At 50.1% G+C, this 71,503-nt stretch overlaps 1 protein-coding gene and 1 pseudogene across 1 annotated transcript; both read right to left on the bottom strand.

Moving 5' to 3' along the window:
• Positions 1-33,717: 33,717 nt before the first annotated feature.
• On the bottom strand, positions 33,718-34,632 carry LOC135997264 (olfactory receptor 14C36-like). Its single transcript, XM_065649770.1, has one exon. It carries the CDS (start codon positions 34,630-34,632, stop codon positions 33,718-33,720), a length of 915 nt encoding a protein of 304 aa, XP_065505842.1.
• Positions 34,633-43,058: 8,426 nt separating this feature from the next.
• On the bottom strand, positions 43,059-68,408 carry LOC135997263 (antigen WC1.1-like; annotated as a pseudogene).
• Positions 68,409-71,503: the final 3,095 nt, after the last annotated feature.

Here is a 71,503-nt window from a genome sequence, read left to right as displayed (position 1 = left end):
CTTCACCCCCCCTCACTCCCGTAGATCGAGGCCAATCTCCGCCTTTATTGTGCAATCCAGGCTTAACTGCACAGGCCCAAAAAGTCCCCGCTTCGCTTGCCAGGGCCCGTCTGCGCCTGCGTCGCCTCGGTTCAGGGGTCTCTTACCGGTCCGCTGGGTGAGCTCAAGACCCTTGGTGAGCCTCTGCGATGCTCTCCTTCATTGGTCTTTGTTACAGGGAGGAGGTGGGGGGCAAGTCTGGCTCAAGCAACAGGTGAAAATCCATCTTCTGGACAGCAATTATTGTCCTCAGGTCGGATAGGCCTTTGTAACACAATTCCTCTCAGGAGGTGGGGGCAAGTTTGGCTCAGGCAGCAGGTAGAGTCCATACAGCACCTGTAGCCCCCAGGTCGGAGAGACCTGCACAACACAATTCCTTGCTTCAGGCCTCTCTCCAAATCATTGTCCAGTTCTTTCTCTCAGTCCATTCTGTTCTCCAAGTCCCTGATGGTGATGTTCAGGCAGAAACTGTTCTTCGGACCGACTCTCACAGCTGGGCATCTTGTCCAGGAGGATACTGTGAGAGACAGTATCAAAAGCTTCACTGAAATCCAAAAAATCATGTCAACAGGCTTCCCGTGGTCAACTAGGTGTGTAACCTTGTTGTAGAACAAAATTAAGTTTGTCAAGCAAGACTTTCCCCTTATGAACCTGTGCTGGCTGGGACCAATGACTGCATTGTCATTCAGCTGTTTTTCAGTAACTCCCAGAACAATCTTCTCCATGACTTCGCAAGGAACAGAAGTGAGGCCGACAGGCCTGTAGTTGTCAGCATCATCCCTGTTGCCTTTCTTGTAGACTGGGGCAACATTTGCCATCTTCCAGTCTTACGAGACCTCTCCAGATTCTCAGGAGCATTGAAAAATCAGAGAGAGAGGTCTTGCTATGATGTCAGCCAGCTCTTTAAGCACCCTTGGATGAATCCCATCAGGCTCCACTGACTGTAGGGATCTAGCTGGAGTAGCAAATGCTGTACAAGTTCCAGATTAGGAGTTTATCATTCTCTCAGCCATGGTTTCTAGCCCAGGGTTATGGGGACCCCCAAGTCCATGATCGGTGTTGAAGACTGAGGTGAAGAAAGCATTAAATGTTGCAGCTCTGTCTATGTCCCTGTTAATAAGGTGACCATGCTCATCAAGTAATGGGCCAATGTTTTTTCTAGCTTGCCTTTTGCCTTTTTTACTTCCTTCACAGTACTGGCCAGCTTCAATTCTAATTCAGCTTTGGCAGCATGAATTTCCTCCTACAATGGTGAGCAGCATCCCTGTAGTTGTTCCATGTTGCCTGACCTTGCTTCCACTGACCATGTAATTTCTTCCTTTTGCTGTATTTCAAGAAGATCCCTGCTCAAACAAGCTGGCTTTTTGCCTCACCTGCTAGATTTTCAGCATTTTGGAATTGCCAGGTCCTGTGGTTTCATTAGGTGGTACTTAAAAGATGACCAAAACTAATAGACCCCAACACCTTCAAAAGCATCTTCCCAGGAAATCTTACTAAGTAGTTCTCTAAGCAGCCTGAAGTCTGCTCTCCTCATATCTAGGGTTAAGGTCTTGCTGGCAGTTTTCCTCCTATTAGCAAAGGTTTTAAACCTGACTGCTTCATGGTCACTGTGGCCAAGGGAGCCACCAGTCGCTGCTTGTCCCACAAGACCCTCTCTGTTAGAGAGAATCAAATCTAGGAAGGCACCTTTCCTGGTCAGTTCCCTTAGTACCTGCACCAAGAGGTTATCGTCCAGATGCTTTAGAAGTCTTCTGGACCTGTTGATGCCAGCTGTGTGATATTCCCAGTTGACATTTGGCAAGTTGAAGTCCCCCATAAGGACAAGGGCAGATGATTTGGAGGCTTCATTTAGTTCCCTAAAGAATAAGTCATCAGTGTCGTCATCCTGGCTGGGTGGCCTATAGTAGACACCCATGATGACATCTGCTTTATTTCTCTGACTCTTAATTCTTACCCAGAGGCTCTCAACTTTGCCATCACCAACAGCCAGCTCCATGTACTCCAGCCCCTCCACTGTATACAGTGCCACCCCCCGCCTCTCCTACCCTGCCTGTCCCTCCTGAAGAGCCTGTAGCCACCCATCATGGCACACCAGTCACAGGATTCATCCCTCCAGGTTTCGCCACTGCCTGTTATATCATATCCCTGGGACCGGGCGAAGGCTTCTAGCTCATCTTGCTTCTTCCTCATGCTGCGCGCATTAGTGTAGAAGCACTTCAAGTGTGATTGATTGTGTCCTTCACCTCATTGCACAGTCTGAGGAATCCCACTGCCAAGCATCTCCTCAAGCTTTGTGTGCCATCCCGCTGCTCATCACTGACTGGCTTGGTACTGCCCCCTTCCCCTCTCCAATCTAGTTTAAAGCCCTATCATTCAGCCTTGCAAACCCCTGAGCAAACACCTTTTTCCCTTTCTGTGAGAGGTGCATTCCATCGGGTATCAGGAGACCTGGCAAAGGACTGACTATCCCATGGTCGAAAAGCCCAAAGTTCCATGGATGACACCAGTCACATAGCCACGTGTTGATTTGCTGGGCCTGTCTGTTCCATTCTATATTCCTGCCTGCAAGTGAAAGGGTGGAGGAGAAAACCACCTGAGCACATGAGCCATTGACCAGCCACTCCAAAGCTCTGAAATCCTTTTTGATTTGCTTAATACTACTTTTTTCCTATCTCTTCCCTGCTGTCCTATCCAAACAGATGGGACGAGGGATGAGTTAACTCTGAACGTGACACACGCCCTGTCTCACCAGGTGAGGTCAGGTGTGAGTTAACTCTGGGTATTTCTGTACAGTATTGCGAAGTGAATGACAGGCAGTCACTCCAGAGGTCAAATTCAATTATGAATTTACTAAGAGCACTTGGTGGAATACAAATTACAGAAATTAGTGACTTAGCAAAAGTATGTTATAATATCACAAAACTTATCAATACATTGACAACAAAAGCCCTTCTAAAAACAGTGGATTGGCAACAATTAGTAACTATAATACAAAATTTAACAAGACTTTAGCAGCAGAACTTACAATGATATTACCTTTATATGTTCAAGGAAAGGGAAAAGAGACAGAGAGAAGGAAAACTGAGATATGAGAGAGAGAGTAAGAGAGAGAGAGTAAGATATCAATCCTCCACAGGTCCATAGGTCCTGCGACGTCCTCTGGAGGGGTGTGAAGATTTCCATATATGCCACCACCTCATGTCATGCGTGAGGTCATTTTATAACCCAGTTCATTTACATGTGAGATAGGAGAGGGCGGTTTGTTTCCTCCCTCTGTTTGCTCTTCATGCTAATTAGGAAGACTTCTGGAAATGGGTCTGGGTTCTTCAAACTAGGAGAAAGCTCACAGTACTGATCAGAATTGAGTTGGTTTGCCTGTCAGGTGTAGCTGGTGTTCATGGTTTCTTCTGGTAATTGGTGGTCCGACAGATGGTTCATTTCTATCTTCCCAATTAGGCCATGAGGCCTTCACAGCAACACTGTTAATTGCCTTTTTCTTACAAGGTGTCTGCCTCCACAGCCATCTATCTTTTCCTCCCAAAGTAACCAAACACAGACGTTTAAGGCATAACATAGCCCTTTGTTCTGCTACAGATGGGGGGAGTGCTTCAAGGTGGTCACACCTGCCAACATTAAAAACCAATAGCAGGTAATAGCCAGAGGACCTTAGCAGCCTGGGCAGTTGTTAAGCCACATCTCTTACCCTGGCTCCAGGGGGGCAGCAGACTTCCCTGTGGGCTGGGTCAGGTCGGGACATCGGGCCCTCTGTTCCCTTAAGAAGGGAGTCACCTATGACAATTACGCTTTTCTCTCTCTACATGTGAGGTTTTAAAGTGTTTGCTGGGTTTCATGTAGGGCATGGGTTGCTTAGAGGACCCCTCCTTCCCAGAAGGGTCTTCATCAGCAGCTCATCCATGCAGTTCCAGGGCCTCATATCTGTTATATATAGGGACCTGGGAATGTGGGGCAGGCTGAGAGTGTGTTCACCTGACAGCCCAGGTGGCAAGCTGTTTCCATTCTCTTCCATCTTCTGGGTTGCCCCTTACAGTCTCATGGCAAGAGGGCAGGGGGTCCTTTGCATCTGGTGCCATGGTTGGTTTCTGCTCCTGCATCAGGGATGGCAGACTGAGTCCACCGGAATCTCCTTTTCTGACTCTCTGATGCTCCTCAGCCTGGACACCTCCTCTTGAAGCTCTGTCACCAGGCTGAGCAGCTCCTTCACTTGGGCACATCATCCACAGGTGAGCTGGCTGCTCCCATCAGTTACTGAATAGAAACTCAGGTGCACTCTGTAGCCCAGGAACTGGACACCAGCATCTTCCCACCAGCTGAGCAGCTCCTTCACTTGGGCATATCATCCAGAGGTGAGGTTGCTGCTGCTTTCAGTCCCTAAGCAGAAAGTTGGGCACACTCTGCAGCCCAGGACCTGGACAGCTACCTATTCCCTCATGAGCTCAGTTTGTGTGGCTGCATCAATTCTTGCAGCCAGAGGGACCATGATGGACACTGACAGCACAGGTCTTCTCTGGGTGGATACCGTGCTTCCTGCTGTACTTAGCTCCTTGCTAGTAGGTTGTAGCCTCTGTTTGAAGTGCCAGAGTCCTCCCCACTTGTTCTTCCACACAAACTGCCTGACTAACTAACTCACCCTGTTTGCTGGCCCTGTTCACTGCACTCCTGGTTGCCTGCACTCCCTAGGGGCCATTTAAATCTCCTGGAAAGGCCTCTGCCACGTCAGCCACTCATGTGAGATCAGCTGGATTCTGGCCGGTCCCTCTGCCTGTCCCTGGATTTGCCTGGCACTGGGTCTTCCCCTCTTCTCTCCTTCATCCATGCGCTGCAGCAGAACTTACCATAACTGCTGCTGTGCTCCTCGCTCGCTTGTCACTGACGCCAATGGGCTTTTGTTTCAAGTAACAGCTGGCAAGGATGGAGAGAGTGCAGCACAGGCAGGGACATACTGGAGTGAGAACAAGGTGGGGAAGCGCATTGGGTGTCTGCAGACTGTGGAGAAACAGCCACAGGCCTGGAATAGTGTAGGATGGCCTGTGGTGGAGGAGAGCAATGCTGCTGGCATGGCTGAATGTCCCTGAAAGACCAAAGGTCTTTCTCCCCTTGGGTATGGCTGATGTGCGTGCCAGTGAAGCTGAAGAGGAGACACATGGTTGTCATAGCCATGGGACCTCGTGACCTCCTTGCACCCCTCCAGGGAGGCCGGGAGGTGTCACATCATTGTCCATCACTTCTCATTGCACTCCTCACACCCCCAGGAAGAGCCCTGAGACACATGCGAGGGACAGGATCTCCCCTCCTAGGGGCGGAGGGTCAACATTTGGCCATCCTCCTGCATCAAACAAACCAAGGGTTATCTCAGCCTCAGAGCCACCTGCACTTTGCCTTTACATGATGTAATCGCAGCCTCCAATTATCTGCTCTAACGAGTCCTTGGGGAGGCTCTGTCAGTAATAGTCTCAGTGGGGCCCATTCATGCTTCAAGGTACTTTGAACTTCTGGAAATAAGTGTCTCTCCCCAGCTGAGGGAGGGACCATCAGTGATGACTTCAGCCTGTTTTCATAGCAGGCTCATCTGGAGCCCCAGGGACACCTGGAGGGAGCCCAGATGGGCCAGAGAAAGTGCTGCCTTGGGCTGCTCCTCTGCTGCTGAGCTGGACTGGGCTCCTGGGACCGAGGGACCTCATGGCAAGTGGCAGTGCTGCAGAGAGACAGCTCTGCCCAGGAGCAGCTCCCCTGCAAAGCACAGCAGGCCTGAGGGCACTGCCTGGAGGTGCCAAGGAGAGACAAGGGAGGCTGAGAGAGGTTAAAGGCACTCTTGGTTAGGAGGATGATGAGAGCTCACTGGAAAAAAATCTTCACAGAAAGTAGGTCTGTGGCTGCAGGGCATTATGTCTACAAATCCGAGTGGGATCTCATAAAGCTGGCACCTTGCAGATCATGTGAGATACGTAAGTACAACTCTCAGAGATTCTCTGAATTAGAGAAGGAAGTTGTGCTGCAGAGCAGGCATTGCCTTCTGCGCTATCAGGGCTCTGCCCAGGAGCAGCTCCCCTGCAAAGCGCAGCAGGGCTGAGGGCTCTGCCTGCAGCACTGAGGGGAGAGGAGCCAGGCAGAGAGAAGTTAAAGGCAACGTGGGGTGGGAAGAAAGAAAGGAGCTCACTTGGACAAAAATCTACGCAGCCCTTAATAGGGTAAGTCTCTGGCTATAGCCCAATTCAGCTGCAGTTCCTAAAAAGATCCTAAAGCTGGCACATCCCACAGCCTATAGCATCTATCAGGAGTGCCCTTGCATTTTCTCCAGTGTAGAGAAAACAGATGTTATATAGAGCTGAGCTTCTCTGCTGCACGTTCAGAAGGACAGGGCATGTCTGTGTCCTTCACCCGAGGATGGCTGCAGAGTGTGAAGCTGGATGTCCATCCAGGGATGTCTGGGGCTGCCCTTCAGAGCAGGGTCTCTGATGCCCAGGGCTGTGTGCCGGGGCAGGGACTCTGCCACCTGCCAAGGTCAGCACTCAGCCTGCCCAGGGAGATCCCAAAAACACTAAGAGAAGAAACTCTGGGTGGAAGTAGAAGCTCCTGGCTGGAGAGTGTTTTTCTGCTGTCAAGAGGGTCCTGCAGGGATCAGGGGATGATCAGATCTCCACATCACCCGCAGGACATTTCCAACGGGCTTTTTGAAGGAGAAGGTAAAGGCAGGGATTACAGTAAAGCTAAGGAGCTTTCCAGAGTCCATGTTTTCAATTTGTTTCTCTTGGGGAATTAGAGAGGATAAATGGAAAAGGAGCTCTCATGCTTGAACAAGTCACTGAGACCACTAAGCTGTTTCTTCAAGAAGTCAGTAGGTCTGATAGGAGCCTCCTGACGAGCCTTCATCCACTCCTCTGCCTATGGACAGAGGCAGCATTGCATTTGCTGGACCCAGCAGGATCAGTCGCACCTGTCCTTTCTTCAAACCTGCAAACAGGAAGACATGCCCAGGCAGTGCCCTGAAAACAGGCAGGTGTCTGCAGGGCCAGGGTGTCACGGTCCATTCGGTGATGGACTCGTGATGGTTCGTTTACCTTGATCTCGAGGTGCAAAATTAAGGCAACCAAAATGCCAAGGGGTTATAATTCAATCAAGTGCTGGGGAGATCTCAACGATGTCCCATAGGGAATTGTCTTTTATGCTTCTTCACCCCCCCTTCACTCCCACAGATCGAGGCCAATCTCTGCCTTTATTGTGCAATCCAGGCTTAACTGTGCAGGCCCAAAAAGTCCTCGCTGTGCTTGCCAGAACCCGTCTGCGCCTGCATTGCCTCGGTTCAGGAGTCTCTTGCTGGTCCATTGGGTGACCTCAAGACCCTTGGTGAGCCTCTGCGATGCTCTCCTTTGTAGGCCTTTGTTACAGGGAGGAGGTGGGGAGCAAGTCTGGCTCAAGCAACAGGTGCAAATCCATCTTCTGGACAGCAATTATTGTCCCCAGGTCGGAGAGGCCTTCGTAACACAATTCCTCTCAGGAGGTGGGAGCAAGTTTGGCTCAGGCAGCAGGTAGAGTCCATACAGCAGCCATTGTTACCTGTAGCCCCCAGGTTGGAGGGACCTGCTCAACAAAATTCCTTGCTTCAGACTTCTCTCCAAATCATTGTCCAATTCTTTCTATCAGTCCATCTGTTCTCCAAGTCCCTGATGTCGATGTTCAGGCAGAAACTGTGCTTCGGACAGACTCTTACACAGAGTGAGGGCACAGAGGTTGGGATGGGGTCTGTGAGTGCTAGTAGGAAAAAGACATGGCACAGGGAAACACCTCCCAGGAGGAAGATCTCCAGGAAACAGGGATATGATCTGGGAAGGAGAAGAAACTAAAACCAGAAATGTGGGATAGAGAACACAGAAACCTCTGTATGATCCCCTCCAGTGCAGAGCCCTCCCATGAGCAGCCCCCTCGCCTCCTCTCCCACCCAGCAAAGCCTCTGCCCTCAGGGCCAGGGGCTCCAAGGCATGAACCAGCTCCTGTGCAGCCAGAGCTCCAGTTCTCTCTGCAGAGCACAGGGGCTGAGAGCAGCTGCCCGGCAATGTTGGTGTGTGGGAGGTGGCTGCACAACTGGGGAAGGGTGACACTGTCTGAATGCCCGGCTGCCTCTGCCCTGGCCTCTCTCAGACACACCCTCATGGGATTTTTCCTTCTTTCTCCACTGCTCTCTGTTCCTGTTCTTGCTGTCAGGCTCTCTGGGGATGGGAGTTTCAGCTGCAGAGTCACAGCCTGATCTTGTGGGTCCTTCCCTGCAGGTGTGTCCATGGGAACATGTGCAAAAGCTTTCCTGTGACCTGTAGGGCTGTGGACAATGAAGTCTGTGGGGCTGGGGCATGAGCTGAGTCTCCCTTAATCAAACGCCATCATTAGGACACTTGGCTGTCTCCTTGAGGTTTCCTTCCAAGCTGTGAGCTTCCCTCCAGGATGCAAACCTGTCCTATACCATCTTTGTGTTATCTGAAAGCCCTACAGAGAATTGCAGAGATGCTACAACAGAGAAAATGCTGTTGGGGTTGTGAAATGAGCCGTGTGTGTCCTGGACTAAAAGTGGAGTGCTGAGACCTTAGGGAAGAGTGAGACATGTAGTGGTCTGAGGTGGATCCCTCTGCTCTCAGCAGGGCCTGGTGGCTTTTCGGGCAAACATGGGAGTGTGATCAGCGTCCATGTCAGAAAGATGCAAGTCCAGGGCAGCTGGGAGGAAGACAGAGGGGCAGACCAGCTCCCCTTGCTCTGCACTAAGGCACAGGTATCCTGTTGCCTTGGAGGAATCACTTTGTTCTCCCTAAGTGCAGCGGAAATGCTGATGGTTTCTGACATCCAAGAAAACTGCTCAGGCTGGCAGGGAGAAGGAGCTGTACTAATGCTAGACCTCTAAAACTGCCTTCTGCCATTTCAGATCCTTATCCCTGGGAGTGCAAATGCTGACAGGCCCTTCTGCACCAGGAGCGGTTCCATCTGACAAAGCTGAACCCCAGGACTCACCCCAGCCCTCACATTCCCATGACCCCACTGCTGCAGAGCAGGGCTGATTCCTCGACAGCCAGCGGGCACGGGCCCTGCTCCTCACAGCAGCTTCAGCCGGCACCAGCCAGGGCTCCATCCACGGAGCTGAAGGAAGGTCTCCTGGAAAAGGAAAAAGGTGTGTGTAGCAGGGGGAAGGTGTATGAGAAATGGCTTAGATTTTTCTGAGAAGTCTCCTCTAACTTGTCTCTCTCTTTTCCTCCTTCGGACAGTGCCCCTTGCCCAGATGCAGCAAATGTCCAACAGCAGCTCCATCACCCAATTCCTCCTCCTGGCATTCTCAGAGACACGGGAGCTGCAGCTCTTGCACTTCTGGCTCTTCCTGGGCATCTACCTGGCTGCCCTCCTGGACAATGGCCTCATCATCATCACTATAGCCTGTGACCAGCACCTCCACACCCCCATGTACTTCTTCCTCCTCAACCTCTCCCTCCTCAACCTGGGATCCATCTCCACCACTGTCCCCAAATCCATAGCAAATTCCCTCTGGGACACCAGGGCCATCTCCTACATAGGATGTGCTGCACAGCTCTTTCTGTTTGTCTTTTTCGTTTCAGCAGAGTTGTATCTCCTCACAGTCATGGCCTATGACCGCTATGTCGCCATCTGCAAACCCCTGCACTACAGGACCCTCCTGGGCAGCAGATCTTGTGTCCACATGGCAGCAGCTGCCTGGGGTAGTGGGTTACTCTACGCTCTGCTGCACACGGCCAATACGTTTTCAATACCACTTTGCCAAGGCAATGCCCTGGATCAGTTCTTCTGTGAAATCCCACAGATCCTTAAACTCTCCTGCTCAGGAGCCTACCTCAGAGAATTTTGGGTTATTGTGGTCAGTGTCTTATTAGGCTCTGGGTGTTTTGTTTTCATTGTGCTGTCCTATGTGCAGATCTTCAGGGCTGTGCTGGGGATCCCCTCTGAGCAGGGATGTCATAAAGCATTTTCCACATGCCTCCCTCACCTGGCCGTGGTCTCCCTGTTTTTGATCACTTTAATGTTTGTCTACCTGAAGCCCCGCTCCATCTCCTCCACATCTGTGGACCTGATGCTGTCTGTTCTGTACTCGTTGGTGCCTCCAGCAGTGAACCCCCTCATCTACAGTATGAGGAACCAGGAGCTCAAGGATGCAGTGTGGAAACTGATGACTTGGTGCTTTTCTAAAGCAATAAACTGCCAGTCTTCTTCTGTGCAGCAGTTACAATGTAATTCATTGCAGGCCCACTCTGTCTTCTTTTTGTTGTTGCTGTTGGTTGTGGTTTTTTAGTTTGTGATAATATTGTCATCCCTTTTTGAAATCACAGTCTGCTTTTCTGTTCTGATGAACTGCATATGTCAATGAGGACCTGTGCTCTCTGTGTCTTTATATGAAATGGAGGCATTTTTAGAAACTTTTTTTTTCTGAGATCTTTCCTCTAAGGCCATTTTGGAGCTGCAAGGGCAGTTTCTACATCATGGGTCGAGGGTAAAAGAGTCCCAGCATAGCAGCACTGCCAGGGAACACCACCTCTTGGTGTTCTATTTCCACTTCCACAATCTCCTTCTGATCCCTTGTGTTGGGGTAAGGCCTGAGTGCTCTGGCAGCTTGGTCACAGTCCTGCTGCATGGCAGTTGTGTCATCACAGGCTGGGACAGGCAACGGGCATTTCTGTGAGAGAGCTGGCCTCCGTAACAGTCTTTCCAAAAGGAAAGGTGGTCTCCTCTGGGTAATATGTGAAGGTTTAGGTCTTTTTCCAAAGTTTCTCCGCAGAACATGCACAAGAAAATGGCCTTCAGATGAAAACACCAATGTATGTCTAAACAGTGCAGATGTGCGGGATTAGGGCACTCAGCAGTGTCATCTCACAACCAGGACTCCTGCGAGTGACCTGAAGGACCAACTGAGCAGGGTCTGGTCTGTGCCCATGTTCACTGGGCACCTTGCAGAACCTGCCATATGGTGATTATCACGGACTAGCCAATAACAACCACCATTTCCAGCACTGGCCTCTCGCCCCAGCTCAGAAAGCTTTTCATTCCATTTAGGCACAGTGAATTTGTAGGTCAGAAGTCCATGTTTGCTCTGTACAGATGAGATGTAAGCATGCACATCAAGTAGGAGAGATTAGATGAACCCAAGTGAGCACAAACACCATCGGCTATTCCTTGGGGTTACCATGAAGGCCTGTGGGACAGTCAGTGTTTCAAAGTCACTTCATGTTGGGAACAACATCCTATGAAAAACCACCTAAATATAGCAGTGGGTTATCCTTCCTTGAACCAAGGTCCCTGTGTCCATTCCTTGTGACATGGGGCATCTCAGATGAATGCAGAGAAGGGAGACACACTGCAGGGCTGAGGTGCTTCCCCTCCTTTGGGAGTGGCAACAGGAGGTCAGAGATACACTGTGTATCCTGCCTCTGTGTGTAAAAGGGAAAGACTCTGTCTCTGAACATCCATAGCTGCATAAGGAATCCATGAGGTCAATTCAGATGTAGATGCCCTACAGAACCCTGACATTTCTCTTTGTGACTCCAGGAACAAAATCCACTGGCCCAGTGAGTTTCATCTCAGCTGCATTGGACAGGCTCATTGCAAGTGCCTCTGTCTGCTCTGTCACCCTTGCCCAATATTATGGATTGTCCTCTAAAAAGTGCCAAAGCAATCAGAGAGATTCTTGGGTCCTTGGAAAAGGCAGATGACAAACCCCTCTTCATGAAGGGCAGGAAGGAGAACTGGGAGAATTAAAGGCTGGTCAGCCCACTTCCAACCCTGGGAAGGGGATGGGTCACCTGCATCCATGTCAAGGCACTTGAAAGACAAGAAAGGGATTGCTGAACGAGAATGGGCAGAGGAAAGTCAGGCAAGTTGTTTACATGGAATTTTGCAAGTTCTTCATACATGATCTCCTCTGGTGTCCTTCTAGCCAGATTGGTACTCTCTGAACTGAAGATGTGGATGCTGTGTGGGAATTTGGCTGAATGATCAAGCTCAGATGTGATCAGTGGTACAAAGTCCTCTGGGCAGCCAGTTACTATGACATTGCTTAGTGACCAGCACTTGGGCCAACACTGTTGAACGTCTTTATTCACCCCCTGTATGATGTGGTGGAGTGCACTTTCACCTCCTTTGTGGATATGCAAAGCTGGGCAGAGACCTTGAACAACCTCACCTGGTTCCCCCTACCTTGAGCAGGAGAGTGAGACGAGATGGTGTTCAGGGGTCTCTTCAAACCTCAGTTATTCAATTATTCTTTCCCTTGGAGAGGTTTTTGAAGACAGAATAGATGGAGGAAGAGGAAAAAAAAGAAAAGACACAGATGGACAAAGAAAAGGTGCAACATAATACATTTGACCAGTTTGATAAAACAATCATACTTATATCAGGTCAGGTCCTGGCCTATAAGGAAGTTGAGGGATGGGTATGGTATTATGAAGTAGGTTTTGTCTCAGAAACTTGTAATCCAGTAAGAAGCATGTGTCTGTGAAGGTTACCGTGAGGTCAGTTCTATCTCTGGAGTTGACAGGCCAGAAGTAGGAACATGGCTGAGAAAGTACCTCTGCCAAATTGCCCCATAGGCCCTATCCAGGAAGAGGGATTGGAGATGGGTTGTCATGTCTGTTCTGCCTGACTACATGACGGGACAGCAGCAGGGACATGGTCGTGTCTATCAGAGAAGCTGAAAGATAATGGTGAGGTGACTTCTCTCTGGTCAGGTGAATGACCACAAGAAGCCTAACAGGTTGGGTTCCCTGCTTAAAGGGCAGTTTTTTACATGGTACAGCTTTCCATGGTAGTGGGAAAATGAAGGAGAGAGAGAAAAAAGTCACAAAGTGCAACTTGGAAGTTGGAGACTGGATATTAGGAGAAAGAAATGTCACTGGAAGGGGGTGCTGCAGTGCAGAAGGTCAGGTAGAGAGAGTCTGGATTGGTACATGGCTTTGTGTTTCAAAGAACAGCCAGTGAGGGTGGAGACACGTGCGAAGGTAGAGAAATGCTGGAGTGAGAGCAAGGTGGGGAAACGAGATGGATGTCTACACCCTGCAGGGAAAGACAGGAAGGTGTCCTACACCTTGTAGAAAAGCCTGTGATGGAGATGGCAAAGCGTGCTGGCAAGGCTTGAAGGCACCAACATCATGCAGGTCTTTGTCCCCTTGGCCATGGCACTTGCCTCTGCCATTGAGGTCTAGGAGAAGACATGTTGTCCTCATGGCACTGGGGCCTCATTGGCTGCTCGCAACCACATGGGGAAGCTGTAACTTGTTGTACCGTTGTTGTACCATTGCTGTCCTTCCCTCAGCCTTGCACACCCCACATCCCATGGTCCCAGGTAGAGCCCTGACTCCTGTGTGAGGGACAGGATCCCTCTTCTCATTGCCTGGAGGTCATGGCTTCTCCTTTCTGCTTCATAAAGCAAACCAAGGGGTTTCTCAGCATCAGAGCCACCTGCACAGGGCCTTGGCCCACCTGCTGTTGCATCCTCCAGTTATCCGCTCTAATGAGTCCCAGGGGAGGCTTTGTCCTTAATGGCCCTCAGTAGAGACCATTAATGCTTCAGGTAACTTTGGAGTTTTGTTTTTGCCTTTGCCTCCTTGAGAGCTTTGTTGAGTCTCTTGTCAGTACCTGAGGTTCATGGACTCAGCATCAAATACACCAAAAATCCTAACAAGTCATATCTCTTCCATAATTTTCTTCAGGTATTGAAGACTTACATAGCTCCTGAGAGTGGTTTCAGGGGAGCAGGTAAAGAGGACATTTTCAATGAGCACTTGGAATAAGTGACAGAAGAATTCTCCCATGGATACTGGTGCAGAGTGTCTCCTAAGGAGTTGTGACCAGGTAGGAAAAGCAGTCCCTTGAGGCTGGACACAGCATGGACACCCTTGCTCCTCACCTCTCCATTTTTCTGTTTTGCTCAGTCACCCTGGGAGTTACGTCACATTTCTTTATATCAGGCTTTTCCACTGAATTTTGCACCTGGTTTTTAAAGCTTCTTTCCAGGAATTCCTACCAGCTTTCCTTAGAGAACTGGATGTAAAAAGGCACAGAGGGATTTTTGAATCGGAGGAAAGAAAAAAACAAGTAAAAAGAAAACATAGTAGAACTTAATGAACAATAAAATACACCTCTCAGCTGTAGGGGTATTATAAACAACCTCCAGTGAGGTCCATCATCACAATTGAAGAGTTGCCTACAGGGAGTGTGAGAGAGACGGCCAAAAGAAAATTCAGCTTTACCTCCTTGAACCTCAAAGCAGGGTGGGAGGTGAAAGGGATCAGAGTGATCAAAGAGTAAGAGAAGGAAGAATCTCTGGAGAACAATGGAACATGCAAATATCCAGACAGGTTTCTGAAGAGATGACTTCAGAAAATGGTGAGCTGAATAAGGGCAGGCAGAAACACCTGAAAGGCCAGGGACATAAATAGAAAGTATGATAGACAGAGTTCAGGCAATGCAAGCATAGGGTAACAACAATATTTCTTCTCCCACAATTAATCCACATTCTGAAAATCCATATTTTGGCAGTACAGAAATTCCATGGACATTTTATTGAAAGTATTGAATCACTTCAGCTCATAAAAAGTTTTGGTTTGTTTTGTTTTCAAGTATTGAGAGCATTCCTTAGGTTTTCAGGCAGACCTTCACGGTGTGACCATAAGTACGCAGTGCATACCGCTAGCGACCCCAGTGTACCTGAGATATTTCCCTGGGACTGGCAGTTATCAGAGAAAACAGACAGAGCCATGTCACTTCCATCATTTACATCCAGTCTTCAAAACTTGTCTGCTTCTTTATGTAAGTTTCAATAGTGTAGTTGAAGAGAAAGGGAGGAAAGAGCACTTTGAATAAATAAAAGAATTCTCCAATTGACACTGGTGCAGAATGTCTCCTAGGGAGGTGTGGACTGATAGGAAAAACAGTCTTCTTGAGGTCCATCACTGTATGGACAACCTTGCTCATCACCTCCTCAACCCCGCCATGTCCCTCTGTGTGGCTGGTTATGTGAATGGAAAATATATGTCCAGATGACACACTTAGGGTTTAGATCCCGCCCAGAGCAGGTCTTAGGTCTGCAGTCTGTCCAGAACTTGGCCTTGGATCCCCACATCTCCCCAGTTACCCCAGAAAGGGACAAACACATACACACATACACACACACACACACACACACAAAATGGATCTGGGAGGGACTGTTCTTGAGCTTGAAGATCATAGAATCATAGAATATTTCAAGTTGAAAGGGACCCATAAGGATCATTGAGGCTAACTCCATGCTCTTCACGGGGCTACCTCACACTTAACCATAAGACTGAGAATGTTGTCCAGATGCTCCTTGAACTCTTGACAGGCTTGGTGCCTTGACCACTTCCCTGAAGAGCCCCTTCCAGCGATTGACCACCCTCCCAGTGAAGAATCTCTTCTTAATGTCCATTCTGAACTTCCTCTGATGCAGATTCATTCCATTTCCTTATGTCCCCAGAGGGAGAAGATCAGCACATTCCCCCCTATTGCCACCCTTGAGGAAGATGTAGACTACGATGAGGCCCCAGCTGTGTCCCATGCAGGGTCTGCAGACAGCCCTGCTCTGGCTCTGCCAAACTCTGGGCAAGAAGAGAGGCCGGGCAGGGCTGGCAGTTCCCTGACACAGGCACCAAAACCTGCAGGAGGAAGCAGATGGCCAGAGAGCAAACCTCACTCATCAGCTGGAGTGAGTGGCCAGTGCTGGAAATGGCCATGGGAGAGACAAATGTCCTGAGGCACCTTACCAGTCTGTCCAAGCCACCAACAGCAAACCGGCCTCCTCTCTCCTGCACCTGCGTTTCTTGGCTCAGCACCTCACACCACTGGAATGTGTCATCACTCTGCATGGTCACACAGCTCAGCCAGCAGTGGGGTGTCCTCTCCTGGGCACTTTCCAGCTCAGTCCATCCCCTCCCCAGCTCTCCCCACAGCCCCTGCTTTCTCTCCAGCCCAGCCCAGCAGAGCAGCCCAGTCTGGGCTGGCCCTATGGCCATGAGTAGCGCAGGTAGCTGCAGAGCTCTGGGCACTCACTCCACAGCCCCAGCCCCTCTTAAAGCACAACAGCTGTTGGGGGCAGAGATGGGTCTCAGCCTCCCCCACAGCTTCATGGCTGGAGGTTGGACATGGCACAAGGACATGTAGACCAGTGAAAATCCAGGACTCCTGGTTTCAACTCCAGGAGATCCCTACCACAGATGACCTGTGTCCATCAGTGTCAACCCCTCTCCCCAGGCCAGAACAAGAGTCCTGGTCCAGCAACACAGCAGCCTGCCCCAAATGAGTGTCTGCAGAAAGAGGCTTCTCTCTCTCCTGGATTCCTCCCTGCAGGCACAGAAATGCTCCCTTGCTCTTCTCCAGGGACATCCTTTTCCTCAGTTGAGTGTGTCCAGGCTGGCCTGGCTGGCTGGTCCTGGTTCCCTCCCCGTGCTTCTCGCAGGGCTCTGAGCTGGTGATGCTGCTTTGCAGAGTGAGGGGGCTGTGGTGCCCTGGGGCCATGGGGTGACTCTGCACTGGCCATGCTGGTTGGGCTGGGAAATAGACCCAGCTGGATGAGGATCACTGCTGCTGAGCCCTTTCCACCTTCCCAGCTGGCTCAGTAGCCAAGGACAAGGCTGTGCAGGATCATGGGGTGTCTCTAATGGAAAAATGGCAGGGCAGGGCTGCTCTAGATCCAGCCTGTGGGCTTTACAAGATGATGTCCTGAAACACTTTCCAGTCTTTCATGCCTTTGCCTCCTGGTTCCTCACAGTCTCTCCTGGCATTGCAGAGCCATTGTTAGATCACGGGCTCCTCAGGTTAATCTTTTCCTTTGCAAAACTCCTCCTTGGATACTCTCACACTAAACTTTTCCTCTGGGAAACTTTACCTTGAATGGTCACTCATTTTATGGAATGCCACTCACAGCTCCACTTCAACTGGTTTCAAAGCAGGTTCCCTCAAGGGAGCCCAGAGGGGACAGCGAAAGTGCTGCCTTGGGCTGCTCCTGTGCTGCTGAGCTGGGCTGGGCTCCTGGGACAGAGGGAGCTCATGGCAAGCAGCAGCGCTGCAGAGAGACAGCTCTGCCCAGGAGCAGCTCCTCTGCAAAGCGCAGCAGGGCTGAGGGCTCTGCCTGCAGCACTGAGGGGAGAGGAGCCAGGCAGAGAGAGGTTAGAAGCAATGTGGGGTGGGAGGATGCTGAGAGCTCACTGAGGGAGAAATCTTCACAGTCCTTGACATAGCAAGTCTCTGGCTATAGGACAATGAAGTTGCAGTTCGTGGAGGGATCTTCTGAAGCTGGCACATCCTACAGCAGACAGAATCTGGCAGGGTGGCACTGTCAGTTTCTTTGTTGTGGAGGAGCATGGGCTCCTCCTCAGGAGGGTTTCCTTCTGCACTGTCTGAGAGCCAGGGCAAGATAGCTCCTTTCTCCTGGATCAGTTGCAGGTGTGTGAAGCTGGGTGTGCAGGCAAGAGTGCCCAGGGCTGTCCTTCAGAGCGAAGTCCCTCCACCCCAGGGCTGTGTCCAGGGACTCTATTGCCTGCCAGGGGCAGCACTCAGCCTGGCCGGGAAGCTCCCCACGGTGCTGTGGGGAGAAGCTGAGGGTGGAAGGAGTGACCCCTTTAGGGCAGGGTCCTTCTGCTTTTGAGGGGGTGCTATGTGGGTCAGGGCTGCTGACAACTCACCCCAAGGGACATTCCAAGAGGACTTCTCAAGAGAGACATCAAGGCAGGGATTACCTGAGAGGGAAGCAATTGTTGCTTTTTGTCCTATACTCTTGGCTGGCTGGGTACCAAATGTAATATGGAAGTTTGGAAGTTTTTCTTTCTGTTATGGAGGATGGGCTAAAACTCAAAATCTTTTTTTTTTTTCTTAGAGAACAATTCAACAGTCTCTGGCTTACAGAGAACAGCAACATCTCCTTTTCAGTCACATCAGAGCTGGTTTGATGTTCTCCGCAGAATCTGCACACACTTAGAGATGTTCCTGGGTAGTGACGAGCGGCCAGGAGGTATGTGCAGCTGAGCATACAGTGGGCAGGACAGATGCTGTTAGCAGTGACAAGGAGGAGACATAGGGACAGAGAAACCGCTCTCAGCAGGGACAGCTCCAGGCAGTGGAGACATGGGCAGGAAGTGAGAGGGACCTTCTACCAGAAATGCCACCACAGGAGGAACTCGGACACCTCCCTGCCATCCCCTGCAGTGGTGATGTCTACCCCTTAGCAATGCTCCAGTCTTCCACCCAGCACAGCTTCTGTCCTCAGGTCTATGGTGTCTTGAGCTGAGGCATTTCCTTGGCAGCCCAGCTTCCAAGAAGGAGAAGCTCCTGAGGGCCTGTCTGTCTCTCCCTGTTCTCTCTTAGCAGGAGCAATGGGCCATGTCTCCTTGTCCCCCTGCTGCCTCCACTGCCTGTGTTCTTCCCTCGAACACTCTGCAGTTGGGATTTTTGCTGAAGATCAGACACCAATGCTACAAGTTCTGCTGTGCAGGTGTCGCTGTGGGAGTAAATTCCCTGGGCCCATCACACCCTGTGGGACTCTGGGATGTGCAATGTGTGGGTCTGGGGAATGAACCCATTCTGTTCCAGTCAGAAGAACTTTAGGACGTTCAAGTGGTTCCCTGGCATGATCTCGCTAGAGGACCTCGAAGACATCTTCCACATTGAAAGTTAATTATAATTACATATAAAATAAATGTGAGATTTTTTTCCCCCTTTCCCAGGTATCAGTGCTGTAGGGCCCTGCTCCTCACAGCACATTCAGAAAGCACAGACCACAGCTCCAGAGAGGGAGATGACCACAGCTCCTGCAAAAAAGGAGAGAGCAATTAGTGTTTGTGTGTGCAGTGGGACAGGCAGGAGTTGCAGAGTGGTGGTGCTTGAGGATGGGAAGAGATTTTCTGGGAGAATTCTATCCCAATTTGTCAATGTGCTCTCCTTCTTCCAGAGTAACCAATGCTCAGTGGCAGCAAATGTCCAACAGCAGCTCCATCACCCAATTCCTCCTCCTGGCATTTGCAGAGACACAGGAGCTGCAGCTCTTGCACTTCTGGCTCTTCCTGGGCACCTACCTGGCTGCCCTCCTGGGCAACGGCCTCGTCATCATCGCCATAGCCTGTGACCAGCACCTCCACACCCCCATGTACTTCTTCCTCCTCAACCTCTCCCTCCTCAACCTGGGCTGTATCTCCACTATTGTCCCCAAGTCCATGGCTACCTCCCTGTGGGACACAAGGGCCATCTCCCACACAGGATGTGCTGCACAGCTCCTTCTGTTTGCCTTCTTGGTAGCAGCAGAATATTGTCTCCTCACCATCATGGCCTACAACCGCTACATTGCCATCTGCAAACCCCTGCACTATGGGACCCTCCTGGGCAGCAGAGCTTGTGTCCACATGGCAGCAGCTGCATGGAGCAGTAGTTTTTTCTATGCTGTGCTGCACACGGCCAATAGATTTTCAGTACTGCTCTGCAAGGGCAATGCTGTGGACCAGTTTTTCTGTGAAATCCCACCGATCCTCAAGCTCTCCTGCTCAGACACCTACCTCAGGGAAGTCTGGCTCCTTGTGGTTAGCTTTTCTTTAGCTTTTGGGTGTTTTGTGTTCATTGTGCTGTCCTATGTGCAGATCTTCAAGGCTGTTCTGAGGATCCCCTCTGAGCAGGGACGGCACAAAGCTTTTTCCACGTGCCTCCCTCACCTGGCTGTGGTCTCCCTGTAAGTCAGCACTGCCATGTTTGCCTACTTGAAGCCTCCATCCATCTCGTTCCTCATTCCTGGACCTGCTGATGGCAGTCCTTCACTCAGTGGTTCCTCCAGCAGTGAACCCCCTCATCTACAGCATGAGGAACCAGGACCTCAAAGATGCACTGAAGAAGCTGATTCAATCAGTCTTTCAGCAGCAATAAACTGGTCATGTCTCTTCACAAATGATTTCCAATGTATCAGGGGAACCTCCTGTGCTTTGGGCATTTTTAATGTGGTAATTCCATTGCTCTGGTAATATCTGCATGCACTCCACTTCTCCAGAGGTATGAACCCAGTATGTCTGACATAGAGGTCTTTGCACATGTGTTTGGTGTGATGAAACAGCTGGCCTCCTGTTGCGGTTGAGACAGACAAATGACATGGACCAAGTTCTTCCAGGATGAGAGTAGTAGATGCCATTTATTGCTACAAGTGCATCTTTATACAGTTTTACCAACTCATGTGTTTCTTCATTTTTGGTTAAAAGTTATAGCAGAACATCTCATTGGCTAATTTGCTGTCATCAGTGTTACTTTTCTACTCCCTTCTCTCTCACGAGTACATCCCTTGTCTCTCACGAGTACATCCCTTGTCTCTCACGGGTACATCCCTTGTCTCTCACGGGTACACTTTAATGTCTCCGGATACTCCTTTACTCCCATGTCTCTCACGGGTAAACCTTAATATCTTCAAGGCTGATGTCTGTTCCCATACCTTCTGTCAGGGAATCCACGGACCCGCTGTAGTTTCCCACAGCCTCCAATGTCACATCTCTGTAACATAAGGGCTTTCCTCAGCGCAATGTCTAGAGTTGGGCTCTTATTCCAAAGCTGAGGTCAGGAACAGGCTGAAGAGATTGTCCCTATGAGGCTGTGCTGCAGTGCTGGGTTTCTCCATGGGCTGAGGGGAAGAGGCCATGGGGTGATGTGTTAAGGAATGGGCCTGAAGTGAGCTTTCACTGGTGGCCTCTCTGATCAGCCACTTCCAGCGCTGGCCACCACAGGTTTATGGGTGAGTTTTGCTGTACAGCCATTTCCATTCTCCTGCTGGGGGAAGTGACAGCAGTGTTCAACCTCTCTCCTTGTCTAGACCCTGGCAGACTCTGGAGAAGGGATGTCTGCGAAATCCCATGTGGGATGCAGATAGAGCTGGGTAGGTTCCAGGACCTGGAAAAGGCTGTCTCAAGTAGAAGGAACAGAAGGGGAACAGGGCACAAAGGGATGTCATGGAGATCATGCAAGAGAAACTGTTCCTCATGCTGAATACACTCCTTCCATTCTGTGCCTGCACAGTGAGTCCATGGCACCATGTGCAGGACAGCGGTGCTGGGCTGGCACAGAACAGGGCAGTGACAGAGGCCAGGAAGCAGCTGCCAGGGGGCGACCACCTGAAGTTGGTGGCTGCAAGGCAAGTCACAAGAAAGAGAAGAGCTTCAGTTGCTGTGCTAGAGCCTAAGGTTGAACAAGGAAAACACAAAACTGCTGCTGAACGAGCACAATGATCTAATAAACAGCAGACACCACCGGGGTTGAGAGACTCAATGCCTTCTGTGCCTGAGGCTTTACTGTAAAGGTCTCCCATGTCTGTGTGCTCAATGAAGGGCTTCAAGGAGGAGCAGAGCACATCTTGGCAGGAACCTCAGGAAATCCCACAAGGACAAATGTCAGTTTTTCCCCCTTTAGAGGACTCTTCCTGGCAATGGAACAGGTTGGGGGCTGTGGGGCTGGGAGCAGCCCTCTGGGAAAGGTCTGTTTATTGTCAGACAATTGATAGGTGCACTTTTTTTCCTATTAATTTTTATGTATTTAAAATAAAATGACAAAAAAGGAATTTTCAGGAAGTGTACTAATGTCAGGAGAATAAATATTGGGCTTCCCCTCTACTTGTACTACCACTATTTTTTTGTTTCATCTCCCTCGTCATTCAGGTGTTTCTGCCTCTCCTGATTGAAAGGCCACGTCTAAGGACATCTTTTCAGCAGACTGTCTGGACATATGCTCTTCCCAGTGCTCTCAGGCTTCCTCCTCTACTTGCTCTTTGTGCATTCAGATGCCTCTCGACTGTCTGATTTCTGTTTTGAGCTTCAGGGAGTTAGAAACTTGCTCCATTTTTCATAAGTCTAATTAACTCTTCAGTCAACACCTTAATTGTGTTTATATCTATCCTTTCTTATCTCTTTGTCTAAAACAGTTCTTGTATGGATGTCCCTTGTGGACAATAGACTTCATTAGATCCAGCTTAGACATAGAGTTGAGGAAAGCATTTTGCTGTTTATTAAATTATGTAGTGTTTACACAGCAGAGCAGCTGGAGCTGATGTAAAGGAGCCGTAACATCTAGCTGCAGACCTCAGTGGTAAGGTCTGATGTGAGCAAGTGTTGCAAGTCCCAGGTGGCCAATGAGGGAGCTGGCGGGATTGGAAGGGATGAAGAGCGAGGTTGTCCAGCCTGAAGGGAGTGCTTCTCTTGCCTGTCCAGATGTCTTCAGGAGACCCTCTGGATCAATATCAATTGTAGAATGCTGCTATCACTTCTTCTGTAAACTGAAAAATGACAGAAAATACCTTGACCTTGGTGTCAGGGACATCAGCCATAGCCAAGGGGACAAAGACTTTGGGTCTTTCAGGGACATTCAGCCCTGCCAGCACCCTTGGCCGTCTCCACCACAGGCTGTCCTACACAGTCCCAGGCCTGTGGCTGTTTCCCTGCAGGCTGCAGACACCCATTGCGCTTCCCCACCTCGTTCTCCTCCCAGTATGTCCTACCTGTGCTGCTGTGTCTCCATCCTCACCAGCTGTTCCTTGAAACACAAAGCCATGGGTGATCCAGACTCTCTCTGAATGACCACAGCACTACGCTCAGAATGACATTTCTTTATCCTGAGGTCTGCTCTGCACCTCCAGAGCTGCAGTTTCTGATTGTTCTCTTTTCTCATACTTTTTCCCAATACTAAAGAAAAAGTGCTATCATCTCACAAAGCAATTTCCAAGCTGTCTCAAGCTACTACTATTCTTCCCTGTCATGATTTAACCCCAGCCAGCAATTAAGACCACAATAGCTGTTCACTCTCTGCCCCCACCTCCCAAAGTGGGATAGGGGAGAGAAGCAAGAGAGAAGCCCATGGGTTGAGATAAAAACAGTTTAATATGATAACAAAAATAATAATGATATATGAGTACTATATATATATATAAAATTTTTAAAAAAGAAAAAGTTACTCAGTGCAATCCCTCACATAACTCAAATTGGACCAAACAGCCAGTCCTGGATAAAGGAACACCTTGGTCTCAGACAGCCAATGCCAGCAATAGAGAGCAAAAGGCAAAATGCAGAAAGGCCCAAGGGCCAACTGCAAAATGACAGAATGACAGAAGGCTGAACTAACACAAAACTCCCAATAAAAAAGAACTTCCAAACAGAACTAACCAAAGTAGCTGGAAAACCCAAACTAATGGAACTAATTAGCCAGAAAAGTCAGCTCCAGCTTTATATGGAGCATGATGCTACTGGTAGGTGTGAGTATATAATGGAAGATTGGCAAGGAGAAGAATTGTAAATACACTCAAGAGACTGCAGCTGGGGTGTAGAAAAACACACAAATGACACTAATTGTTGTTTAGCCTTGTGTGCTTCACAAGTAGAACTTCTGTGTTTAGATAACATAGGCCTATGAAAGTCTTAAAGGCACCTTCTCAAACATCCTTGAAATTCCTGCCCTACTGCAGGCAAAGATAAAAGCAATGTGGTAAACTAAGCCTGCGTGGATCCCTGATATACAGGTGAAACCAGCAGGGCCATTGATCTAGCAAGGACTGAGCTCTGCAGTGCCTGCGTTCTTGCTTGTACACCTCTTCCCCAGTGCTTAGGTGGTTTTTTTGGATATCCCCCAGTTAGTGAAGAAAATAAATTACTCTTTGCATTACATCTGTGGTTTTTGGTTGTTCCTGTGACCTGCCTGTGTCAGCTCACGCATTTGGCATGATCAGCAGTCAACAGAAACAGCCATGCCATGGTTTGCAAAGAAGTCAAGGACTGAGTAGGCCATGCCAGTGACTCCCTGTATTCTGGGATAGCCCAGTACAGAGCCCTGGACCCCCCTCTGTGGTCACTTTCCCAGATAAACTGGTTCTGCAAGAGGCATGATCTGCAATGGATGATGAGGCGATGATTACTCCCCAGGCAATTGAAATGGCTACGCATGGGTTGCCATAGAAAGCGGCACTGGATTCTTTTCACAAGTTAGCAGGAGGTGGGGATGGATATTGGTTACGAGCCTTAGAGCTCTTGACTGTGATGTGACCGTTTTGTTGCATTACAGTATAAGAAAGGTTGTGTGCAGAAGTTTTACCAGTGTATGCAGAACCTGTCAAATCAGTGTCGTCCCTCAGAAACTGGTATGCAATGCAAAGAGGGATTACTTTGATGCCTCAGATGGGGATCATAGAATCACAGAATGTACTGAGTTGGAAAGGACCCACAAGGATCATTGAGTCCAACTCCTGCCCCTGCATATGACAGCTTCACAATTCACACCATGTGTCTGAGGGTGTTGCCCAGTCACTTCTTGAATACTGTCAGGCTTGGAGCCGTGACACCTCCCTGGGGAGCCTGTCCCAGTGCTCCACCATCCTCTGGGTGGAGAACCTTTTCCTAATGTCTAACCTAAACCTCCCCTGGCACATCTTCCTGCTATTCCCTCGGGTTCTGTCACTGGTCACCAGAGAGAAGAGATTGGTGCCAACCCTTCCTCCTCCCCTTGTGAAGAAGCTGTAGACCGCAATGAGGTCTCCCTTCAGTCTCCTCTTCTCCAGGCTGAACAGACCTAGTGACTTGAGCCATTCCTCATACAGCTTCCCCTCCAAACCCTTCACTAACATTGTAGCCTCTTCTGGATACTCTCTAGTAGCTTTATATTCAATTTATACTGTGGTGTCCAGACCTGCATACACTGCTCCAGGTGAGGCTGCACCAGTGCAGAGCAGAGCAGCACAATCCCCTCCCTGACTGGCTGGTGATGCTGTGCTGGATGCACCCAGGACCCGGTTGGCCTCTTGGCTGCCAGGGCACACTGTTGCCTCATGTTCAAGTTGCCATCAACCAAAACCCCCAGATCTCTCTCCACAGAGCTGCTTTCCAGCATCTCATCCCCTAGTATGTATGTACAGCCAGGGTTGCCATGTTCCAGGTGCAAAATCCGGCACTTGGCCGTGTTGAACTTCATGCAGTGACTGCCGGGTTCTCCAGTTTGTCCAGATCCTGCTGCAGGGCCTCTCTGCCCTCAAAAGTGTCAACAGCTGCTCCGAATTTTGTGTCATCAGCAAACTTAATTAGTATTCTCTCAAGTCCTGAGTCTAAGTCATTAAGAGACAATGAAGAGTACTGGCCCTAAGATGGATCCCTGGGGAACCCGCTAGTGACTGGTCACTAGCCTGACATGACCCCATTTACCAGAACTCTTAGAACCCGGCCTGTCAGCCAATTGCTCATCCACTGCATTGTGTGTTTATCCAGCTGTATGCTAGACATTTTGTCCAGGAGAATAGTGTGAGAGACAGTATCAAAGGCTTCACAGAAATCCAAGAAGATCACATTGACATGTTTCTCCTGTTCAGCTAGGTGGGTAACCTTGTCATAGAAATAAATTAAGTTGGTCAAGCAGGACTTTCCCCTTATGAACTCGTGCTGGCTGGGGCCAATGACTGTGTTGTCATTTAGATGTTTTTCAGTAACTCCCAGAATAATCTTCTCCATGATTTTGCCAGGCACAGAAGTGAGGCTGACAGGTCTGTAGTTGCCAGGGTCATCCCTGTTGCCCTTCTTGTGGATTGAGTCAACATTTGCCAGCTTCCAGTCAACTGGGACCTCTCCAGATTCCCAGGAGCATTGAAAAATTGTGGAGAGAGGTCTCACTATGACATCAGCCACCTCTTTTTCAAGTACCCTTGGGTGAATCCCATCAGGCTCCGTTAACTTATGGGGATCTAGCTGGAGCAGCTAATCCTGCAGTCTGGTGACTGGAGAGTTTGTCATGGGCATGGCATCAACAGTGCTGGCACGAGAGGGAGGAGCAAGGAGAGGAACAGGGACTTTGGGACCTTGGGGTGATGAAGCCAATCTTGGGCAGCACAGCGGCAGCACTGGAGAGCTGATGCCTCCATGGCCAGCTGGGCTCCAGCTGAATGGGGTGGATGACAGCTTACACTGGGAGTGCCAGGAATTGTGTGAGCCTCAAGTGCAAAGTGGTGAGGGTGAGTGGGCAGGCCAGGCACACACCACTGCAAGGGTTGAGGGGGAAGGAGAAGTGTGAGGCTAGTGGAGACCGCTCTTCTTCCCCACAGGGAGGAGAGTGTCCAGGTGAGGCAGAATTGTGCTGGTGCCATGGTGTCTTTCTTATCTCTTGTCTGAGCAAGATTATGTTGCTCAGTTGCTGGTCACCATGGTTAGGGTAGATGTGGCAATGTACTTGACTGAACAAGGACATTACAACAGCCTCATGGGCTATCCACCAAGCCTTGCTGATTAGGTCCTGGTCTAAGGACACAATGTAAACAGCAAAAGTTGCTTGAGCAAGCATAAAAGCAGGAACTGGCAAGAAGCAGTTAACTACAAGAATGTAAACAGCTACCATATATATGGGGACGCATGATGTAGTAGCAAGAACCAATCAGCAATGTAGCTATGCGCGTGAACAGCTCATGGACAAACTTTATCCAATCAAATAACGGCGTGTCGCGTGTACGGAAATAAGATAGGTATAAATATTGCTCTGTTAGAGCAATAAAGTGTCTTCAACTATGATCATATTGATCTGTTGTTGAGTCCATTATTTTGCTCCTGCAAATACACCCTCAGCCTGCCCCACTTTCCCAGGTAGAATCATACAATCATTTCAGTTGGAAGAGACCCTCAGGATCATCGAGTCCCAACATAACCTAACCTAACACTAGCACTAATCCATGTCCCTAAGAACATCGTCTAAACACCTTTTAAACACCTCCAGGGACGGTGACTGCACCACTGCCCTGGGCAGCCTGTTCCAATGCCTGACAACACTTTCTGCGAAGAATTTTTTCCTAATATCCAATCTAAACCTCCCCTGGCACAACCTGAGGCCATTTCCTCTTGTCCTATCACTTGCTACTTGGGAGAAGAGATCAACACCCTCCATGCTACAACCTCCTTTCAGGCAGTTGTAGACAGCAATAAGGTCTCCCCTCAGCCTCCTTTTCTCCAGGCTAAACAGCCCCAGCTCCCTCAACCACTCCTCATAAGATTTGTGCTCCAGGCTCCTCACCAGCTTCATCGTCCTCTTCTGCACTCTCTCTAGTATTTCAATGTCCTTCTTCTGATGAGGGGCCCAAAACTGAACACAGGATTCATGGTGGGGCCTCACCAGTGCTGAGTACAGTGGCACAATCTCTTTTCTGGTCCCGCTGACCACACTATTCCTGGTACAAACCAGGATGCTGGTGGTCTTTTTGGCCACCTGGGCACATGTTCATGTTCATGTTCAGCTGCTGCCAATCAACACCCTCAGATCCTTTTCCACCAGGCAGCTTTCCAGCCACTCTTCCCTGAGCCTGTAGCGCTGCCTCAGGTTGTTGTGAACGAAGTGCAGGACCTGGCACTTGGCCTTGTGAAACCTCATACATTTGGTCTCACCCCAGTGATCCAGGTGGTGCAGATCCCTCTGTATGGCCTTCCTACCCTCCAGCAGATAAACACTCACACCCAGTTTGGTGTCACCTGCAAACTTACTGAGGATGCACTCAATCGCTTCATCCAGATCATTGATAAAGACATTAAACAGAACTGGCAACAATACTGAGCCCTGAGGAGCAACACTCTTGACTGGCTGCCAGCTGGATTTGGCTCTGTTCACAACTCTTCGGGCCTGGCCATCCAGCCAGTTTTTTACCCAGCAAAGAGTACAGCCATCCAAGCCATGAGCTGCCAGCTTCTCCAGGAGAATTCTGTGGGATATGATGTCAAAGGCGTTACCAAAGTCTAAGTACACAACATCCACAGCCTTTCCCTCATCTACTAGGTGGGTCACCTTGTCATAAAAGGAGATCAGGTTGGTTAAACAGGACCTGCCTTTCAAAAAACACATGCTGGCTGGGCCTGATTGCATTCTTATATGTGATATGCGATGTCACTCAGGGTGACCTGCTCCCTGACCTTTCCCAGCACCAAGGTTAGACTCACAGGTCTGTAGTTCCCAGGATCCTCCTTTCGGCCCTTACTGTAGATGGGCGTCACGTTAGCCAGTTTCCGGTCATCTGGGACCTCCCCAGTTAGCCAAGATTGCTTATTGATAATAGTAAGTGGCTTAGTGATCACCTCTGCCAGTTCCCTCAGCACCCTTGGGTGTATTCCACCTGGCCCCATAGACTTGTGGGTGTTCAAACGGTGTAGCAGGTAACTAACCATTTCCCCTTGGATTATTGAGATCTCATACTGCTCCCCATCCCTGTCTTCTGGTTCCGGTAACCAGGTACCTGGAGCAAAACTGGTCTGACTATTAAAGACTGAGGTGAAGAAGGCATTTAGTACCTCAGCCTTTCCCTCATCTTCTGTCACTGTTTCCCCCCGCATCCATCAGGGGATGGAGATTCACCTTAGCCCTTCTCTTGTTGCTGATATAGAAAAATTTATTGTTGCCTTCTACGGTGGTAGTCAGGCTGAGCTCTAGTTGGTCTTTGGCCCTTCTGATTTTCTCCCTGCATAACCTCACAGTATTCTTGTATTCCTCTGGAGTGTCCTGCCCCTCCTTCCAAAGGTTGTACATTCTCTTTTTATTCCTAAATTCCAGCCATAGCTCTCTATTCAGCCAGACGGGCTTTATTCCCCAGGGCTCACCTTCTGGCACACAGGGACAGCCCTCTCCTGCATCTCTAAGATTACCTCCTTGAAGAGAGACCAGCCTTCCTGGACTCCTTTGCCCTTCAGGACTGCCTCCCAAAGGACTCGGCCAGCCAGCCTTCTGAACAGGTCAAAGTCAGCCCTTCGGAAGGCCGAAGTAGCAGCTCTGCTGACCACCCTTCTAACTTCTCCAAGGATAGAAAACACAGTCATGTCATAATCACTATTCCCAAGGTGACCTCCAACCAAGACATTGCCCATGAGTCCTCCTCATTTTAAAAAGAACAGATGCAGTGGGGCTCCTTCCCTAGAAAGCTCAGTGAGCAGCAGTGTCAGGAAGATGTCTTTCATGCACTGCAGGAGCCTCCTAGACTGCTTCCTCTCTGCTGTGTTGTATTTCCAGCAGATATCTGGTAGGTTGAAATCCCCCACAAGAACAAGGGCTGGCGATTGTGAGACTTTTCCCAGCTGCCTGCAAAATATTTAATCTGCTTCTTCATCCTGGTTGGGTGCTCTGTAACAGATTCCCACAAGAATATCCACCTTGTTGCCCTTCGCCTTGATTCTCACCCAAAGACACTTAACCCTATCCTCACCCTCATCAAGCTCCAGACAATCAAAACACTCCCTAATATAGGGCTACCCCAGCTCCTCTGTTTCCTCACCTATCCCTTCTAAAGAGTTTACAGCCATGTAATGCAGCACTCCAGTTGTGAGAGTCATCCCACCATGTTTCTGTGAAGGCAATTATATCGTAGTTTTTCTGCCTCACAAGGGCTTCCAGCTCCTCCTGTTTGTTGTCCATGCTGTGTGAATTTGTACAGATGCACTTCAGCTGGACCATTGATTCTGCCACCTTTTTCTGGTGAGAAGCCCCAATTCCTTTTTGGCCATCATCATGTGCTTCCATGGTCTCTTACACTTCAATAACCCTTTTGTTTCTCTTGCTGCATGGCTCTCCATCCCCTTCCTCCACTGGGATGGCAAAACAAAGGGTCTTGCTAGTGCTGCCCTCAAATGCTGGCATTTTTTGTTTGTCTCTGTCACACCTGGTTTCCTCCCTTTCCCCCTTCAAATGCAGTTTAAAGCCCTCTCAATGAGTCCTGCTAACTCCTGACCAAGGATCCTTTTCCCCTTTTGAGACAGGTGCATCCCATATGTCGCTAGCAGACCAGGTGCCAGGTAAGCCAACCCATGGTCAAAAAAACCAAAATTCTGCTGGTGACAACAGTTACTCAGTGAGGTATTAGTCTGCTGTGTCTTCCTGTATCTTCCCTCATTGTACCCTGCAACTGTGGTAACAGAGGGAAACACTACTTGTGCTCCTGATCCCTTTACCAGTCATCCCAAGGCCCTGAAGTCTCTCTTGATCATCTTTAGTTGTTCCTTTTCAGTTTCATCACTGCCTACCTGAAAAATTATTAGGCGATAATGGTCTGAGGGCCGAACCGGGGCAGGAAGTTTCCTTTTTACAGCTTTAACTCTGGCCCCAGGGAGGCTGCAGACTTCCCTAAGAAGTGGGTCAGGCCTGCATCTAGGGTATTCTGTTTCCTTTAGAAGGAAGACTCCTACAACCATAACCCACCTTTTTTCCTTGTGGGAGGTGTTTTGATGGAGGGTGCAGGGTGACTTATCCTCTGTGGCACCTCCTACTTGGGGGAACTGCCTCCCTTGATGTTGTTGTTTGGTTTCACTTGCAAGGCCTCATACCTGTTTTGAAAGGGAACCTAGGAGGGTGGGGTAGTCACAGCAGGGACTCTACACCTTCAATGCCAGGCAGGAACTTGCTGCTTTTTCCCCTTATTCCTCAAGTCACTGCATTCCACATCCTGAGACTTATGCTTGTTGTACAGAGTCACCTTGGAAGTTGGGGTGGGTAGGGGGGTGTTTCTTCTGCCACCCCAGGTGTGGACTTGCTTTCACTCATCCCTTTCCCTTGACCTGCCTTCTTCAGTTAGGCAAGGGGAGGAGAGAGCAATCCCTTGATCATCATTTCTTGATGGTGGTCTTACCCGCCCCTGGGAGGCCAGAGCTTGATCCCACCAGTCAATTTCCTTTTCCAGCTCCCTGATACTTCTCATCCTTTCCACCTCCTCTCACAGCTCTACTACCAGGCTGAGCAGGTCATCCACCTGCTCACACCTCACACAGCTGTTTTCTTTACTGTCACCCCATAGCAGTGAAAGGCTCTGGCATTCTCTGTAGCCTGAGGTCTCGGTGGCTGCATGTTCCTGGGGCAGCTCTGTCTGAGTTGCTGCCTCCTTCCTGTTGAGTGCAGAAGATTCACCTTTGCCCCGAGTGGATGCCATAGTTGGCTCCTTCTGTGAGGTTGCAACAACCAAGTGAGATAAATCACCTGAGCTTGCTGAGCTTCCTTGCCCCACCTGCTTGCCCTGCCTGCCTGTGGAAACTGCTGCACTAATTACTTCATTCCTATTTGGTGGCCCTGTTTGCTGTGGTCGTGGTCACCTGTGCTCCCTAGGAGGGTGTTTAAATCTTCCCCAGTTGCTTCTGGCAACACCCCTTCCGCGTCAGTCCCTCTTGCGTGATCAGTCACTTTCACAGCAATTCTTTCGGCAGGCAGCTGCTCTGGGATCTCCTCATCATCTCTCAATCTGTGCTCAGCATCAGCTCTTTCTGTAGCTGCTGCTGAGCACATCAGTTCACTGTGTTTAAACCTCCCGCGGTTGCTCTGTAGCCACAGCTGTGCTCATTATTCATCACTGACTGAGTGACTGAGATGCAGCAGGTCTCCTAAGGAGGTGTGGACAGGTAGGAAAAGCAGTCCCTTGGGGTCCATCACTGTATGGAGACTGTTGCTCCTCACCTCCCCAACTCCACCATATCTCTCTGTATGGTTGTCTTTGTTAGTTGAAAATATATATCCAGATAACATATATAAGGTTTAAATCCTTTGCAGAGCAGGTCTTAATTTTGCATTCTATCCAGAAGTTGACTTTGGATTCCTGCATCTCCACAGCCACCTCAGAAATAGACAAACACACGCACATGAACAGTTCTGGGATGGACAGCTCTTGAGCTTGAAGATCATAGAAGCATAAAATATCGCAAGTTGGAAGGGATGCATAGGGAACATTGAGTCCACCTATCTGCTCCTCACAGGACTACCTAACACCGAAATATATGATTAAGAGCTTCATCCAGACACTACATGAACTCTGACAGGCTTGGAGCCATGACCATTTACCTGACGAGCTTGCTGTAGTGACCATCATCCTCTCAGAAAAGAACCTTTTCCTAATGTCCTGTCTGTACTTGCCATGATGAAACTTAATTCTATTTCCTTGTGTCCTATAGCTGGTGGCCAGAGGAAGGTGTAGACTACGATGAGGTCTCAGCCCAGCCTCAGCTGTGTCCCATGCAGGGTCTGCAGACAGCCCTGCTCTGGCTCTACCAGTCTCTGGGCAAGAAGAGAGGCCAGGCAGGGCCAGCTGTTCCCTGACACAGGCACCAAAACCTGCAGGAGGAAGAAGATGGCCAGAGAGCAAACCTCACCCATCAACTGGGGTGAGCGGCCAGTGCTGGAAATGGTGATGGGAGAGACAAATGTCCTGGGGCACCTTACCAGTCTGTCCACACCACCAATGGCACAGACTGGCCTCCTCTCTCCTGCACCTGCATGTCTTGGCTCTGCATCTCACACCACTGGAGTGTGTCCTTACCCTGCATGGCCACACAGCTCAGCCAGCAGTGGGGGTGTCCTCTCCTGGGCACTTTCCAGCTCAGCCCATCCCCTCCCCAGCTCTCCCCACAGCCCCTGCTTTCTCTCCAGCCCAGCCCAGCAGAGCAGTCTGGGCTGGCCCCACGGCCGTGCCCAGCGCAGGAGGCTGCAGAGCTCTGGGCACTCACCCCACAGCCCCAGCCCCTCTGAATGGCACAGCAGCTGCTGCGGGCACAGACGGGTCTCAGCCTTCCCCACAGCTTCATGGCTGGACATGGCACAAGGACATGTAGACCAGTGAAAATCCAGGACTCTGGTTTCAATTCGAGGAGATCCCCACCACAGACAATCCCCATCATTTTATGAGGTACCACTCTCTGCCAAACAGATTCACATGTTGCCCCTGGATATCCCCTGAGCTCTACTGGCAGCTCCTGATTCCTCTCCAGGATGGCATCTGCCATCAGTCCCACTGCAAGTGAGACAGCATTAGGCAGAGAAGTCAAAGACCAGTTGCTGTCTAAGTGGACTCCTGCAACCAAGAAGGGAGATACTGGTCCCTAACACATCACCCTGGGACTCTGAGATTGACAAAGTGAATCCATACAGCAGAGCAAAAAAAAAAAAACAAAACAAACACCACAACAACAACAACAAAAAAAAACCAGGAAAAGTCCTTTGGAGGGAGCAACCACTTGGTTGTATTCCTGACATCAGCTTTGGAAGAGGCGTCCAGACTTCTGGCCCTGCCCTGAGGAGCCCTTTTGGTTACAGTAGAGACCATGCTCTGCATGGAGACCAGCTCTGATAAAGTGGTTCACATGGCCTGCTCCTGCGTGCAGCCACAGGGATGCCACTGTAGGGATAAGACTGTTACAAGTTACGGAAGACCTTAGAGACAGGACAAATACAAGGGCACAGCAGGACAGTGTGGATATGAGGGGGGACATGCACTGAAAAGGCCATTCCCTGCTGCTGTGGATGGTCACAGCTCCAAGGAAGCAGCAGCCATGACTCACAGGCAGCAAAGAGGGAGCAACCACTGAAGCAACTAAGGGCAGCACAAGGGCCATTGGGGCTGCTCCTCCATGGGCCAGCTGGACATTTGCCTCCTGAACCCCTCCTGCATCCTGGGGTTGCTTCCCAGCCTCCAGAGGAGATGTGAAAAGATGGGACCTGAGACAGATAATTTTCTGCTGGCATACTTAGAGACTTTATCTAAACAGGGAGCCTATCTCCTTCTGTACAAAAAAACAAAAAAAAATGCACTAAGACACATATGAGGAGAAGTTAGTCTTGGCTATTTCTGTGATTCAGTGCAGGTCCTAGTGGGTTAATGGGAACCTTAGTAATCTGAATTAGCTTCTATTCAAATAGTTTGCACAGGGCATCCTTGAGCTCCTTGTTCTTCATGCTGTAGATGAGGGGGTTCACTGCTGGAGGCACCACTGAGTACAGAATAGCCACCACCAGACCCAGGGATGGGAAGGAGATGGAGGGAGGCTTCAGGTAGGAAGCTGCTGCAGTGCTGATAAACAGGGAAACCACGGCCAGGTGAGGGAGGCACGTGGAAAAAGCTTTGTGCCGTCCCTGCTCAGAGGGGATCCTCAGCACGGACCTGAAGATCTGCACATAGGACAGCACAATGAAAACAAAACATCCAAAGAATAGAGAGGCGCCAACCAAAATCAGCCCAGCTTCCCTGAGGTAGGCATCTGAGCAGGAGAGCTTGAGGATCTGGGGGATTTCACAGAAAAACTGGTCCACAATATTGCTCTTGCAGAGATGTAGCAAAAAAGTATTGGCCGTGTTCAGGACAGCATTGAGAAAACCACTGCCCCAGGCAGCTGCTACCATGTGGACACAAGATCTGCTGCCCAGGAGGGTCCTGTAGTGCAGGGGTTTGCAGATGGCAACATAGCGGTCATAGGACATGACAGTGAGAAGAAAATACTCTGCTGAAATGAAAAAGACAAACAGAAAAAGCTGGGCAGCACATCCTGCATAGGAAATGGCCCTGGTGTCCCAGAGAGAATTGGCCATGGACTTAGGGACAGTGGTGGAGATGGATCCCAGGTCAAGCAGGGAGAGGTTGAGGAGGAAGAAGTACATGGGGTTGTGGAGGTGGTCGTCACAGGCTATGGTGATGATGATGAGGCCATTGCCCAGGAGGGCAGCCAGGTAGATGCCCAGGAAGAGCCAGAAGTGCAAGAGCTGCAGCTCCCGTGTGTCTGTGAATGCCAGGAGGAGGAACTGGGTGATGGAGCTGCTGTTGGACATCTGCTGTTTCTTGACATGGTAGGTCTGTTCCAAAAAGGAAGCGACAACTTAAAATTAGGACAGACTCCTCTGAGCAAAGCCACTCTATTTGTCATAGAAATCAGCCTCAATTGAAATGCATTTCCTTTCTCTGGTCTGTGCTGGCTGACTGTACTGTGAGAAGCAGGACGTCTGGCCATGTGCTGCCAAGCAGCCAGCTTTGCTCTGCTGCAGTGGGGACATGGGAACTGGTTTGTGACAGCTCTGACATTCACAGTGCAAGTCAGATGTAATCCAGCTTTAATAGAAAAGTTCGTTATCTGTACTCATGACTCTACAGAGCATGGGCTGCAGATGAGAGACTTAGCATGGCTTTAAAAGAATTTTGTCTGTGCTTTGCATTTTCCACCACTAGATCTGGTGAGTGGGTTATTTTTAGGGGTAGAAATCCTAATTTTTGTGACTGAAAATGTGAGAGGAGACACAGAAGTCCTCAGCTTTCTGTGGCTCAGTGCAGCATCAAGACAGCAGGAGTGTCCATCAGTCTTTTACTCATTTGCACTGTGCTTTCACTTCTGTTTCCTTGAAGATGAACTCACACAGAAATTACTCAAAAAAAACAAAAACAAAAACAAAACCAAATTTAACTCATATGGGACTGGGGGAGCATGGTTTGAAAGGGCAGATCTACCAACTCTTCTCTGTGCCAGCCCAGAGGTGGAGATGTGATGGAGAGAGCAGGACACAACCCCTCCCAGAGAGAAGCAAAGGACTCTGAAAGGAGAGTATTGACCCCCAAGGAAAGGCTCAGCACTCCTGGGATCCTACAGGAGAGCTGGGCCTTTCTAGGGCAGCTTGCAAGCCCAGCAGGACAGGCAGAGCAGAGAGTCAGGGCTCCTGAAGGTGGGATGTCCTAAAGGGAGAGTCACATCATTGCCCAGCAGACAACACCCAGCAGACATCTCCAGAGAAGGACCAGAATCGCTCCTGAACACCCCCTGCTCTGCTGCCTGGATCTGTCCCTGCCTGCAGCTGTGTCTCTGTCCCCAGGTCTCCTCCTGTCAATGTCACAAACCCCATCCCACCTGCTGTGTGCTCAGCTCTGTCCTGCACACTCCTTCCAGCAGGCAGGCACTGCCCAGGGGCAGCTCTGTGAGAGCTGGCTCTGATGGGAACATCAGATCCACCCTGATGGGGCTGGAAAAGTGATCCTGATATTGTCTGTAAGCCACAGTGTGTTGATCTCTGGTACTCCCAGGTTTATTCACCTGTGAGAGAAATGGATCTGGAATTTCAGTGCCTCCCCTGAATAACACATTTATTTCTATATCCCATTGCCCATCCAGAAAACTCAGTAAAAGACTGAAAGAACAAAATCCTTCCCTTTCAGGTAGCCCCCTCCTTGCTATCCTTCTTTAAACATCCCCTGGCAATGTCCTCTAGTGATCTGCAGCTGTGAGCAGCCCTGACTTATGCAGCACCCTCTCAGCAGCAGGACTCTGCTCTGCCAAGGGTCACATCTTCCACCCACAGCTTCTCCCCACAGAACCATGGGGATCTCCCGTGGCAAGCTGAGTGCTGTCCCTGGCAGGCAGCAGAGTCCCTGCCCCAGCACACAGTTCGGGGGTGCAGGGACCGTGCTCTGAAGGACAGCCCTGGGCAACCTGGCTCCACTCTGTGGCTTCACAGTTGTTCAAAATTGCCAGACAAGAGCCCTCTCCTTACAGATCCCACAAGCTGTGATTGTGGCAGTATTAGGAGATGCCTCCAGGAACCACACCTGCATTGCCTTGCACCCAGAGACTTACCATGTCAAGGACTGTGAAGATTTCTTCTCCACTGAGCTCCCAGTCATCCTCCCAATCCTGACCACATTTAAGCTCTCTCACTGCCTTGCTCGTCTTCCTGAGATATCAAGGCAGTACCCCCAGCCCTGCTCCGTTTTGCAGAGGAGCTGCTCCTGGGCAGAGGTGTCTCTCTGCAGCACTGCCACTTGTCATGAGCTCCCTCTGTCCCAGGAGCCCAGTCGAGCTCAGCAGCACAGGAGCAGCCAAAGGCATTTTGATAACCCCTCTGGTGGGTTTGGTTCTGAATCCATGAACCTCAGATCCTGTACGGAAGTTGAAGAAACCTCTCAAGATGTCAAAGTCAGATTCAAACTCCAAAGTTTCTTGTAATGTTAATGGGTCCCACTGAGGGACACTACTGGGGAAGTGTCCCCAAGGTCTAGTTAGAGCAGAAAACTAGAGGCAGAGAAGACAGATCAGGAAAAGCAACCTAAGAATGTCTTTAAGGCTGAGTAGATCTGGGTGTAGAACAGGCTGCCCAGGGAAGTGGTGGAGTCACCATCCCTGCAAGTGTTTAAAAGGCATTTATACAAGGTTCTTAGGGACACGGTTTAGTGCTAGAGACAGGTTAGGTCATGGCTGGACTCGATGATTCTGAGGGTCTCTTCCAACTGAAATGATTCTATGTTTAATTAGAAGACCATCTGCTCCATGACCATCCCTGGCACCAAGGTTAGACTCACAGGTCTGTAGTTCCCAGGATCCTCCTTTCAGCCCTTACTGTAGATGGGCGTCACGTTAGCCAGTTTCCAGTCATCTGGGACCTCCCCAGTTAGCCAAGATTGCTTATTGATAATAGTAAGTGGCTTAGTGATCACCTCTGCCAGTTCCCTCAGCACCCTTGGGTGTATCCCATCTGGCCCCATAGACTTGTGGGTGTTCAAACGGTGTAGCAGGTAACTAACCATTTCCCCTTGGATTATTGAGGCCTCATACTGCTCCCCATCCCTGTCTTCTGGTTCAGGTAACCAGGTACCTGGAGCAAAACTGGTCTGACTATTAAAGACTGAGGTGAAGAAGGCATTTAGTACCTCAGCCTTTCCCTCATCTTCTGTCACTATGTTTCCCCCGCACCCATCAGGGGATGAAGATTCTCCTTAGTCCTCCTCTTGTTGCTGATATACTTATAGAAACATTTATTGTTGCCTTCTACAGTGGTAGCCAGGCTGAGCTCTAGTTGGTCTTTGGCCCTTCTGATTTTCTCCCTGCATAACCTCACAGTATTCTTGTATTCCTCTGGAGTGTCCTGCCCCTCCTTCCAAAGGTTGTACATTCTCTTTTTATTCCTAAATTCCAGCCATAGCTCTCTATTCAGCCAGACGGGCTTTATTCCCCAGGGCTCACCTTCTGGCACACAGGGACAGCCCTCTCCTGCATCTCTAAGATTACCTCCTTGAAGAGAGACCAGCCTTCCTGGACTCCTTTGCCCTTCAGGACTGCCTCCCAAAGGACTCGGCCAGCCAGCCTTCTGAACAGGTCAAAGTCAGCCCTTCGGAAGGCCGAAGTAGTAGTTCTGCTGACCACCCTTCTAACTTCTCCAAGGATAGAAAACTCAATCATTTCATGATTGCTACACCCAAGGCGAATTTGAACCGACACATTGCCTATGAGTTCTCTTCATTTTAAAAACAACAGATGCAGTGGGGCTTCTTCCCTGGTAGGCTCACTGACCAGCTGTGTTAGGAGGCTGTCTTTCATGCGCTGCAGGAGCCTCCTAGACTGCTTCCTCTCTGCTGTGCTGTATTTCCAGCAGACATCTGGTAGGTTGAAATCCCCCACAAGAACAAGGGCTGGCGATCGTGAGACTTCTCTGAGCTGCCTGCAAAATATTTAATCTTACTCTTGATCTTGGTTGGGTGCTCTGTAACAGACTCCCACTAGGATGTCCGCCTTGTTGCCCTTCCTCTCGAGTCTCACCCATAGACCCTATCCACACCCTCATCAAGCTCCAGACAATCAAAACACTCCCTAACATACAGGGCTACCCCAGCTCCTCTGCTTCCTCACCTATCCCTTCTAAAGAGTTTATAGCCTTCCATTGCAGTGCTCCAGTTATGAGAGTCATCCCACCATCTTTCTTTGAAGGCAATTATATCATAGTTTTTCTGCCTCGCAAGGGCTTCCAGCTCCTCCTGTTTGCTGTCCATGCTGTGTGCATTTGTATAGATGCACTTCAGTTGAGCCATTGATTCCACTGGGATGGCAGAATGAAGACCCTTTTTAGCACTGCCCTCAAATACTGACATGTCGTCCTTGAGTATGCCTCTGCCACATCTAGTGTCCTTCCCCTCATCCAACAAATCCAGTTTAAAGCCCTCTCAATGAGTCCTGCTAACTCCTGACCAAGGATCCTTTTCCCCTTTTGAGACAGGTATGTCGTATTTGTCGCTAGCAAACCAGGTGTCATGTAAGCCAACCCATGGTCAAAAAAACCAAATTCTGCTGGTGACACCAGTCCTGCAGCCAGGTGTTGATCTGCTGGGTCTTCCTGTATCTTCCCTGATCGTACCCTGCATCTCTGGGAACAGAGGGAAACACTATTTGTGCTCCTGATCCCTTGACCAATCATCCCAAGGCCCTGAAGTATTTCTTGATTGTCTTTAGTTTTCCCTTTTCGGTTTCATCACTTCCCACCTGAAAAATTATTAGGTGATAACGATCTGAGGGACGAACCAGGGCAGGAAGTTTCCTGTTTACGTTGTTAACCCTGGCCCCAGGGAGGCTGCAGACTTCCCTAAGAAGTGGGTCAGGCCTGCACCTAGAGCCTTCTGTTTCCTTTAGAAGGGAGACTCCTATAATCACAATCTGCCCTTTTTTTTCTGGTGGGAGGTGTTTTGATGGAGGATGCAGGGTGTCTTATCCTCTGCGGCACCTCCAGCTCAGTGGAACTGCCTCCCTTGATGTTGTTGTTTGGTTTCACTTGCAAGACCTCATACCTGTTTTGCAAGAGAACCTGGGAAGGTTGGGTGGTCACAGTAGGAATACTCCTCCTTCTGCGCTGGGCAGGAACTTGCTGCCATTTCCCCTCTTTCCTGAAGGTGCTGCATACCACATCCTGAGCATCATACCTGTTGGACAGAGGCACCTGGGAAGGTAGGGTGGGTAGGGAGGTGTTTCTCCTGCCACCCCAAGTGCGGACTTGCTTCCATTCATCCCTTTTCCTTGACCTGCCTTCTTCAGTCAGACGAGGGGAGGAGAGAGCAATCCCTTGATCATCATTTCTTGATGGTGGTCTTACCTGCCCCTGGGAGGCCAGAGCTTGATCCCACCAGTCAATTTCCTTTCCCAGCTCCCTGATACTTCTCATCCTTTCCACCTCCTCTCGCAGCTCTACTACCAGGCTGAGCAGGTCATCCACCTGTTCACACCTTACACAGCTGTTTTCTTTACTGCCACCCCATAGCAGTGAAAGGCTCTGGAATTCTCTGTAGCCTGAGGTCTCGGTGGCTGCATGTTCCTGGGGCAGCTCTGAGTTGCTGCCTCCTTCCTGTTGAGTGCAGAAGATTCACCTTTGCCCCGAGTGGATGCCATAGTTGGCTCCTTCTGCGAAGGTGACAACCACCAAGTGAGATAAATCACTTGAGTTTCTCTGCCTGCTTAAACTGCCTGCACAAACTGCTGCACTAACTGCTTCAACCCTGTTTGCTGGACCTGGTTGACTGCGCTCCCTAGGAGGGCGTTTGAACTTCTCCTGGTTGCTCCTGGCAACACCCCTTCCAGGTGGGTCAGCCCCTCTCTCAAGATCAGCTGCTTTCATGGCGATTCTTTCAGCAGGACTGCAGCTCCAGGATCTCCCCATCACCTCCCTAATCCATGCCCAGCCTTTGCTCTTACTGTAGCTGCTGCTGTGCATGCTGGTTCACCGTGTTTTAATCTCCCACTGTTGCTCTGTTGTTGCTGCTGTGCTCGTCACTCGCCGCTGATGAGGGCCAAGCCCTGAGCTCATTAACCAAAGGTACAACCCCTGATCCCCACCCCCTGGGAAGGGAGGTCCTGTCCCTCATACATTGCCCAGGGCCTTTCCTAGGACAGCATGATGTGGGGTAGAAAACTGGAGGCAGTCATGACAGATCAGGAAAAGCAAAGTAAAGGTGGCTCTGATGCTGAGTAACCTGGATGTGTTTCATTAATCAAAGGGCGAATCCTCATTAACAAAAAGGCCATGCCCTGACCCCCAGCCCTTGGGAAGGGAGATCCTGTCCCTCACATGTTGTCCAGGGCCCTTCCTGGGACAGTGTGATGTGGGGCTGTGCAAGGCCAAGGGCAGGACTATGGTCCGACACCTCCCAGGTTCCTGAGTGGGGATAAGGAGGCAATGAGGCCTCTGTGCTGTAAGGACAAGGTGTCTCCTTACAGGTATCAGTGGCAGAGACAACAGGCATAGCTAAGGGGAGAAGGAGCCCATGTCTGTTGGAGGCTTTCAGCCTCTTTACATCCCTTGATCATCTCCACAGTAGCCTGTCCTATGGTGTGGCATCACCTGCACCTCCTTCTCTGCAGGCTGGAGACATCCACTCTGCTCCCCCACCTTGCTCTTGCCTGAGCATCTTCCTTCATTTGCTGATATCTCTTTGTCCTCCCCAGGTATTCCTTGAAGCACAAAGCCTTGGGCTGATGCAGACTGCCTCTGGGTGACCTGCTCCACCACAGCACTGCCCTTTGAGCCACATTCCTTTCTCTTCATGTCCAGCCTTGACCTCCCCAGCTGCATTTTTTGCCATTATTTCTTTTTCATGCTGTTTCCCACTATGAAGAAAACCCCCACCATGTCTGAAACCACCCTCCAGGCACTCAGGCTACTCCTATACTGCTGCAGCCTCCCCAGCGCTGCTTGGCCAAAGCAGCCCAAGTCCCTCAGCCGTTCCACACTTTGTGCACTATGTCCTGAACTCTGCCTTGGCAGAACCCTACATTCTCCAGTTCCTCCCTACTTCTCCAAACTGGGAAGCCGCACACTGGCACACACCCATGTGTGTGGGGTCACACCACTGCTGAATCGAATGGGATGAGAACTCCAGGTGTCTGGGTGGCCCACACTCCTCCTAATGCAGCCCCATATGCAGCTGCCTTGTTCATGGTGAGTGTGCACCACAGGCTTGTGTGTTGTCCCTGTAGGGCCCAGGCCCTTCTCCTCAGGGTTACTCCTCAGCACATCAGGTCCTGGTCTGTCCTGATGGATGGGATATTCTCCTGCCCTGATACAGAACTGGTCCCTTCTTCTTGTAAAACTTTAGAGCTTTCTGATGGCAGTACCCCAGGGTTTCTCAAGATCTGGACTTTCCCTGGACTGCTGCAGCCGCAGCCCCTCCACTTCCGGCTGGGGCACAGACCACTCACCCAAGGTGCCTCCGGTGCCCCGCAAAGAAAAGGGTACCCAGCCCCCAGGATTCTCCTCAGCCCTGCAAGAGGCCACTTCAACAGAAACAGTAGCAGGGTTCCATCAATAATTTTTTCACGAAAAAAGAAATAATTTTCTGTTTTTCTGAAACAGTCTCTCAGTGCTGCTTTTTTCCCCTTCTCCTGGTGCCTCTCCATGCCCACCGTTCCTCACTGTCAGTGGCAACAGCCTGTCGGGGGGCATGGCCATGTGTCCCCAGAGCCCCAGGGCCATGTCATTGGTGTCTCCTCCTACAAGAAAGCCTTCTGGAGCCATGCACAATTTGGTTCTTTCTGTGGCTATTTCAGTGTAGACAATCATAAAAAGACAACTGTTTCCTAAGAGGTGGTCAAAAAGGCCCTGTTATGGCCAGGAAAGCTCACCATGAGTTCTGGAGGGCGATAATAAAGTTTATAGTAACTACCAGGAAGATCCAGGAATTTCAAACCCACTTCTGAAGAGTGTGTGACCCTGAGCAGCAGTGATTGGCCATCTGTAGGTGTAGGAGAGAGGGTCAGGGGATCTCAGGGAGAAACAAGGGGATGGCTGATGACTTTTGCAAATCTTTAAACCATGACTGAGGCCAGAAAAGAAAAAGCGTTGGTCTCTTCAGATAGAGGTTGAAGAAGGGGATTGTCCTGAGAAGATGGCAGGAAGGAAGGTCCCTCCCGTGCAAATCAGAGATGACAGAGACATTTCCATCTTGTGTGCAGGCCTCAGCCTGGCAGATGGGGAATGCCCACTGCTGGGGTGGCTGTGCTCAGTCATCCACATGAGGTAACTTTGCTCTTTCTTCTATCCCCAGACTTGGGTGGGCCTCAGGAAACATCCTTGAGCATGAAGGAAGCACGAACTTCCTGGAGTGATATCACTTCAGGGGAAGGGAAAGGGTTTATAAGACACATTGCATGCAGGGAGGGAGTCATGAGTGTATGTTACAGACAGGAAGAAGCTGTAAAATAGAGGGGGATGGGAGGGCGTCATGCTGAAGTGAAATAGGTTGAGTTTTGATTTTGAGGCTGCAGAAGAAGGAGAATGTAATGGGATATATGGACAGCAATAGAGGATTCAAATGAGTCTGTGGGCTGGGACATCTTAGGTGTTTAAGAAGCATTTGCAGGGCTTTGGAAGAAGTTGCAAAGCTTATTGGGAACTTACAGCCATTGGCAAAACATCAGAAAATGACAGCTTTGTGTTTGCACTAATTGTCAGTGAGGACACAGTCATCCATAAACTGGGGACATGATGGGGTCAGAGTGAGGTGGGGGATCAGGGGTGTTGGTTAAAATCTGCAGAGATGGAGGCACAGGCATAGGACAGCATAGGACAGCCTGGGGTGGGGATGGTCCCTTTGTGGGGGCTGGGAATCCACAACATAACTGAAATCCTTGTTCTTTCGACTATGGCTGCTGTGACTCCCACTGAGGCCCTTGAGAGGATACCAGTTCCTTGCAGCTCCAGTGCTTTGTTACCTCCTCCCCCACCCTCCAGAGAGCCTGGGAGGAGTCCTATCAGTGTCCTGCCCTCAGCATCACACACTCCACATCTCAGTGCTCCCAGGAAGAGCCCTGAGCATCCCATGAGGGAAGAGATCCCCATTCTTAGAGTATGAGGGTCAGGGCTTGACATCCTGCTTGATGAAACACATCAAAGGCTTTCACAGCAACCTCCACTTTTGATTTTCAACCTGTCACCAGTGTCTCTGACTTCACCAACCCAAAGGGACAGCAACCGTCTGCTCATTCTCTCCATGTTCTTTTCCATGATAGCCCTCAGTGGGGCCCACTAACACCCTCAGAAACTTGCAGCTTTGCTGCTGACTTTTACTTCTGTAGATGCCAGCTAAATCCACTTCCAGGTTCTGCAGTTCAGCAACTTGGCACCAGAGGGCTCAAGAACTTGCAAAATGCTGCACAATACAAGTCTCTAGGCATAATTTTCTTAATTCCTCAGTTCTTACCTGGTTAATTAGAGAGATTTCAAAACAGAAAATATTTAAATAATAAAAGACAATAAGGAAGGATTTATTTTTCTTTCACTTTTCTTCCTTTTTCTGCTTGCATGTTCAGTGAGATTGGTAATCTCTAAATGGTATTGAAATAGAATGTCTCCAAACAGAGAATGAATATGCAAGGAAGTCAAGACCCTGTATGTCAGACACTCTATGGCCAGTTTTTGTCCCAGCTCTCAACCCACATTTCTCTCATGAGCCACCTGGGACTTAGAGCAGGCTTGTTCAAAACTGAGCTTTTGCCACTGAAGTCTGTAGCTGCATGTTTCAGGGACTGGGCACCAGTTTCCACTTGTTTTACTTGGAGAACATGCTGCACATAGATGGATATTGCTGAATTTAAAAAACAAACAAACAAACAAACAAAACACACCAAAAAAAACCCCAAACCCAAAATAAATCACAAAACCCAAAGGAAGACATGGTTCAATTAAAAAAATACACTTCTATATACTAAGTCCACATTAGCTCCTCTGAAGTCCACTTTTCATAGTGGATGGCCTTAGACCAGTTGGAAACATGTTTTCGAGTGAAGCACAGATTCTAAACACCCCAAAAGCACTACTTTCCCTGGACCTTGTTCATATTTACTCACAGAGTCACACACTAAAGTCACAAACTTCCTCAATCCACAGAAGGAAGCAAAGAGACAATGTGAATTCAATGGACTCTTTTGAATAGCCAAATCTGCACTAACCCAAACACATCTGGGTTACAGAAGGATCTTCATTTCTCATTCTTCTACAAAGCTGGACAGCTTAGGTGCAACTGTCCAGGCTTCCCTTTCTACTCAAGGGAGAGAAATCAGTTGTCTCAGCTGAGATGCTCTGGCCAAATCTACCTGTCCACCAGTTCCTGCTCCAGAAAGGCTCCTGTCAACCCTGGGTGCCATTTCTCACTCCCATGTTGGGGCTTCAGCCACCCCTGGGAATCTTGGAGGCAGTGGCCACCGCTCTGTGGGCAGCTGCATGAACCCCTGAAGGAAGAGGTTTGGCAGAAGTTGAAAAGTGCAGAAAAGACCTGGATATATTTATTATGTAAGAAGTCTTAATTTCAGAACTTTGTAAATTCTTGTCTTTTTTCATAGGCCATGGACATGGACCAGCAAACTGATGACTTTTTTCTCTCCCTCTTTGTAAATAGAGATTTATGCATCTGGTCCCTTTCGACCGGTAACATTTGTGTTTGCTCAAGTAGCCCCTGGTCTGATTCCTATCCACTCTTGACTTTTTTCCTCTAGAGTCCTGCATTGAGGCACAAAGGCCTGGGAGACCTTGCTGGTGATAATGGAGTCAAAGAGCACACAACATATCTGAAATTTGTCTATATTTATTATTACTAAATCGAGGAGTGATCTCATATTATCTTGTTTCTTCTCATAACTGTCGCTGAAGTAGTAACAGCTTGTTGTGGTGCCCTTGAATTTACTTAGAAGTTTCAACTGAGTTTTGATATAGACCATTTCTTGGAGGATGCAGCCCCTGCACACAGACTGTGCTGAGATCTGCTGTCTTTCAATGCTGCCAACCATGAGAACCCACTAAAACTCCCCAGAACAGGACAAAGTCTGCTCCTCTAATGTCTGGCATTTGCAGCCTACTATTTTCCTTCCTCACTCTCCCTGGGAGCTGGACCCCACTGTTTCAGTGTCATGACAGCCAAAGCTCACGTTGACCCTCACATCCCTAACCAGCTCTTCCTTGCCTGCATGTACCACATCCAGGCTTGCGTTACACTTGTTAGCCCATTGTGATGGATGTACTTGACTCCTTAACCAAACTAGTTCTAGTTTGGTACAGGCTCCGAAGGAGGGAAAGGCCTGAGCCATAAACGAGCCAAGAATGCCTCTAGTTTCAATCTGTTCTCTGAAAACCCACACAGGAACAATTTGACACAGGGAGCATCGACGCCTATTACTTTGGAACACCAGTCATGCCATTAACACATGAAGAGCAGGTGGTTTTTCCAAGGTTCCTTTATAAAGGAGCAAAGATAGTTGTGGATACAATGAGTCTCATGCACACCTTTCTCATCACATGTAATTTGACTATGAGCCAACCACTTCGTTCTATAAATATGACAGCCTAAGTGAGCCTTCTCTGAGCTCTCCCTGCTAGGCAGAGTGGCTGCGTGGTGGTGAACTGCCCTTGAGTTGGGACACCTCTCAAGGTTGCTCCTCAAGGCAGAGAGACTTTTTACCAACAGCAGATCTTTGGTAAGTGACTGATATCACAGATAACCTTGTAGTATGGTAACTTTGACTTGTAGCTTCGTAACTTTGATTTGTGATCTGATAACTTTGATTTTATATGAGTAACTTTGATTTATGGCCTGATGACTTTGATTTGCCTTGATAGTTTTGAATAACTGTTCACATGATTGTGCTGTACAGTGATAGAGTGAACCTTGCCACCAAACTTCATGAAGTTGCACTTAAGCAATCTAAATTACCCATTTGTGACAGCCATCTGGCGGCTGTACTATGAAGCTTTCCCAAGACACTCCAGAAATCACCTGGGCTGTTTGCATCCTTCTGTGTTCCTCTTCCAGAAAATGTCAGGATCATTAAGTCTCCAGTGAGGTCCAAGCTTCTATATCCAGAAACTTATCCAGATTCTTCCCCGCCCTGACTGCGGATTCCTCATTTCCCACCATGGTGTTGCCTTTACTGGCCCCTGCTCTGACCCTCATGCATAAGGCCAAACCCAGCTTATCACTCACCCCATTAAGGAGCTCCATACATCCAAGTAATTTCTTTACTTCGAGGGAATCCAACTCCTGATTTTTCCAGCCTGTCTCCGATGAAAATACTATATCCATCCACCCCTGTTGATGAGTTTTTACAGGACTTTTGTCATCTGAATGTGAACAACCCAGTGTTTCAAAGGTAGTCATTGTGTATTGTAAGTCAGGCATGTAGAAACAGCAGGAGGAGAGAAACTCCCAGATGCAGGTGCAGGGAGGAAAGCACCCAGTTCTGTGTAACTGCAAGTCACATCCTGAACCATTTGCTTCTGCCAAAAGGATAAGATTCTGCTTTCTCTTGATAGATAATAATAAATGATCAATGCTCTTCTTCCTCTATGTAATAGAAAGTCATTGTCTGTGTAATAGACAATCATTGTTCAAGTTGTAACATAGACATAGTATGTAATTGTGTTAAGAAGGTATAAATACTTCTGTGTAACTAACAATAAATTTGGCTCATGATGATCATATTGATCGTGTCGTGAAGTTCGCAGAACCCTCGCGTCACACCCCAAGTTGTGTGACTTGTCCCACCGCACCTTGGTAGTTACACCATGGATGTCAAAAGCAACAGGCTCCAGCTCACCCTGGCTCTTCCCTTGGCTGAGGGCATCAGTGCACATTTAGGCGGTGGCATCTCAGCTGTAGCACCAGGCCAAGCTCTGACTTGTCACAAGGAAACCTTGTGCCAAGTGTCCAAGACCCTGTTTGTGTAAAGGTTTGGCTTCAGAGCAGAGACATGTCAGAGTGATTGGCAGATGGAAACAGAGCTGAAATTGGGTGACGAAAGAGTGAGAAAACCCTGCTGTTCCCAAAGAAAGAGAGAAACAGGGCTGGGAAGGGCAGCCATTTGCCAGACTTGCTCTCCTATCTCTAGGGTCTGGGATACCTGGGGGCCGGTCTTAGAAGTAAAGATGGAAGCTAAGAAAGCATTCAGTAACTCTATCTTCTTTCTATCTTCCATCTCCAGGGTACCCACCTCATTCAGCAGCAGACCTACATTTTCCCTAACTTTCCTTTCACTGCTCACGTACTTGAACAAGCCCTTCTTGTTGTCCTTGGCATCCCTGGCCAGATTTGCTTCCAAGTGGAGCTTGGCCTTGTCACTGTATCTCTGCATACTCTAACAGCCTCCTTATATTCTTCCCAGGTGGTCTGTCCCTTTTTCCACATTACATAAACATCCTTCTTCCATCTGAGTTTTGACAGGAGTTCCTTATTCATCCATGCTGGACTCTTACTTCCTTTACTTGATTTCTTCCTCACAGAGATGCATCAGTCTTAAGTTTGGAGGAAGTGATGTTTGAATTCTAGCCAGCTCTCTTGGACTCCCCTACCTTCTAGAGCCCTCTCTCATCGGGATTCTTCCTAGCAGGACCTTGAAGAGGCCAAAGTTCACCCTGCCAGAGTCCATGGTTTAGGTCTACTTACTGTCTTGCTTCCTCCATGCACGATCCTGAACTTCACCATCTCATGGTCGCTGCAGCTGAGGCTGCCCCCAACCATGACATCTCCAACCAGTTCTTCTTGGTTTGTTAGGACAAGGTCCAGCAGTATGCCTCTCCTCGTTGGCTCCTCCACCTTCTGTGTCAAAAAGTTGTCGCCAGTTATCTGTAGGAGCCTGCTGGTCTATGCGTGCTTAGCTGTGTTGCCCACCCAGCAGATGTCAGGGTGATTGAAATCTCCCATGAGAACCAGGGCATTTGATCATGAGGATACCTCCAGCTGAAAGCCTCATCAACTTTTTCTTCCTGATCGGGTGGCCTGTAGTAAACACTCACAACAGTGTCCCGCTTGTTAGCTTGTCCCCTAATTTTTACCCATAAGGACTCAACTCATTTGTCATCCCCCACTAGGCAGAGTTCAAGACATTTGAGTTGCTCTCTCACATGAAGTGCAACTCCTCCACCTCGCCTTGCTGGCCTTTCTTTCCTAAAAAGTACAGAGCCTTCCATGACAACATTCCAGTTGTGTGAGCTGTCCCACCATGTCTGTGTAACTGCAATGAGATCATGGCCCTGTGAATGCACATAGATCTCTAATTCTTCCTGTTTGTTACCCATGCTGCATGTGCTGGTGTATAGACACTTCAGAGAAGCCCTCAAGTATTCAGGTTTCTCATGAGGGCTGCAGAAAGATCTACTGCAGCCATGTGTACCCTTGAGGTGATTGACCTTCTGGTTCTCACCTTGGGAAACAGCTAAGGAATATTTGTTGCTGCTCTGGTTGGTCTGGCATGTTCCCCAGTTGGATTTGATTGTGTGAGCATCACCAGTTTGGATCCTGCTCCCTAAACTCATCAGTTTAGAGAATGCTTCACCTTGCCCCTGTATGCTTGCTGTCTCATCACACAGCATGTTGCAAGTGAGCCTGATTACATCCTCCTCCTCCATCATGTCCAGTTTAAAGCCCTGTCAATAAGCCATGATAGCTTGTGTGCAAAGACCCTCTTCCCCCTATGTGAAAGGTGAACTCCATCCGATGCCAGCAAACCCATTATCAAAAAAGCCAAAATTGTGGCGGCGACACCAACCATGAAGCCATGTGTTAATAGAGTGCACCTGTCTGTTTCTTCTATTGTCGCTGCCCATAACTGGAAGAAGAGAGGAGAAAGTAACCTGTGCACTTGATTCCCTCACCAACCGTCCCAAGGTCCTGAAGTACCTCTTAATCTCCCTTGGACTATGGGTCACAGACTCATCACTATCCACATGAAAGACGAGCAATGGGTAGTAGTCCAAGGGCCATGTCAGGCTAGGGAGTTTCCTGGTGATGTCCTTAACCCGGGCCCCAGGAAGGCAGCAGACCTCCCTAAGAAGAGGGTTCTTCCGGCATATTGGACCCTCTGTACCCCCCATAAGGGAGTCACCTAAAACTATAACCCTTCTCTTCTTTCTTGTGAAGGTGGTCATAATACTGGGGCAGGCCTTTCAGATCGTGTGAGTACCTGTGGTGTAGATGGTCCTTCGTTTTCATTGGCCATTGACTGGCCTTCCACTTCCAGAGCCTCATACCTGTTGTATAGGGGCACATGGGAGGGTGGGGTGGGCAAGGGGATGTTTCACCTCCCACCTCGGGTGTGGAATTGTTTCCATTCACCCCTTTCCCTCGACCTACTGCCTTCAGTCAGGCAGGGGGAGAATAATGGACTCTCTTGGTCTTGGTTATCTGGTGGTGGCCTTTCATGTCTCAGAGAAGCCAGAGCTTGATCCCACCAGTCTATTTCCTTCTTCTCCTCTTTGATTCTTCTCAAACTTTCTACCTCCTCTTTTAACTCTACCACCAGGCTGAGCAGGTCATCCGCTTGGTCACACCTCACACTGCTGTTCTCTCTCCTGCTCTTCCACGCCAGTGAGAGACTCTGGCATTCCCTGCAGCCTGAGGTCTGGACAGTTGCATGTTTCCATGGCAGCTCTGTCTTGGGTTGCTGTCTGCTTCGTGGCAAATACAGGGGACTTACTGTTCCTCCAGGTGGCTACCATAGTTAGGCTCCTTCTGTGAGGGTGATGACCACTAACTGAACTAATCTCCTGAGCTGGCAGAGCTTCCTCACACTTCCTGCTTGCCCTTCTGCACAAACTGGCATGCTAACTGCCTCACCTCTGTTTGCTGGCCCTGTTCCTGTGCTCCACAGTCCCCTGCGCTCCCCAGGGGCTGTATAAATCTCCTGGCAATGCCCCCTCTGCATCAGCCTCTCATGAGATCTGCTGCTTCTTGGCGCTGGTGAGGCCCCACCTTGAATACTGTGTTCAGTTTTGGGCCCCTCATCATAAAGAAGGACATTGAAATACTACAGAGAGTGCAGAGGAGGGCAATGAAGCTGGTGAGGGGCATGGAACACAAGTCTTATGAGGAGCGGTTGAGGGAACTGGGGTTGTTTAGTCTGGAGAAAAGAAAGCTGATGTGAGACCTTATTGCGGTCTACAACTACCTGAAAGGAGGTTGTAGCATGGAGGGTGTTGATCTCTTCTCCCAAGTAGCAAGTGATAGGACAAGAGGAAACGGCCTCAGGTTGTGCCAGGGGAGGTTTAGATTTGATATAAGGAAAAACTTCTTCATGGAAATGGTTGTCAGGCATTGGAACAGGCTGCTCAGGTAAGTGGTGGAGTCATGTCACGGTCCATTCAGTGATGGACTCGTGATGGTTCGTTTACCTTGACCTCGAGGCGCAAAATTAAGGCAACCAAAATGCCAAGGGGTTATAATTCAATCAAGCAGTGTTGCTTTATTAATTTGCCCGTAAAGCAGCACACGATAGAAAGAGAGTAGAGGAAAAGGGAAAGGTAAAAAGAAAAGGCGGAAAATGAGGCTGGGTTTACCACCGAATGAGCTCCAAAGGTGTCCCTCTGGTCTCAGGTCCCATGACGGGAGTCCTTCCGGTCCTCCGTCGTGGTTCAGGGTCCTCCGGTGGGGAGATCTCCATGATGTCCTGTCAGGAGTTGTCTTTTATGCTTCTTCACCCCCCCACACTCCCGTAGATCGAGGCCGATCGAGGCCTATCTCCGCCTTTATTGCGCAATCCAGGCTTAACTGCACAGGCCCAAAGAGTCCCCGCTTCACTTGCCAGGGCCCGTCTGCGCCTGCGTCGCCTCGGTTCAGGGGTCTCTTACTGGTCCATTGGGTGACCTCAAGACCCTTGACGAGCCTCTGCGCATGCTCTCCTTCATTGGCCTTTGTTACAGGGAGGAGGTGGAGAGCAAGTTTGGCTCAGGCAGCAGGTGAAAATCCATCTTCTGGACAGCAGTTATTGTCCCTGGGTCGGAGAGACCTTCACAACACAATTCCTTGCTTCAGGCCTCTCTCCAAATCATTGTCCAGTTCTTTCTCTCAGTCCATTCTGTTCTCCAAGTCCCTGATGGCGATGTTCAGGCAGAAACTGTTCTTCAGACCGACTCTCACAAGTCACCATCCATGAAGGTGTTTAAAAGGCGTTTAGATGAGTTTCTCAGGGACATGGTTTAGTGTTAGAGTTAGGTTAGGTTAGGTTATGTTATGGCTGGACTCAATGATCCTGAGGGTTTCTTCCAACTGAAATGATTCTATGACTCTATGAATGCCAGAAACGCCTCTTCCTTGGGTTTCCTTGCCTCCAGGAAGTCTGCTGTCTGCCCTGGTCTAGTGCTCAGCCACAGGAACTAGCTGCTGCTACCACTGTGTGCCTCGCTGATGGACTGCAAGTGGCCTCAAGTTGCACGAGGAGAGGTTTAGACTGGATATTGGGAACAATTTCTTCCCAGAGAGTAATGTCAGGCATTGGAACAGGCTGGCTAGTGAAGAAATGGGCACTCCCACTGGGTTGAACCATGGGACCTATTAGAGGGCCTTTTTGACTAGAAATTGTCTGTGGCAAGAAGGATGGAAACATCTATGTCAGCTGGATTATTCCCCAGGGACCAGAGGCTCTCACAGCCCCAGAGCCTGAGCCCAAGCTTGCTGCCCCTGAGACATGCCCCCTCCCCACCACTATGTCTTTGTTCTGTGCTCCCCCTAATCAAACTCAGGAAGATTTCCTGACATCTGGGCAGGCACAGACCATCTCTGGGTCAAAGCCCCCTGAGACTTTTAATAAGAACAAATATGATGTATAGTGTAAAAATAGGAAAAAATAACAGAGGAAACTCTGGGCTGTTTCTGATGCCCATGGGTAAAGGGAGACGGCTCCCTGGTGCTCATAGCTCTCCCAGCTGCACAAACATCTCCTACCTCCTGGCTGCACCCAGCTGCACAGCGGAGATGGGCTCTGTTGTTGTGGGGCTCAGGGACTGCTGTGCACCCAGTTCCGGTGTCACAGCCTCTGTGTCCTCATGAAGATGTGCCAGAGAGACCTCTTCAGCATCATCATAGCCCATGCTCCCCAGGGACAGGGATGAGGTGTCTCCTTCAGCTGCATGGACCGTGGCCCTTCTCTGGGAGGGCAGGTTGCCCCCTGCAAGCAGCAAGGCAGGACATTGCAGTTCACCCCATAGGGTCTACACATCACCTTCCTCCCTGCTCCTCACTACATTCAGCTCCTTCTCCCACCCTTCAATTCCTCCACAGAAAACTCCTGGAGCAGTTCCCCCTTCCCAGGAGGTTTAGGTCTCAGTACAACATCAACTAGGATGGCAGCAGGAATGGTACCCCAGGAACCAGCAGCTCTAAGTTTCCCTCTCACCTCTGGGTACACCCCTGGGTCCTGCTCCCTTCTCTGGCACCCTGGGCATTTCCCAAGCTCCCTGCCCAGGGGCAATGTCCTCTCCAGGGTCAGAAACCTCCCTGGCATCATCATAGCCATCCACTGGGTCATCCCCGGGCAGAATAAGAACATCCAAAAAGACAGGGGAGCTGGCGACAGTGAAAGGATACATCTTGCAGAGCAGAGAATAGGAGGATGAGCAGGGACACAGGGCTGAGACACTGGTGTTGGTAGCACCACAGGAGACCCTCAAGTCCTCCCCATCTCTGGCAGTGACACTCAGTGACATCTCTGTCCATCATCTGTCTGCAGGGAGATCAACCCCTTCCTGCTCCGTTACCTGGTGCTGATTCCTCTTCGCTGACCTCAGGGCAGAGCTGCAGCTGGGTCAGGGATTCCTCTGAAGAGGAGCCTGGAGAGATGCGCAGCTGGTGTTATGGAGCAAACCCACTGACCTGGCTCACGGTCAGCGCTGCTGAGGAAGAGTGATCCATAGAGCTGGGGCTACATGGGGAGGAGGGCTGGAAATTCTCCCTGCTCCCCTGGGACAAACCCTGTCTCAAAGATGCTCCCAGAGCTGCCCCAGGACAGGGCTTCCCTCACTCCTCTGGTGTAATATGGGGTGCAGGGGCAGGAAGAGGGGAGCTGTCCAACTCTGATGGGCAAAGCTGGTTGAGAGGCAGCTCCTCTCCTGGGCCCAGGACCTGAGTGCTCTCCCCACAGACCACACAGCGCTGCACGGACCACAGGCTGGGAGGCTTCAGAGAATGAGCACTGGGTTGGGGCCAGGGGAAAGGGTCCTGCAGATGTGACTCCAGGGAGGACCCACACCCACCTGAGCAACCAAACCTCGCCTGCTTCTCCCATGCTGGGCTGTAACTGATCTCCTCGTACACAGCCTTGGGGAAGAGTTCCTGAGCTCTCCTAGAGCCTGGAGACAGAGGCAGGGCTGGCATAGGGAAAGGCAGAGGGGCAATGGGACCTCACTGTGCTCACCCAGATCTGTTCCATGGGCCAGCCCTGGACCACTTCAACAGCACAGCCCCACTGTCCTGTCCAGGAACAGCTGCCACATCCCCAGTGAGGGCCATATCGCTGTGGAGGTTATCTGGGGCAGTCTCATCCTCACATCATCCCTTTGGTGACAGTGTTCATGCTCTTCTGGTCTCTGGGTCATGCCCCTTGCTCATGTTCTTCCAGTCCCTGGGTCATGTTCCCCTTGTCTGACCCCAGAGCAACTCCCATGTTTCCTTTTCACCTGGACCTGAACCCTTTTCTGCCCCATGACTCCATAGCATGGCCTCTGCCCTGTCAAGGGGTGGGCAGCACTAGGCAGAAGGTCAGCGCAGAGGCCTGACACCATGGAGATGGATCCTGCTGCTCTGTGCTCCTCCTGCCTTTTCCATTGCCCCAGAGCCCCCTCCAGCAACACCCACAGCACTGCCAACCTTGGCTATTTCCTCCAGGCTAACATCTTCCCCGGTCCTGCTCTGTCATGTCTCTCCTTGCCCCATCACTATGTCCCACGACCTCTGGGCTCTCTCCACCCCTTGCTCCTGGTGCCCTGTGGCCAGTCAATGAGGAGGTGCCTGGGACAGGTGGCAGCACACAGTCTCATCCCCTCAGCTCTGCTTGTGCCCCTTACTGACACCCCACAGCACCAACAGCCCTTCCAGGAGGCATCACTGGGACCTCTGTGGAAGGACCCACCTCTGCACCCATCCCTGGCACTGAGCACTTGCCCAGCCAGAAGGGCCAGGACCAGGCAGAGAAGGGCCCCCAAGATGATGCAGGTGACGACAGGCACTGAGACTCTCCCACTCCCAGTCGGATGGCCCTGGGTGGGATCTGCACAGGCAAGAATATGGAAGGGGCAGCACCAGTCCTGGGAGAGGCAGAAGCAGCACCAGACCTGAACCCCATCACACAAGGCAGCAGGGGGTGGAGGGCCCCAGCAGGGAGTGATGGAGAAGTTTCCACCCTGCTGAGTAAATTACAATCCTCCTCAACTCCCACACAACCACACCAGTGCCTCCTCCTGGGAGTTTCACACTCCAGCGAGGAGCTCCTTCCACTCAACTGTGGGTCAGAGCCTGGCCCTGAGGATAGCCAGCCCTGAGGGGAGGACAAGTTACCTGCTTGGGGTGGGGATGCTGCTGTTCTGGGTGTAGCTGCAGAGGAAGAAAAGGAGAGCTGGGCTGAGAGGGTGGGAGTGCACGTACCAGGGATCCTCCTCTCCAACACATGGTGTGTATGTCTGTAGATGTCCCTGACACATCCCACCCAAATTGCCACTCCTGTAGCACTAGAAAGACCAGGCCAGGGTCCAGGGTCCAGGGCCTCTGCTCTGGGTGGCAGGCACAGGCAGGCCAAGGGATAGTCCTGGAGCTGCAGGGCCCCACGAGCAGTGGCCAGAGGACACCCAGTTCCACCGAGGCTGCTCCCTGCTTGGCACCAGGCTGCTGCACTCCACAGGAACTTTCTTGTTCTTGGGAGGTCAGGGGCCAAGTGGGTGAAAGGCCTTCCCCAGCTCCCTGCCAATACCTGAGCAAGGGGTCCCAGCCCTGCTGCTCACTCGAGCAGCACATGGCAGCATCTTCCTTATGCTGGCAAGCATGTCCGTCCCCAGGCTGCGCCCAGCAGTCCTGCAGAGATGACTCTGTCCCCCGGCACTCCACCTGCTCCAGCCAGATCGGGCCTTGCCCCACCCCAAAAGCAGCCTCATGCAGGGCAGACACTGCGGGGCCACAGCCCAGCTGCCTGCACACCACTTGGGCATCCCGCATGTCCCAGGAGTCATCGCACATTGTCCCCCAGGAGCTGTGATGCCAGACCTCCACTCTGCCTGAGCACTCGTCATCACCTCCCACAGCACAGATCTTCTCCCTGTCTGGAGAAGACAAAGACCTCTCATGGCACTCAGACAGCAGAGCCCTGCCAGGCAAGAAGAGCATACAGAGGAGCAGCTCCCTACCTGTGCAGCTGGTGGAGTTGGGGCATGGGGCCCAAGGCTCTGGGGGCATTTCCAGGCATCTCCCTGAAGAAGGAAACACTGTGGTGAAGGGGCTGACTCGGAGGATTGTGCATAAGAGAGTGAGGCTGAGCTCTGCTTGTGCCTCTTTGTTCCATCTTGGTCATAGAGCAGCAGAGGGGTTTCAGTGGAGGGGAAGCTCCTCTGAACCCTATCTGGTATCTGCTGAGACCTCACCTGGAGATGTTTCTGTCTCCCCCGGGCACTGGTGGGTGGCAAGTGCTGCTGCACATGTGGGGCTCTGAGAGCTGAGGTCACATTTGTGCCATCAGGAGCAGAAGGGTCTGACATGTAAAGGGAAAGCCCCTCCATCTCTTTCTCTGCATTTGCCCATGCCCAGAGGGGAGCAGAAACTGAGGTGACACCAGTGCCTGAGTGACTCAGAGTTACTATTGCAGGTGATGTGCATTTCTTCTTGCAGGTCATTGCAGGACTGTGGGTCCCAGGGAGTGGAGGGACACTGCCAGAAGGAGGTGTTTGTCTCCCCACACTGCACGTAATCCAGCCAGTCAGGGCCAGACACCCTGCCATGGGGCAGGGCTGTTTCCAGGAATCCTCTGTCCCCACAGCCCAGCTCCTTGCACGCCAGGGACACCACGTCAGGAGTCATCAAGTTGAACAAACACTTCCCCACATTCCGCTGTAGGAAACCTGCAGGCACCCGGAGCAGGTGTCACTGTTCTCCAGTCTCAAGGCCACGAACTCTGTGAAGAAAGGCAGCAAGAGGAACAGGCTGGTCTGGGGCTGTGGTAGCCAGAACACCTCTGCGCTCCCCAGGCCCCCAGCCAGGCAGGGTCACGGCTAGCAAGTCCCTCTTGCACCCAGGGACACAGAGAAGTCCCTGATGACAGTCACTCCTGGTCTCCTCACTAACCCTGGGAGACAGCTGAGCTTCCCAGGGAACCCCAGTGGGACTGAGGGCACTCATGGATCGTTGTCCGTGGCAACGTACTTGACCGAACGAGGACATTACAACAGCCTCATGGACTATCCACCAAGCCTTGCTGATTAGGTCCTGGTCCAAGGACACAATGTAAACAGCAAAAGTTGCTTGAGCAAGCATAAAAGCAGGAACTGGCAAGAAGCAGTTAACTGCAAGAATGTAAACAGCTATCATATATATGGGGACGCATGATGTAGTAGCAAGAACCAATCAGCAATGTAGGTATGTGCGCGAACAGCTCGTGGACAAACTGTTTATCCAATCAAATAACAGCATGTCGCGTGTACGGAAATAAGACAGGTATAAATATTGCTCTGTTAGAGCAATAAAGTGTCTTCAACTACGATCATATTGATCTGTCGTTGAGTCCATTATTTTGCTCTCACAATTGGTGCCTGAACAGGGACCCTCAGATCTTTTGGACCGTTTGGAAATGAACGAAAAGAGAAGAGTGACGGGAGGATCCCAACCGATAGTTCAGCTGCCCTGGCTGAAGCGTCCACAAGAGACGGAAAGGCTAGCCTTTGAATTCTCTCAACAAGGAGAGGAGCACCCGTTAAGGAGATGGAGAACTTACCTAAAAGAAGAAGTAAGCAGTTGGAGGAGGAGATGGGGCAGATGGTCTCTAAAGAGGAAGAGGCAGCATTAAAGCTCCTCCAACATATACTCTCTACGAGAGGTATAAAATATGACAAAACCTGTTGAAGACTGCTTCTATTATGGAGCAGAGATCAAGGGTTATTGATTGATGTAGGAACTGCTTTTGACTTATGCACTTGGGAAGCTATCGGAGAGGCCCTATGGGATAGCATTAGTAATGGCTCAAAAGAAGTTAAAGGTCTTGCTACATTATGGAAGTTAATTAAGACCACGCTTCAAGATATGAAAGCCAGTTGTAAAGCTGCGGCTTCTGCTTTCGCTGCACTCACTCCATGTCCTGGTGACAATGAAAAGAAAAGGAAAGAAAAGCATGACCCTGCCCAGAGTACTTTTGGCCTCACCCTACCTGGCGTTGTCGCCTTTGCACCCCCTGTTTCTATGTCCCCAAACAACCCTGCCGAACCTAGGGAAGGGGAGGAAGTCATTCCGCCCGAAGTATGCCCGAAGCAGATTTCTAGGGAGATGCCGCCATCTAATGACCATTCGGAAGATTTCCCTCCTCTGCCGAATATAAAGCGCAAGAAGTTCCGCTACGAGAAGTGCCGCGTCTATATCCACCCTTACCCCCTTCTACATCCAGATCACCAGAAGAGCGAGGAGAACAGCCCCTGGACATAGCCCAACAGCTGCAAAAGTTGCCGAAAGGTTGACTCAGCTGGAAACTGCAGTGAGACAGAGACCAGCAGTGCCTGTATCCTTGGACGTTTCTTGTCAATCCAACCCCTCTAATCCTTTCCTTTAACCCCATTCTAGCTTAATTCCTGAATCACCCCTTAAAGAGAATAGCGACCTTCATGGCAAATGGCAGGGAATCATTCACGATGCTTTAATAGAAGGGGAAATTTTACCTTCCCCTATGGCTTTTCCTGCCATAGCAGGGGGAGGGAACGCTCCGGCTCAGTGGGTATCGTTTGATTGGCAAGTTGTAAAAGAGGCAAAAACTGTGATAGCTCAGTACAGTTTAAAGTCACGATATACTCAAGCTATTTTGCAGCATATATTTACAGGATATACGCTAGCTCCTTACGACGTACGAATGCTTGTGCGCACTTTGTTATCCCCTTCACAGCAGTTGTTATTTTTTCAAAAATGGCAGGATCTGTGTGAGCAGGCTGAAGCACAAAATTTTAATTGAAATCCTAATGATCCCTTTTACTAGATAAGGTCTCAAATGTTAATGGGCAGTGGGCAGTTTTCAGATGTTCAAGTGCAGTCACGACTTCTCACTGCAGTGTTACAACAATCACAGGAACAAGCGTATAAAGCTCCGTACACTGTACCAGAAGAGGGAAAACACTCTCCCTCATATGTCTCAGTACGCCAAGAGGACTCAGAGTCATTTCCCAAATTTGTAGATCAGTTGCACTCTGCTTTAGATGCTCATCCACATCTGGATGCTGAAATGAAAGCTAGGATGTTTGACCAATTGGCTTTTGAGAATGCTAATCCTCAAACAAAGGTATGCTATTAACATTACCCAAAGGTGCTCATGTTGGGGAAATGTTAGAGACGTGAGAGGTTGGGAGAACAGAGTAAGGCTGCGATGCTTGCTAGTGCTTTTGCTGCCGCAGTACGTCCGTTAGTAACAGACAAAAAGGGAGGAAAGGCAAACAAAAAATGTTTTAATTGTGGAAAATCCAGGCATTTTAAATCACAGTGTCTGAGTAGTAAGGAAAAGACGTGCCTGTTGTGGGAAAAGATGACATGCGGAAAGAGAATGTAGATCAAGGTTTGACATTAATGGTCGTATTTTGGGAAACTTCCAGAAAAGCGCGACACCCCAGCATGCTATGACACAAATGCAGGGTGTCTGGACAGCGTCCCCTCTGCCACAGCAGGAAGTGCCGGAGTGGACGTGGAAACAACAGTAGAAATAACATTGGTAGATTCAAAGGTGAATTGCATTCCATCCAATATGAAAAGTCCTCTCGGTTACGGGTTATGTGCGTTATTATTGGGATGATCATCAACATCAAAACAAGGGATTTTTGTCCTACCTGGTGTGATTGATGCCAATTACACAGGTGTAATAAGGATCATGGTCCAAACCATAGCACCACCAGTAAACATCTCAAAAGGAGCAAAAATAGCACAATTGATTCAGTTTAAATCATGTGTGCCCAAATCTGGGGAACGAATAAGAGGGAATACAGGTTTTGGGTCCACTGGACCGCCGGAAATATTGCTCGCATTAAACATCCAAAAATCAAAACCTGAGGAGACTGTTAAAATTGTAGGACCAAGCAATGAAACTCTGACATTAAAAATTATTATAGACACTGGAGCTGATGTCACTGTTATACCCCTTTCAAAATGGCCTTCACATTGGCCTATGATTCAGTCCACAGACGGAGTCTTTTGGTATTGGAGGAATACAATCATCTAATATCAGCAAGTATCACCTAGATTTCTGCCTTACTGATGGACTGAGAATTAAGACACGCCCATATGTGTTAAACATTCCAATTGCTCTGCTAGGCTGCGACATCCTGAGCCAGATGGGAGCTAAATTGGTCACTCAGAATTTTTAGGAGCGGCCATTGAAGGACAGCCAGTCCTTAAACTAAAATGGAAAACCGATGCTCCCGTCTGGATTGATCAGTGGCCACTTAGTACCGAAAAGCTGTCCAAAATTCAAGAGTTAGTAACAGAACAATTAACTGCAGGACATATTGTCCCATCGACAAGTCCTTGGAACACTCCAATCTTTACCATTCTCAAGAAAAGTGGAAAGTGGCATCTGTTGCATGATTTACAGGCAATCAATGCAGTTATGCATGACATGGGAGCCCTACAACCAGGATTACCTTCGCCGGTCATGATCCCTAAAGATTGGAACCTATTGATAATTGATCTGAAGGACTGGTTTTTTACGATTCCATTACATCCTGAAGATCATGAAAAATTCGCTTTTACAGTACCCTCTATCAATAAAGCAGAGCCAGCGAAACATTATCATTGGGTAGTTCTACCTCAAGGCATGAAAAATTCACCAACAATGTGTCAGCTGTTTGTTGCTTGGGCTTTAGAACCCGTAAGGAAACAGTTTAAACAGTTGCTGATATATCATTATATGGATGATATACTGATAGCTAGAAAGGACATGAATGCTGAAGAAATCTTGAAAACTCTATTGCCATGCTTAGAGGCTAAGAAGCTTAAGATTGCACTTGAAAAGAGTCAAAGAAGTGCTCCATGGAATTACCTGGGATGGGTTATCACTGGGTCTCAAGTAAAACCGCAAAAAATTACCCCGAACACAGAAATTAAAACACTGAATGATGCTCAGAAGTTGGTAGGAGACATCCAATGGATAAGAAATCTCCGTGGAATTACCAATGAGGATTTAGCTTCATTACTCCCACTCCTCTTAACTAGCAATAATGCAGAGGACAAACGGCAATTAACAGATCGTCAAAATTTAGCGTTGCAACACATACTAGAGAAGATTACAATGTTCAAGGCACATCGCTATATTCCAGAACTAGATATTCAACTCATAATAATCCAGGGAGAAAGGGATAACTATCACCCATTTGCCATAATAGCCCAATGGGATACAAAAGAAAAGGATCCTTTAAAGATACTCAAATGGATATTCCTACCCTTCAGACAGAGGAAATCTATTGTTACTCGACTTGAACTTTATGCTCAGATAATCATGAAAGGTCGTTCATGATTGCTAGAGATAGCGGGTCGAGATCCTAGCTCTATCACCGTTCCACTAGTATAGACCTACTTGGAATGGGCATTAAGGCATTCACAGGTCATACAGGTAGCACTAGCTGAATTTGCAGGACTAATTAACAATGTATACTCAGCACACAAACTATTCTCTTTTTTATGTAATAATGTTTTTGATACCTTTCCAATCAGGTCTGAAATGACGGTGCCTGGGTTGACGGTTTTTACGGATGCCAGCAAAAATAGCAAGAGGGCTGCTATAATCTGGAAAGAAAACGATAGATGGGCTGACAAAATTATTCCTGGTACTGTAAATGACTCCTTACAAACATTAGAGCTAAGAGCTGTAGTATGGGTATTTGCGAAATGGTCTTCTAACCCTGTAAATATTGTATCAGATTCCTTGTATGCTGTAGGCGTAGTACAACGCATAGAAAATTCAGTCTTAAAAGAAATCAGTAATCTAGTTCTATTTTCACTTTTCCAGGAATTATTACAGTATTTAAACCTAAGAACAGTTCCGTATTTTATCACTCACATTCATAGACATTCAGGATTACCAGGAGGCCTAACGGAAGGAAATGACTGCACAGATAGGCTTGCTGCTCCACTATGGACTGGGCCTCTGATAAATCACTTTGAACAGGCTAAACTATATCATGCTTTCTTTCACCAGGGTTCCAAAGTGCTTTCACAACAATTCACAATTTCCATTACAGATGCTCAGGGAATTGTACAATCCTGTCCTGATTGCCAAAAAATGGGATTTTGTATAGGTCTCGGAGTCAATCCCCGAGGTTTGTTACCTCTCCAATTATGGCAGATGGATGTCACTCATGTCCCAGAGTTTGGAAGACTAAAATATGTACATGTAACTATTGATACTTATTCTGTAGCTATGTGGGCGACTCCTCTGACAGGAGAAATGGCTAAGCATGTTAAGAAGCACCTCCGAGGCTGCTTTGCAGTCTTGGGTGTACCTCATGCAATAAAAACTGACAATGGACCTGCCTATATTTCCCATACTTTTGCAGACTTCTGTAAGTTGTGGGGTATTAGGCATCACACTGGTATTCCACACTCGCCAACTGGTCAGGCAATTGTAGAACGAGCACATCAGACACTTAAGAATCTCCTTATAAAACAAAAAAATGGGGGAAATTGGCATATCCCCACAAGAGAGAATATGGAAAGCACTATATGTTCTTAATATTTTGTGATTGACAGGAAATCCCGATAACCCTCCTATGGTCATTCACAACAGCGCATCAGGTAACGAATTGTCTGTATGAAAAACTGCAGGAATCAAGGTCATGTACAAAGATCTAAATACAGGTCAATGGACTGGACCTGCTGATGTACAAATAATTGCCAGACGATGTATGTGTGTCATTACAGAATCTGGCCCTACGTGGATTCCTGCCCGCTGGGTAAAGCCGTGGAACTCTCCTGCAGAAGTGAATGGGAGGAACATTGTACTTGACAACTTAGAAGATTCCGGTGACAACAAAACCGAGTAGTCAGGTTTGTCCTGTCTGGCATGCTTATAGTCTATATGTAATTTGTTTTTGTAGGTACTGTGGAAAGTATATAATACATTATAATGGTAGTCAACATGTTTATCTAAATCGTACATTTAGTCCTCTATGTATTAGGGGTAACAGGGTAAATCAGTTAGGAACTGTGCAAAAGAGAGGATATTTTTGCTGTAGTTCTCATAGATTAGTACTTATAGAACCAGCTTGTTTGAGAAATTTGTGCTATTTAGTGTAATTTTTTGATTTACGCTTGGCTTAGAACAAACTCATCAGTTGCTGTCTGATTTGCTGGTGTGGCCCGCGCATTTTTTCTACTAGACAGTGACCGATGCGGGGTTAGATCAATTATTTGAGGGCTGGAGACTTATGTGATGGCTTCTTGATTTAGTAAAGCAAGGATTAATGATTTTGATTGTAATAGCTATAGTGCTCATTATTGTACCTTGTATTTTTAAGTGTGTTTCCGATATGATAAATAATGTCATCAAAAGAGTGTGGCGAATTGTGGCAATGTACTTGACTGAACGAGGACACTACAACAGCCTCATGGACTATCCACCAAGCCTTGCTGATTAGGTCCTGGTCCAAGGACACAATGTAAACAGCAAAAGTTGCTTGAGCAAGCATAAAAGCAGGAACTGGCAAGAAGCAGTTAACTGCAAGAATGCAAACAGCTACCATATATGGGGATGCATGATGTAGTAGAAAGAGACAATCAGCAATGTAGCTATGTGCGCGAACAGCTCGTGGACAAGCTGTTTATCCAATCAAATAACAGCATGTCGCGTGTACGGAAATAAGACAGGTATAAATATAACTCTGTTAGAGCAATAAAGTGTCTTCAACTATGATCATATTGATCTGTCGTTGAGTCTGTTATTTTGCTCCCACAGTTGTCTATAGGACGGGCTCAGGCAGGGGCTCATCCGGGGACAGCCTGGGCCATGCCTGGCTTTCCTGCGCCCTGCCCTCCCGAGGAACCAGGCTCCCAGCACATCTCCCAGCACAGACCTGAGCAGATGATGCCCACGTCCTGTTTGTGCCCGCAGTCATATTGCCCCCCAGGGCCCGGCAGCGCAGTCCCAAAGAGCAACTTCGGCCCTGGAACAGTTCACACCGTCCAGCCAGATCTGCCCAAAGCCTTCTCCAAACCTAGCCAAGCTGGCTGCCTTCACCGCCCCTCTGCAGCACAGCTGGTGGCAAATGGCGGCAGCATCGGACAAGTCCCAGTCATCATCACAGAGAGTCCCACTGCTGCCCTGGTAGTAGATCTCCACTCTCCCTGCGCAGCACCCAGGCCCATTCACCAGCCAGACCTGCCAGCTCCCTGCAGTGGGGAGAAACCCCAATTGCTGTCAGGGGGTGGCTGGCCCCCTCCCCATCATCTGTAGGCCTGTGCAGTGCCGCTCACCCCAGCAAATCACTCCCATGTCCTCCACAATCCCTCCCAACAGGGCACTCTCAGGCAGGGAGGTCTTGCAGAGGCTCAGGTTGGCCTCGTGTTCTGTGCATCAGACTCCTCGCAGCCCCACAGGGCCCATCCCTCGCTCAGGCTTTGGGGGGTTGTAGGCTTTTTCTGCCTCTCCACACTGCAGCTGCTGGCACACCACGCTGGCCTCCTGCATGTCCCACTGGTCATCCAGGACTCTGCCCCACCTCCCACGCTGGAAGATCTCCACTCACCCATTGCACCGGCTCCCTCTGCCCACCAGTCACAGGGATGCAGATTCAGCTGGGCCTGGGGACAGCAGAGGTGCCACAGTCATCAGCGGCACTGGGCAGCATGGCAGCCTTCAGGGAAGAGGGCAAGGGGGGATTTTCTGACTAAACAGGACAAGATTGAGCCCTGTGCCGACAAGAAGCAAGGGCAAAGTTGTGGGTCCCTTCTGCAGCTCACACCCAGGTTTGCTTCTGCTGGGAGCATGAAGGCAGCTGCTGCTTGAGTGGTGGGATGAATCTCTGCAGGGCTCTCCGTGGGGACGGGAAGCAGCTGTTTGCAGCTGAAGGGATGGAGCAGAGCCACGCAGCCCTGTCCTGGGCTCATCCCACAGACCCCAGGCCTGGCAGAGGTGCCGGGGCCTAAGCTGCTGCCCAGGGGGCAGACACCTGCCTCCATTCAGACCTCAGGTCTCCCAGAGCAGAGCAGTCAATCTGAGCAGGGAAAGCCCTCCAGGCAGCTCCTGGGGAAGTCAGGGTTCCACCAGGGAAAATTCAGCCTGGTGCTCCCATGGGACCCCTGCTTTGGGTGCCCATGTCTCGCAAAAAGGGCAAATAGAGTTAATGCACCATTTTCCTGGAACTTGCCTGAGCAAATGACAGCAGCATTGTTCCCACGGGAGCATGGGGAGGCTCCCAGCATGATCACTGGGCACTGTCCCAGGTGGGTTTCAGTCCTGTCACAGTGGAATGAGTCTCTCCAGACGGGGCCAGTGTCTCTCCCAAAATGCTCTCCTCTAGGAATGGACTCAGAAAAATCGCAATTGAGTTGACGACAGAGAATGTGGGCATCCAAGAGATCTCAGCAGGAACCACAGATGGTCCCCCAGGTTCCCAGAATCTGGACCTCCACCCTCCCCGCACATGCCGTGCTTCCATTCACCAGCCTGAACCCTGTGTACTCTGGGAACAGAGGAGAAGGAGAGAGGGTGGCTTGTTGCTTTTGTACTCTCTGAATCTGGAGGAGAGGACAGAGGGACAGCACACCTTTCTTCTCCTTCTGCACTGATTTCATGCTGCAGACAGTCCCATGACCCATGCTGTCCTAACACCCACCCTGCCCAACATGGTCCTTGCTCTCTGCCCTGAACCCTGGCACAGCCCCAGTGTTCAACACTCCACCCTGAGTCCTTACATGTGCAGCTGACAACAGCGCTGTTCATCTGGGTGCAGGCCAGGTCCCTGGAGAATCCCTTGGGGCAGAAGGACAGGAGGGACTCATTCGCCACACACTGCAGCTTTGCATCCCACATGGGAGCAATTCCTTCTCCAAAGTGACCTCCTCCAGCCATAGGCAGGACCACGCCACACTGCAGCTCCCTGCAGACCACCTCAGCAGCTTTGGGACCAAAGTGGGAATCACAAACAGTTTTCCACTGGTCTCCATCGTGGATCTCTACATGTCCTGAGCAGTGGTTCTTCCCCTCCACCAGCTGGACAAATCCTGGAAAAAAAACCCTAAAACAACAAAGAAGTTCAACTGGAAGTTCCCAGAGCACTCTGGCAGTTACATGCCCACATCCCACATCATCTCATGGAATCATAGAAAATGCGACCAAACTGCCCATTGCACATTCCAGAGAAAGCTGTTGGGGGAGTCCTGGTGACACAAACACATTCAAGACCCCTTCATCCCTTCTCTACACCATCAGAGCATTCGAGCTATGTGTCTGCCATACACTCACAGCCACAGTTACTGCTCAAACAAAGTGCTCACACACAAGGTTCACTGTGCTGCCTGGCATGGTCCTCCCAGCACTGCAGGAATGTGAGCAGTTGGAGTCCAGGAGAGGAGAACTGGCCCAGATGATGATGACTGCTGCAGCCTGCTCAGCCCCTGCAGAGCTTCAGGCCAGGCAGGACCTTCATCACTTTGGTGCAACCAGATCTGCACTGTGATTCCAGGGGTTTTCCTGAGATTTTGGGAGTTTCCTTTTCGATGGCAGATGTCACAAAGCACAGAAGTGCAGAAGCTGTTGTCACAGCTGGTGCCTGTCCAGAGCCTTCCAATGCCTGCTGGAGGTGGGATGTTCTCAGCCAGGGAAACCATACTCTGCCCAGAGGTGCACAGGTCCCAGGCCAATGGCCAGGCAGGGGGCAGGAGACCCTCATGTCCCCCTGGTCTTACACTGCCTCAGAGGGTCACAGCAGGCACAGACGAGAATCAATAAGTGCTGGCAAAGACCCTGTTTAGTGGGTCAGCGTGGGGAGCTGTGGGCAGGCAGGAGGGGGTGGGCATCTGGTCAGCGCTGCCTGCATGGGGTCCCGTCTTCACAGGGCTGTCACAGCACCTCGGATATCCCAGCACCAGCCTTTGCATGTGTTGATGCAAAGGAAGCAGCCAGAGTCAAGCAGCTGCCAAGCTTTTTAAGCCTGGCAGTGTAGGACCACACAGCCGAGTCCTGGGGATGGTCAGCGATGGGCTGTGCGCCGCCTGCTCCTCTATCCAGGGCCCAGCACTCATGCTCTCTGAAACGTCCCTCCAAGTCCACTGAGGTACACGTCTCTGAGGGGGAAGAACCCCTGTGGGCAGTCAGGAGGGGTTGGACAGCTGGTCAGTGCTGCCTTCATGGGGTCGTGTCCACTCAGGGCTGTCACAGCTTTCCTCTGGGACTGGTTACACCAGCAACAACAGTCCAAGCTCAGCAGCATGATTGGCTGCACTTGGCCCTGCCCCAGCATGTTTGTTGCTCCCAAAGGGCACAGCCAGGTCTCCTTGCCCATTCTGGCTCCAAAGATGGGGAACGAGGTGACCCCTTACCTGAACATATCACTCCAGCATCACAGAAGTGCTCACAGTTGTGTTCATCCCATCCTGCATGTGTGCAGTCAGACAGGGCAGATTCAGTGGCATTACAGCTGACATCATCCATCCAAATAGGGCCAGATCCTGGCCCAAAGTGTCTGTACGTAGGAGCTCCAACAGCAGACCCACAGCCCAGCCGCTTACAAACCACTGGTGCATCATTCATGCCCCGGTAGTCATCATACACGGTCCCTCACTGGCCTTGGTGTTTCACCTCCACTCACCCAGCACAGAGCCTGCTGCCATCCACCAGCCTCACCTCTGCAGCACCTTCAAACATCAACATTGGAGAAGTCAGGAGAGTGCTGAGCCTCGGTGCTGCAGATCTGGGGGAACCTCCTGCCTGCATAGAGTCAGAAGTGCCAGGGTGGGAGCCCACTCCCCTCTCGGCTGTACCCAGTGCAGTGTGAGGGTCCCTTCTATCCCCAAAAGCTGTGCAAGGCTCAGGGTGCCCAGTTCCAGCACTGCTGGGTCATTCTCCGTCCCACCACACAAGGTACCTCTTCCCACCTGCCCCCCACCCATGCCCACCCACACACTGCCTAGCCGTGCACTGGACACTCACTCCTCCCCAGCCCAGCACACCCTGAACAGTCCTGTGTACCCAGGTTTGCCTGGCACCCTGGCAGCCCTGGCACCATCCAGATCCATCCCACCTCCAGGGCTTTCTCTATTCCCACTGAGATGATCCAGAGCATCCCCCCACACACATCCCCCACTACCCTGGAGTCAGCCCAGCCCCTGCACTGGGCCAGTCCCCCCAAGAGTACATCTCTGTTCTGCAGATGTCTCCCGTCCTCTTCTCTCGTGGGGCAGAAACTGCCCTTGTGAGGTCAGGATTCCCCTGGAACAAGAGGGTGGTGAGCAGCACACAAACCCTCTGGGGCACCCCAGAGGTTGGCAGTGCCCTGGAGATCTCTGGGTGCTGCCATCACCAGTGAGGCCACCACTAGCTCCAGAGGCAGAGTGCTGGAAACAAGGGATCCCAAAAGGTACCCCAGGACAGGGTGCGAATCCAGCCAGGCACAGGCTGCCCTGAACACTGTACCCCTGGGAAAGGAGATACGCTCTCCCACCCCGACGGGCACAGAGAAAGGCACAGGCTCCATGGAACTGAGCACCCTCTGCCCCTTGTCTCAGTAGCACCTGCAAAGAAACCCCATTTCCAGAGAGATCCCCATGACTACACTGGTACCCGCTGTCCCTGGGTGGTGGGACAAGGCACTTACCCCTGCACAGCTGTACCCAGAGGAGCAGCCATGGCGTCTGAGGGTACAGGAGTCCCTTTGTGCCCATCCTGAGTATCCTGTCCTGATGGCACATCCCTCTGTGCTGCAATTCCTGCCACAGCTCCAGGGGACTCTTGTGAACAATTATGTCGGGAGGGCAATATATCTCTGCAGATGCCCCCCCAGCTACAGGAGGAGCCAACTGAAGCAGCAGCACCCTTTTAGACATTATCGGGAGCTATCTCCCCTCCGACACAGCCCAGTCCTCCAATGAACTTCTCCAGCGCCATTCATGACCATATATGAGGGATGGCTCCGCTGCAGGTGTCATATCACTGTGGTGGTGCAGTGTTACAGGACAGGGCTGGTTGTAGTGGGGGAAAAAGTTTTTTCAGCCCTTGAGCCCTGCTGTGTGGACCAGGAGCACTGAGCATGTCCCATGACTGGCACATCCAAGAGCCCACGGTGTGAGTGTCCAGCCACTCCCGTGCCATAAGACCCACAGGGCTGGGACTGCACTGGGGACTGTGTCAGGAAGGGAAGGAACCAGCCCCCGTCCCTGTGACAGACCTTGCTGTGCTGGGAGCAGCAGCTGGGAAAGGGTCTTAGCCCAGGCCAGCGTCCCATCCCAGGAGCTCACCCACCCCTCCCCGGAGGCCCACACAGAAGGTCCCTCACAGGAACTGGGACATGTCCCTGTCCTGGCAGCAGACATGCAGCCCAGAGGCTCAGACGCGTCCCTGGCTGTCAGTGTGTCACCGAGGAGCCGTTATTCCCCACGAATGGATCAGAGCTGCAGCCTGCAGGTCCACAAACCACAGCCCCTACGCTTCCCCCATGGCACTTGGGCAGGAAGTCTGTGGTTTCCTCCTGGCGCCATGCCCGGGCACATCCCTGCAGTGCCCCCGAGCCACCCCCACACCGGTGGCTGCAGCCAGGGCTGCAGGGGCTGCTGCTCTGGCCTCACAGACATGGGCCAAGCAGCTCCTGTCCCCCATGGTGACTCTGTGACAGCACATGGACAGTCTGCATCAAGCTCCATGGCCATGGGGTGCCACCGGTGACGTGAGCACTGCACCATCCTACTGCCACCACTGTGTGCCCATGAGTTATCCTGACAGTGACCTCACTCCCTCCTACTGCCACCGCTGTGTACTCATTGGTTATACTGACAGTGACCTCACACCTACTGCCACTGCTGTGTGCCCATTAGTTATACTGATGGTGACCTCCACCCTCTACTGCCACGGTTGTTTGCTCATGAGTTACACTGTCACGCGTATGTGTGCAGTGTATGGACTTCTGCTGACAATGGTTCTTCCCAAAAGCTGTATATGGGCATCATGTAAATATTGTTTTGGTGACATCAGGAGCACCCACACGAGCCATGTGCATGTTCCTGGCCCATCTGCTACTCACCCACAGGCGATGTCATAGCATTTACATCTGATATAGGCCTGCTCCTGCCCTATCAGCTGCTCAGGCAGCAGTGACATTACAAGCACCTACACATGCCATGGGCCTACTCCAGGCCTGTGAGCTACTCAGTCATGACTGACTCAACCATCTGGTGGCCTCACAAGCACCTGTAAGGACTTGCACCTGGTCCTGGCCCGTCAGCTATCCAGCATCAAAAGTACATGCCCAAGCCATGTTTCTCCCTATGGCCTATCAGCTCCTCAAGCACCAGTGACCTGACCACCACACATCCACCCACTTGCCGTCTGCTCACCTGCAAGACACAAAGGCACAAGCGACAGCACAAGCTGTGACACAAGCCATGTGCCTGCTCTTGGCCTATCAGCTACCTGGGTGTCAGTCATCTCGCAATCACTCACACAAGCCATGAGTCAGCTCCTGGCGTATGATCTACTCAGGCACCAGGGACCTCACCAGCACAACCCATTTGCTATGTGCTCATGTAGGGGGTGACCCCATCTGGCAGTCCCCACCCAATCACTTGATCACTCCCCACCAGTGGGATGGGGGCAGGAACTGGAAGAGCAAAAGCAGGAAAGACATTCCCATGGGTCAAGATAAGGACAATTTAATAAATAGAGAAGTAATCACTCACAACAGGAGATGTATGCCTGGCCCGTCTCTGAGCAAAGCATACCTTGAAGAAGACACCTGTTCCCCCAGTTTTATTGCTGATCATGACATCATATGGTGTGGAATATCCCTTTGGTCAGCTGGGGTCAACTGTCTTGGCTTTGTCCCCTCCAGCTTCTTGCCACCTCCAGTCTCCACAGTGTTAGAGCAGAGTGAGAAACAGAGAAGGCCTTGAGGCTGTACCAGTGCTGCTCAGCAACAGCTACAATGTCAGAGTCTTGTTCAAGCTGTTTTGGCCACCAAGGCAAAGCACAGAACAGCAGGGGAACAAGACAATTAGCTCCATTCCAGCCAGACCCAGCACACTCTCCACCCCTTATTCCATACCGTGTGCACTCTGCTCAGGTCCTACAGTGTTCAAGACATTTACATCCACCACCACTCCCTTCCCCATCCTTTGACATGACACACGCAGCATACTGGGTTTGGCTGGTATGGCTCAGGTGGACTTGGACAAGTCCCAGCACACTCCTGAGTTCTTCCTTCACTCAGCCAGCCAGAGCTTTTTGAAACATTCCATCAGGTTATGAATATGACTCCAACTCCAGACGAATGTTCTGACTTCCAATGCATAGGACTGCATAGGCCTGTTAAAGAGGAAAGGAGGCAAAAGCAGATGCATTAGCAACAGGACATTTTCTTGAAGGTAGATCACCATGACGTGTTTCATTTTAGCTCGACCTCTCCAGCCTGAGAAATAAGACTTGACTACACAGTTACATGAAGAGAATGCATAACTGCTATCTTGCGGACAAGAAAACCTATTTATCACCTGCCTGCATCCCACAGTGGTCTCACAGGTAGCTGAGAGATCCCTCACAACCATGGAGAAAGGGAGTTTCCCCCACCCTTTCTCTCTTCGGCATCCAATTTGTGGTTCAGGGGTTCATCAGCGAGTTCCTCTGCTTCTGATGGTCTCTTCTGAGATCCCCTTCAGGTCTTTTCCATATTGTCCTTATGCATATATTCTTCTGAAGCTGGCATTTGTCCTTGTTTTGCATGTTCGCAGACAGTT

This window comes from Caloenas nicobarica, chromosome 21 (assembly GCF_036013445.1).
Source record: "Caloenas nicobarica isolate bCalNic1 chromosome 21, bCalNic1.hap1, whole genome shotgun sequence".
Taxonomy (NCBI): Eukaryota; Metazoa; Chordata; class Aves; order Columbiformes; family Columbidae; genus Caloenas; species Caloenas nicobarica.
The sequence above is the reverse complement of the archived record's forward strand: the minus strand, read 5'-3'. Positions and strand labels throughout refer to the sequence as shown.

Excerpts from the sequence above, each read along its gene's own strand:
- LOC135997264 (XM_065649770.1), bottom strand. The coding sequence starts at position 34,632 with ATGTCCAACAGCAGCTCCATCACCCAGTTCCTCCTCCTGGCATTCACA.